This window comes from Hyla sarda, chromosome 6 (genome assembly GCF_029499605.1).
Source record: "Hyla sarda isolate aHylSar1 chromosome 6, aHylSar1.hap1, whole genome shotgun sequence".
NCBI classification, from domain to species: domain Eukaryota; kingdom Metazoa; phylum Chordata; class Amphibia; order Anura; family Hylidae; genus Hyla; species Hyla sarda.
Genome location: NC_079194.1, coordinates 41,697,465 through 41,769,553, shown reverse-complemented (window position 1 = coordinate 41,769,553; position 72,089 = coordinate 41,697,465).

Sequence of the window (72,089 nt, the reverse complement as noted above, 5' to 3'; positions counted from 1 at the left end):
CTGTGACCCTCCAGATGTTGCAAAACTACAACTCCCAGCATGCCCAGACAGCCTTTGGCTGTCTGGGCATTCTGGGAGTTGCAGTTTGGCAATCACTAGGAAGGCAGCATTAAAGATCGCTTTACTGCCACCTTCCTTGATGCTCCGGGCCGTCCCCTCCCTACCTGCACCACTGATCTCCGCTGATGCCACCGATGATCGTCGATCCCCACCGCATCTTCTCCACAGGTACCGGCCACCATCTTATCCCCCCGTTCTGCCCGACATCCAGGGGTGGGCAGAGCGAGGGGTTTCCATGGTAACCCCCCCGTCTTCAACTACCATTGGTCAGTACTCATTGCTGACTAATGGCACGGTATAGGAGGGGGTGGCACCACTGCAACCTCACTCCTATCCCTTAAGATAATAGTGTCTGTCACTGACAGCTCCGATCATCCCTATTTTCCAGGTGCTCGGGTCACCAGAGACCCGATCAGCCCGGAATAGCGACAAATCTCTGAATTGATCTGCAATTTGCCGTGATCACCGACATGGGGGGTCTCAGGACCCCCCGGTCCGGTCCCTGCTGCTCGCTGGAATTCCCACGGGCGTATCCATATGCCCTACGTCCTTAAGGACTCGGGACTCGGTCCAGCTAATAAGAATATCAGAGCTGATGCCCTCTCCAGATCTTCTGACGTTGTGGGTTTGGATCCTACTCCAAGACATAACATCCCTCCTGATCATCTGAATACTGCAGCTCCTGCCGAACTCCTGCAGCAGCCTCCTGGTAAAACTTTTGTACCAGTCAGATTGAGACGCAAAGTTTTAAACTGGGGTCATTCTTCCTTATTGGCTGGCCATCCAGGAGTACGTAAGACACTTGTTCTAATTTCCCGACACTATTGGTGTCCACGATGTCTCTGAATTTGTGCATTTCTGTGCGACTTGTGCTCGAGACAAGACCTCCTGACAGAGACCTGCGGGACTTTTGCAGCCATTGCCCATCCCTGAGATTCCATGGACTCACATTGCTATGGATTTTATTACCGATCTTCCACCTTCACATAAAAATACAGTCATCTGGGGTTGTGGTAGATCGGTTTTCTAAAATGGCTAATTTTATTCCTCTCCCTGGGCTCCCATCAGCTCCACAACTGGCTAAGCACTTCTTACTTCATGTCTTCCGTCTTCATGGTCTTCCAGAAAACATTGTCTCGGATCGCGGAGTACAGTTTGTTTCCAAATTCTGGCGGGCCCTCTGTTCCCGTCTTGGCATCAGTTTGGTTTTCTCCTCTACCTACCACCCCCAGTCCAATGGTCAGGTGGAAAGGGTAAATCAAATTTTGGAGACTTATTTACGCCATTTTATTTCTGCTCGTCAAGACGACTGGGTTGATCTTCTTCCCTGGGCTGAATTTTCCTTCAATCAGAAAGACTCTGAGTCCACCAAGACATCTCCGTTTTTTATTTCTTTTGGTCATCATCCCCGGTCTCCTCTTCCACTCCCAGTCTCTTCCAGTCTCCCAGCTGTAGAGGAACTTGTCCGAGATTTCTCCTCCATTTGGCGACAGACTCGGCAATCATTATCTCTGGCTTCCTCCCGAATGAAAACTCAAGTAGACAAAAGAAGATTTCCCCCATTCTTCTCTCCTGGTGATAAAGTTTGGCTATCTTCTAAATACATTTGGTTTAAAATCCCAAGTTACAAACTTGGTCCTCGTTTCCTGGGTCTGTTCGAGGTGTTACAAAAGATCAATCCTGTTTCATACAAACTCCACTTGCCACCTTCTTTACGTATTCCTAACTCCTTTCATGTTTCTCTTGTCAAACCTCAGGTTATAAACCGTTATTCTCAAACAAAAAATTCTGCTCCAGCTCCTGTCTGCGGTTCCTCAGATATTTTTCAAGTTAAAGAGATTCTGGCCTCTAAAATGGTATGTGGCAGAATTTTTTGGGGGGCAATTGGAGGGGCTTTGGTTCTGAGGAGAGGTCCTGGGAGCCTGAGGAGAACATTTTGGACCGTAATCTCCTCAAAAAATTTCTGTCCCACAAGAAGAGGGGGAGACCAAAGAGGGGGGGGCGGGGTACTGTAATAAACAGCGCTCCGGCCGGACATACCGGCCGTGAGCGCATCTCTCCCCATAAGTCGGCTCCCGGCGGGACTGGGATTCGCATTGTGGGATGCGCCCGCATGCAAGTCCCAGCCCATCACTCACTTCCGTCCCGGGCCTCTGTATCCCAGCTCCGATGCGAGCTTTGACATTTAAAGGGCCAGTGCACCCGTAATTAGTATTAACACCTGCACCATTATTATGAGTTTTAGCACCTCCCTAGTACCCTTGCCGGATCTTTGTTTGCCTTATGCCTTAGAGAAAGCAGTCTTAGTGTTTCCTTGCCATGTACCAGACCTTTGTATTCCGTGACTCGACCGTGTTTCTAGCCTCCAGCCTATTGACCTTCTGCTACCCTACTGACTACGCTCCTGTGCCGCTTGCCCTGACCTCTAGCCAGCCTGACTACGCCCTGCCTATTCCTTTGGTGCCACGCTTCACCTCAGCAGCCTGTGTGGTCGAGTCGTGCCAGGGGTAGCGACCTGGGTGTCGCCTGCCTCAGCAAGTCCAACCTGCTTTGCGGCGGGCTCTGGTGAAAACCAGCGGCACCTTAGACTCCGCTCCCTGGCACGGCCCGTGTCATCTTCCAAACAGGTCCAGCGGATCCACTACAACACCCACTCCAGACTACACTGGAACTACGGATCTACTACTCCCTGGGTACCTGCTGTCTGCGGTGAGTCTAACAAGCATGAGCACACAAGAGGGGTTCACAACCCCTAAGGCCCAAGCCCTGAAGAATCAGTAAGCAAAGTAGTTCCTGAAAGACACAGGAGCAGTCAGGAGCAGGCATCAGCAGTACCCAAGAGGGTTTCATAACCCCTTACATTGAAAGATCAATGTAAAAAATTCTATTAAGCATGTATTTAGCTAGTGCTAAACTTCACAAAATGTAAGGCCCAAGCCCAGAAGCATCAATAAGCTGAGTAGTTCCTGAAACACACAGCCAGGAGCAAGCATCAACAGTACACCAGAGGGTTTCATAACCCTTTACATTGAAAGATCAAAGTTGAAATTTCTATTAAGCATGTATTTAGCTCGTGCTAAACATCAAAAAATGTAACGCCCAAACCCAGAAGCATCAATAAGCCAAATAGTTCCTGAAACAAACAGTCAGGAGCATGCATCAGCAGTACACCAGTGGGTTTCATAACCCCTTACATGACCCCTATCCGCTTGGATCATCAAGAAATCGGTGATGGCTTTTCTCTGTTCATACAGTCGGTCCAACATATGCAGGGTGTAATTCCAAGGTATGGCAACGTCACAAATCAGACTATGTTGGGGGATACCATTCTGATGCTGCAGTTCAAGGAGGGTGTGCTTTGCAGTGTACGAGTGGCTGAAGTGCATGCAAAGTTTCCTTCCCTTTCTTAGCATGTCTTGCATATGGGGGGGGGGGGGCACTTTAGGAACTGCTTGAAAACCAGATTTAAAACGTGTGCCATGCAGGGCGCTTGGATCACCCTTCCTTGTCACAGCACGGCCACGATGTTCTTCCCGTTGTCGGTGACCATGGTTCCCATTTCCAGATTTTGTGGAGTAAGCCATGCTCCGATTTCTTTACGAATTAATTTTAGCAGTTCATCCTCTGTGTGACTCTTTTCGCCAAGGCAAACAATGTGAAGAACAGCCTGACACCGCCTAGCCCTGCACAAATGGTATGCTGAAGGGCAACTGAGACTTGTCCGGGCAGTGGAGGCTGAGGACACGGTGGAGGATGAGGAGGCGGAGTCAGACACTGTCAAAGGACCAACGGGCTGACAGTGTGGAGGAGGAAGCGGCGTGACCTGTCCAAGTTGGGTTTGTGGCTGTGCAGGAACCACATTCACCCAGTGAGCCGTAAAGGACATGTATTTTCCCTGACCGTATTCACAGCTCCAGACGTCGGCGCTGCCGTGCACTTTGGTACACACCGACAGGCTCAAGGACTGGCTCACCACAAATGGTTCTCTTCCACAAAATTGTGCAGGGCTGGTACTGCCTTCTTCTCAAAGAAATGACGGCTTGGTACTCTCCACCTCGGCTCGGCACAATCCATCAGTTCTCTGAAAGGAGCAGAGTCCACCACTTGAAAAGGAGGGACTGTGTCACCAGCAACTTTGACAGGAGCACATTCAGTTTCTGCACCGTTGGATGAGTGGGCGCATACTGTTGTCTCTTGGACATGGCTTCGCGGATGGATTGTTGGCCGAATGGCTGACTAAAAGTGAGAGAAGCAGGAGCATCTGGAGTGACAGAAGGAGGCTATGACACACTGCTCCCTTCAACTGAGGTGGGGGAGCCTTGGCTGGCTGAAGGAGGGAGCGGCGTGCCACTGAGTGATGCAGCAGGCTGGACCACTACATCGGAGCCACGGTTCCCCCAGGCCACTTTATGGTGGCAAAGTATGTGTTGACACAGGGCCGTGGTGCCAAGATTGGGACCCTGGCCACGCTTCACCTTCTGCCGACATATCTTGCATGTTGCTCTGTAAACCTCACCCCACCAACAGTCTGCACTAATTGACTGCTACTGCCGCCGTCTCCAGGAACCCCTGTTCCACTGCCTTATGGAAAGGTAGGCTGCCACAAAGCAGGTGGTCTCCCCTGGGCACGTTTGGCTCCAGAATTTCCACTTCTGCCACCACGCTGAATGCCAACCATGCTACTGCCTTGCTGGCTCAGCTGCTACCTCACAGGGCAACCTGCAATATTCTTCTCCTGATGATAATACAGCCCCTTCTGCACCCGACTCCCAATTGAGATCAGCTTCATCATCGAGTTGTGTCTGCACGTCACTGATGTCCTCCTCAGGTTCCTTAACAGTGTCTGCTTTCGGACCCTGAAACCTGGCAACAACGACTCCCACATCACTCTCCTCATCATTGATTGCCCGCCTAGTGGAGGAAGCACCGCATGTCTCCTCCCCTTCTTGGCTGGGCAACAGCTGCTGACTGTCCTCTATTAGATCGTCCTCAGTGAATAGTGGAGCTGAACCCACAGCATAAGATACTTCTGTAAGAGAGGAAACAGCAAAGGACAGAGACAATGAGAGGACAGGGACTGCTCCCGGGCCATGCCAACTGAGGGTTGTGTCTGAGGAACCCAACGACTGTTGACTAGGTGTGTCAGATGTCACTTGTGATGAAGTGGATGACCGTGTTAACCAATCAACAATGTCAGATGGGTTGCTGGTCGAGACACGACCGGTAGCTGATACTGGGAGCTAAGGCCTCTCAATGCGACTCCTGCCTCTAGTCTGCTGCGACCTCTGCCTAAAGGATTTAGGCCTCAGCCACTCCTCTGTGCACGTCCTGGCACTTCTCTGCCTGACATGCTTAGTGCATATATGAGGGTAGTACAATACGCTTCACTACTCTTAAAACAGTATTTGTCTAGAACAGCAGAAGGTGATTACTTTTGGCTGTCATTTCACAATATGTAGGCCCTTGACAGATTAACAGGTACAAAATGTGCTACAATACGCATTAAAGACTCTATATTTTTGTAAAACACCAGCCGGTGAGTACTATTGCTTGTACTTTCACAGTATATAGGCCCTTGACAGATTCACAGGTACAAAATATTACACTACTTACATGTACGTATGCGGTATGCACTGATGAGGGCAGAAAAATGCGCTACAATATGCATTAAAAACTCAGTATTTTTGTAAAACACCAGCCAGTGAGTACTAGTGCTTGGACGTTCACAGTATGTGGGCCCTTGACAGATTAACAGGTACAAAATGGCACACTACTTAGATGTAATTATATGATATGCACTGATGAAGGCAGAAAAGCGCTACAATACGCATTAAAAACTCTGTATTTTTGTAAAACAACAGCCGGATAGTACTAGTGCTTGGACTTTCACAGTATGTAGGTCCTTGACAGATTAACAGGTACAATATGGTACACTACTTAGATGTAGGTATGTGGTTTGCACGTATGAGGGCAAAAAAAAATGTGCTACAGTACACTTTGAAAATGTTTTTTTGTAAAACACCAGCCGGTGATTACTTTTTCCTGTACATTCCCAGTATCTAGACTTGTTACAGATTTACAGATACAAAATAGTAGACTGCTTTGATATAGGTATGTGGTATGCACGTATGAGGGCAGAAAAATGCACTACAGGAAAAACTTATTTTTGCACAGCAGCAGGCCACAATGGTGCAAGACCAAAAAAAAAAAAATTGCACTCTGTCACAGAGTATTAAGAATGGTGTGAACTGGTTTTTATACCATCTACAGACTAGTATAAGCAGCAGATGATTTCTTGTGGAATAAATACACATAATTGCGCTGAAAAATCATTCCTGCTTCCTATGATACGGTTCATGAAGTTAAGGCATCTTGTTGAATAGTATGAGGCTATGAAAAGCTATCTGCCACTCTCTGATAAAATGCTGAATAAAGTGACTGGGAGGTTTATGGCTAGTGTAAAAATCCTTCTCAGTGAGAACAAACAAAGCACTGCACTGCTCTCTGTCCACAACGCTGGGCTCTGTACACTGAGAACAAGCAAAGCTCTGTATACTGAGGACAAGCAGGGCTCTGTACACCAACAGTCAGTCCAGGGCCGGATTAACAATCGTGCTCTTGGAGATTGTGCTCTGGGCCCCAGGCACCCAGTCAAACAAGAGGGCCCCCGAATGTCTGACATTTTTAAAAAATAAACTCATTTGCAGCTTTGGAGTTCTTCTCACCTCACCACAATCACGCTCCCCCACCCCCAGACTCTTCTCTCAGCCGTCTGAGCAGGAGGAGGGGGAGGGGGGAGGAGAGAGCACACAGTTGTGAGGAGACCGCAGAGGCTGTACAACATGGGCACTGACTATAGTAGGTGTCCCTGCTGTATATATATATATATATATATATATATATATGTATAAGTGTGTGTGTGTGTGGATATATATATATATATATATATATATATATATGTGTGTACATATGTGTATGTCTATGTACTGTGCCTGTGTGTGTGTTACTACTGTGGATGATGACTTTATGTAAAGTGCATGTGTGTATCTATACCAGTGTTTCCCAACCAGTGTGCCTCCAGTTGTTGCAAAACTATAAGTCCCAGCATGCTTGGAAAGCCAAAGGCTGTCTGGGCATTCTGGGAGTTGTAGTTTTGCAACCTCTGTAGGCATCCTGGTTGGGAAACACTGATCTATTCTATGTGTGTGTATATGATGCATGTACAGCATGTAATGTGTACAGTATCTGTGTGTGTGTGTGTATGATGCATGTACAGTATATAATGTGTACAGTGTGTGTGTATGATGCATGTACAGTATGTAATGTGTACAGTGTGTGTGTATAATGCATGTACAGTATGTCATGTGTGCAGTATGTGTATTGTGTGTTTGTGTGTGATGCATGTACAATATGTAATGTGTACAGTATGGGTGTTGTGTGTATAATGCATGTACAGTATGTAATGTGTACAGCATGTGTGCTCTGTGTATGTAATGTGTACAGTGTTTGTGGTGTGTATGATGCGTGTACAGTATGTGTGTGTGTATGATGCATGTACAGTATGTAATGTGTACAGTAGGTGTGTTGTGTGTATGATGCATGTACAGTATGTAATGGTACAGTATGTATTCTGTGTGTATGAAGCATGTACAGTATGTAATGTGTACAATATGTGTGTTGTGTGTATAATACATGTACAGTATGTAATGTGTAGTGTGTTGTGTGTGTATGATGCATGTACAGTATGTAATGTATACAGTATGTTGTGTGTATGATGCATGTACAGTATGTAATGTGTACAGTATGTGTGTGTATATGAAGCATGTATAGTATGTAATGTGTACAGTATGTGTGTGTATAATGCATGTACAGTATGTACTGTGTACAGTGTGTTGTGTGTATGATGCATGTACAGTATGTAATGTGTACAGTGTGTGTGTATAATGCATGTCAGTATGTAATGTGTACAGTGTGTGTGTATAATGCATGTACAGTATGTAATGTGTACAGTGTGTGTATATAATGCATGTACAGTATGTAATGTGTACACTGTGTGTGTTGTGTGTATGATGCATGTACAGTATATAATGTGTACAGTATGTTTATTTTAGTGTTGAGTGGCATAGGCCATATTCGAATTTGCGATATTTTCGCGAATATATGGACGAATATTCGTCATAAATTCGCATAGTCGTAATATTTGCGTTATATTTTTGCATATGCGAAAATTTGTGTATGCGAAAATTTGCGCATGCGAAAATTAGCACATACCAAATTTAGCATGAGCGAAAATTTGCATATGCGAAAATTAGCATATACAAAAATTTGCACTCCAGTCTCACACAGTAGTATTAGAGCCTTCTTTACACCACACAAGCTGGAAGCAGAGAGGGGTGATCACTGTGATGTGTACTGGGAAAAAAATTAAATAAATAAACAATATTCGTAATTCGTAATATTATATTGCTATATTCGCGAATATGCAATATTCGTGAATAAAATTTGCATTGTGAATATTCGCGAGCAACACTAGTTTATTTGTATGATGCATGTACAGTGTGTGTGTGTGTGTGTGTGTGTGATGCATGTACAGTATGTAATGTGTACAGTATGTGGGTGTGTATGATGCATGTACAGTATGTAATGTGTGCAGTATGTGTGTTGTGTGTATAATGCATGCACAGTATGTAATGTGTACAGTATGTGTGTTGTGTGTATGATGCATGTACAGTATGTAATGTGTCCAGTGTGTTGTATGTATGATGCATGTACAGTATGTAATGTGTACAGTATGTGTATATGATGCATGTACAGTATGTAATGTGTACAGTGTGTGTGTATGATGCAAGTACAGTATGTAATGTGTACAGTGTGTGTGTGTATATGATGCATGTACAGTATGTAATGTGTACAGTGTGTTGTGTGTGTATGAAGCATGCATGTACAGTATGTAATGTGTACAGTGTGTTGTGTGTGTATATAACTGCACTAAAGAAAGCGATGGGCACCGCTGAAATAATAAACGTGGGTGCAAAGAGGTTGCCCAAACATAACACAATTGAAAAAAAGAAGAAAAAGACTGGCAACCACAAAAGATGCACACCACCATATGTACAAATGAATATAAATATTACTTTATTAGAAAAGAGAGACCGTCTTAAAAACACTTAAAAACACAAAATTTTGATGTACAGAGAGAAGGGATGTAACCCTACCTCCACCCCGTAACCGACGCTGAATAGCGTATCGGTGGAAAACTGTCCACAAAATCAATGCAAATGAACCCTACCAAGTCCACAAAGAATAAATACAGCAATATGCATAGAAAATAGATATAATATAAGCAATGCCCTCACACAGAAAAATACCAAAAATGTGACACAAGGGAAATGTATGTATATATAATATATAAATAATAATCCTGGACAATAATTAATAGAGTGCCACTATATACTTAACAATATAACACCGAAGTGCGTGTGTATAACAAGCCTATACTCCTAACCAAAAAAAGGAATGTATAGTATTAAATAAAGAAAATAACTGAGGAAATATATACTCAAAGACTTGGACCCATAGAAAAAATATAAGGGTGCACAGACATAGGACAGTTTCCACCGCGAGATAGGGGGACAGCTTGCTCCACGCGTTCCGCCACCCACTACGCTGGCTTCCTCAGGAGTAATCACCTGCTCCCCCTCAATGCTTTTTATATCCAATCTCAATTAAATATCACCTATAATTATGCTTGAGTTAAATGTACATACCCTGCATGGTGTGTGTTTGTTCCTCCCCACATCGTGTACTGGTCTTCCGCCCGGAAATGGGGCGGATCAAAGAGAGTGAGAGCTGCCGGAAGTGTGGCAGACCTCAGTCATAATCACGTGTGCCCACAAAATAGCCTACTGCGCATGTGCAAGGAATCAAGCAAGGCGCATCAGGCGTGGCCGCATCATACCTAATGTCTGCGCCGGCGCAGTCAGTAGACTGCACGGACGTAGACTACAAGAGAGAAAAAAAGTTATCTCATTCCCAGCACCGAGCGTGTGTGCCAGGTCTCAGCACCACGCTTCAATGCTAGGTACCCAGCGGGTCACGAGTTCAAGTCAGATGAGTGACATATAGGAGGACAACAGTCAGAGTACAGAAAAATAGCCGAACAGTAGCCCGTATGTTTTAGGGAGAAAACAAACCCCCCACTCCACAGCACAAAAAATATATATTTACCAAATAATAATAGTAATACGAATAGAGGATGCATCCCCCAGGTGCGTCAATAAGTCGCACCTATAACATGAACCATATTCAATGATATTACCCAATTACTTATGTTGATATATAAGGGTCCTTTATGAGAATTAGCCCTCACGATCCAGGGGACTAGCATCCAACCCTAAACGGGTAGAATACAAGCCCCAAATATAAAAATGATCCATAGACCAGGTAAGTATCAAAAGAGTCCCATGGTCCAAATAGGTCCCAATGGCGTCCCCTATTCCAGGTGAGTGTCGATGGCTTGTCCCTCCAATCAAGGTCAAAGTCCCGCATATCCCATTGTTGATCTCTCCAATTCTCCTTATTATGTGGAGCGGCTTCTTAGTAGAGCCCGGTCATCATACAGATCCAAATTTTATCCAAACACTCCTCCCCAAATATCCAGGCAAACACTATTATCTCAGCATGAATTGAAGGTGGGGTTCTAATGGAGCAAAAAACAATAACATTATCAAAAAAAAAAAAAATATATATATATATATATAATAAAAAATAATAATTAAAGAATAAAAATAATATATGAAAATCAATAAAAAACTTGAAATTATAAATGTGAACTACAAACCAAACCACATACACCCAGCAAACAGTGAGAGAAAAAAATATATAAAAAAAATATTTATAAAAAAATAAAAAAATATATATAAAAAAAACACGCATGTTAGAGCTGATGGGATGGGCGCATGCGCTGTGGATGCACTAGTAGTAAGACACAGCGGTCCCAGTGCTGGAAGGCAGAATAGGCATGGCGGCGGCAGGGTTTGGCAAATCCCAAGCCACGCCTATCCACCTGTGCCTGATTTTTGGATAAAAGGTTTTTATAAGTATGAAAAGAAGAACAAACAGCAATAAAGGAATGGCTGCAGTCACCTTATAATCATCTGGAACACCATTATAGTGGTCTGGGGGGGTCAAAATATGATGACTGTTGCGCTTTATCATCACAGCTGTGACAACAGAACTAACCAAACAACTTCAAATGATGGCCCAAAACACACCTGACCTACCTTTTGCTCTACGTGCACCCTGAATGCACAATGCCTCTATTAATATCAATACAAAGAGTCCTATTTTTTTCTGGTCTGAATACTGTATATGTAAAAGGGAACCAGGCACCTGTTTCATGCAACCTAAACCATAAGCAGCATGAAACAGGTGCAGTGAGTGGGGTCATGGAGCGCTAAGATTTACTGAATGCACAGATGTTTTCCTAATATAAAAAATGCCACCAGGACCCGAATAAGTAGTCATGAGGGGTGATCCCTTCAGCTAATCCCTGCCCCCTGCCCTGTGCAGCCTTTTTACTATGCAAAAATATGCATCACTCAGTGCTTGCAGGGCAGTAAACAGCCTTGGGGGCCACTGAAGTCTGGATCACAGGCTGTGTCTTTAAAATGTACCTGTCTTTCTGTACAACAGAAAAAAAAAATCTCATATACAATATTCTACTCAAAAGGTCATGCAGATGCTGTACATGTCTTTTTTATGTGTATAGATTCTGTATTTGTCTCACAAATCCCTCGGTTCTGCTGCTCACTCATTCTGACATCCACTGCTCAGGAAGAGTTGTGTCTGAGGTGAATACTGAGCTCAGCCTCACTCACCATGCATTCACTTCCTCCCTGAGTCTGCTGTACCATGCTGGGTATCTTCATCCAATCACTGCAGGCTGCTCTGTAACAACCTCCTCTCTGTTTTCAGTCTGAAAGGACAGGAGTGAGCACAGAGGAGTACTAGCCCCGCCCTCACTTTCTAGACTTTGTCCTAGCATGTGCTTTAGCTGGGACAAAACAGATTCTGCAGCAGAACAGGGTTACGTTCTGGATGGTATGGGGACCCCTAGTAGTCTTTCTTTTTTTTATAAGCCATGATTTCTATAAAAGTAAAGTATATTAGAATGTTTAATGTTTTACCAAGATGTACAACATAGAAAACATTTTTCATATCTGACAGTGCCCATTTAAACAACGATTTCATTGAATACCAGAGCATTTCAGAGTAAACCATAGTGTTCTGTTACCCCACTCATGGCACCTGTTTAATGCTGCCCGCAGCTCGATTACAGAACAAATATGTCAGAGAAGGGGACATCAAGTCTTTTTGTTGCTCTTCGTAAAATGTTAAAACATACAGTATAATATACACAACACCTGGTAAACTTTGTGAATTTAAAGTGTTAATTTTGGAAACTTACTTTAATGATCCTTGTGAAAGTTTTTAATGTATGAGCCTTATTTTCAATGCTTTCAATTCAAGTTGTAAGAGAACTTTTTAAAATGTTTTGGTTTAATGTTTAGCAGTGATTCAGCCCTAATAGGACGTGTACTCTTCTCTCTGAACCTTTATTTCATTAGTTCTAGAAATCAATATGCACTTTCACTCTGTTTTCTTGATTGTCTGCAATAAAACTGCAATTCTTCCTAAGCAACCTGACCACGGCATCCGAAAACAACTTAAGGTAACTCAGCTTTACAAAAACATTCATCACAAGTACAGATGGGAAAAACTGAAAATTCCGTTCTATGGTGTTTTCCTGTAATAAAGCAGAATATGCCCCAGAATAGGACCCTTATTGCTCTGTCAGTCCCTTACATGTGTATGCTACCACCATAAAAGCACCAAAATATCAATAATGCCACCATACATTAACTATTATGTGGTTAGATAACAATTCTGCTCAATAAGTCTTTAGAACATTTTCCCTTTGTCAGTCGCACATTGGCATATCTGAAGAAGGGTGCTCTAACCCGAAACGCGTAATTGGTGAATAAACTATATGTTTACCATCATCTCATTGCATCTGTGAAATCCTTATAGAGGTTTAGCGCCTACAGAGGGACTGTTTTCTATACTTTTCTTCAATTTCCTTGGTCTGCTTATCCCTACAGCCATGCAACTCCTCTGGACTTCACTACAACTTCATACCCCCTGAGTCTGGGTTGTATGTGCTTTGGTATTGTGCTCCAGGTGAGCCTAATACAATATACCTATGTCTTATTGTGGGGTAATTGCACTAGGCACCTTGTATGGTCCTTTTTCTCCCATTTATTTGCAAGCAGAATATGCACACCTTATGAATATTACGAAATTCTGCTAGGAAATTCTGGTGCAGCAGCCTCCTATTGTTTTCAATTGGATTATGCTGCAGTGTGCACACTGCAGAATGCTAAGGAAATTCTAATTCCAGACTCCATCAAAAGAATGAACCTGTCCCTTGTTTCGGCAGATTCATCATCAATGATGATTCAATGATGAGCAATGGCAACAGCACATGGCTGGCTCCTATTGTGCAAGGAATTTCCGCTGGGAATTCCGTAGTGTAAATGTTCCCTTAAAGAACACCTGTCTGCTTCATCAACAATCTAGTCTTCTCTATTGACAAGATATATGGCTTTTTAGAATTATGCAAATTAGGCTGAAGTGCCCGGGGATGGGAGGAGATTTCGCTGTATGGCATGAGCCCGAGTAAGTTCAGTCAACTTTCTCTTTATCACTGCTCCCCAAGACTACCTCATTTGACTTAGCCATTAATTAGGAGGACATGGGTTAGATTTACCTTAAAAAGGTTTCAAACAACTGGTGCCAGAAATATAGACAGTTTAGTAAATTTCTTCTATTTGAAAATCCTTATCCTTCCAGTACTTATCAGCTGCTGTATGCTCCAGAGGAAGTTGTGTAGCACATTCCAGTTTGACCACAGTGCTCTCTTCTGCCACCTCTGGCTGTGTCAGGAACTGTCCGTAGGAGAGGTTTGCTATAGGGATCTGCTCCTGCTCTGGACAGTTCCTGACATGGACAGAGGTATCAGCAGAGAGCACTGTGATAAGACTGGAAATAACTTTACAACTTCCTCTGTATTATACAGCAGTTCATAAGTACTGGAAGGGTTAAGATTTTTTTACTAGAAGTAATTTACAAATCTGTTTACTTTTATGGCACCAGTTGATTTGAAAATAAAATTTCCCCTGGAGTACCCCTTTAATCATAATGAATAGCTCTATCTAACCACAGGATTAAATACACTCTTAAAGGGGTACCCCCGTGGAAAACTTTTCTTTAACTCAACTGGTGCCAGAAAGTTAAACAGATTTGTAAATCACTTCTATTAAAACATTGTAATCCTTCCAGTACTTTTTTGGGGCTGTATACTAAAGAGAAATAAAAAAAAAAGAAATGCATTTCCTCTGATGTCATGACCACAGTGCTCTCTGCTGACCTCTGCTATTCATTTTAGGAACTGTCCAGAGCAGCATATGTTTGCTATGGGAATTTTTTCCTGCTCTGGACAGTTCCCAAATTTGACAGCAGAGGTCAGCAGAGAGCACTGTGGTCATGACATCAGAGGAAATGCATTTCTTTTTTGGATTTCTCTTTAGTATACAGCCCCTAAAAAGTACTGGAAGGGTTAAGAATTTTTTAATAGAAGTGATTTACAAATCTGTTTAACTTTCTGGCACCAGTTGATTTAAAAAAAAAAAGTTTTCCATGGGAATACCCCTTTAACCCCTTAAGGACTCAGCCCATTTGGACCTTAAGGACGCAGACAATTTTATTTTTATGTTTTCGTTTTTTCCTCCTCCCCTTCAAAAAATCATAACTCTTTTAAATTTTCATCCACAGACTAGTATGAGGGCTTGTTTTTTGCGCGACCAGTTGTCCGTGTAATGCCCTCACTCACTTTATCATAAAATGTATGGCACAACCAAAAAATACTATTTGTGTGGGGAAATTAAAAAGAAAACAGCAATTTTGCTAATTTTGGAAGGTTTTGTTTTCACGCCGTACAATTTATGGTAAAAATGACATGTGTTTTTTATTCTCTGGGTCAATATGATTAAAATGATACCCATGATTATACACATTTCTATTACTGTTACGCTTTAAAAAAATTGCAAACTTTTTAACCAAATTAGTACGTTTTTCTGTATAAGCGGTGGAATGAGGGCTCATTTTTTGTGCCATGATCTTTACTTTTTATTGATACCATATTTGCTTATACAAAACTTCTATTACATTTTTTATTAATTTTTTTGGGAATAAAATGTTATGAAAAAGCAGCTATTTTGGAATTTTTTTTTCTACGTTCACGCCGTTCACCGTACGGGATCATTTACATTTTATTTTAATAGTTCAGATATTTACACATGCGGCAATACCAAATATGTATATAAAATATTTTTTTTTACACTTTTTGGGGGTAAAATAGGGAAAATGGGACAATTTACGTTTTTATTGGAGGAGGGGTTTTTTTCAATTTTTTTTAACTTTATTTTTGTACTTTTTTACTTTTACTTTTACACTTTAATAGTCCCCATAGGGAACTATTTAAAGCAATCACTCGATTGCTAATTCTGTTCAGTGCTATGTATAGGACACAGCACTGATCAGGGTTATCGGTGATCTTCTGCTCTGGTCTGCGAGAAGGCAGATCAGAGCAGAAGACTCCCGGAAGGCAGCGGAGCCAGGTGAGGGGACCTCTGTCTGCCGTGCAGGATGATCGGATCGCCGTGGCAGCGCTGCGGGTGATCCAATCATCCTGTTAAGTGACCGTGATGCTGCAGATGCCGTGATCGGAATTGATCACGGCATTTGAGGGGTTAATGGCGGACATCCGTGGGATCGTGGGTGTCTGCCATTACCGGCGGGTCCCTGGCTGCGATCCACAGCTGGGACCTGCCACGCATGATGCCGGCATCGCTCCGATGCCCGTGGTTATGCTCAGAACGTAAATGTACGTCCTTGTGCGTTAAGTACCACGTCACCAGGACGTACATTTACGTCCTGCGTCGTTAAGGGGTTAAAGGACATGTTTGTAGCATTTTTCAGCCAAATGTGCAACATTAAAGGGGTACTCTAGTGGAAAACAATTTTTTTCAAATCAACTGGTTCGAGAATGTTAAACAGATTTGTATATTACTTCTATTAATCAATCCTTCCAGTTCTTATCAGCTGCTGTATGCTCCAGAGGAAGTTGTGTAGTCCTTTCCAGTCTGACCACAGTGCTCTCAGCTAACACCTCTGTCCATGTCAGGAACTGTCCAGAGTACAAGCAAATCCCCATAGCAAACCTATCCTCCTCTGGACAGTTCCTGACATGGACGGAGGTGTCAGCAGAGAGCACTGTGGTCAGACAGAAAGGAACTACACAACTTACTCTGTAGTGTACATCAGCTGATAAGTACTGGAAGGATTAAGATATTTTATTAGAAGTAATTTACAAATCTGTTTAACGTTCTGGCACTAGTTTATTTGGAAAAAAAATAAAATTTCACCGGAGTACCCCTTTATGGTCTATTCACACGTACAGTATTCTGTGCAGATTTGATGGACAGGATTTTCTGCTGTAGATTTCAATGTAAACTGAACACAGCTTGAAATCCTGCGCATCAAATCTGCGCAGAATACTGTACTTGTGAATAGACCCTTAAGCTCCAGGCTCCCAATATAGAACCGGTTACAGGACCTCCTGAATATCATGCCTTATTTATAGTACTTCTTTCCACATATTATCACGTCTAGGCTCTAGCTGGCGCCATACCCAAACACAGTGTACAGTGCCTAAAAAGCATAAAAAAAACACTGTGGTCTGTTGCATCATTGGATTATTCCTATATATTATATTATACAGTGGTTTCTCAACATATGATGGTAATCCGTTCCAAATGGACCGCTTGTTGAAACCATCGCATGTTGAGGGATCCGTGCAATGTAAAGAATAGGACAGTGGTCTTCAACCTGCGGACCTCCAGATGTTGCAAAACTACAACACCCAGCATGCCCGGACAGCCAACGGCTGTCCGGGCATGCTGGGAGTTGTAGTTTTGCAACATCTGGAGGTCCGCAGGTTGAAGACCACTGGTATTGGTGGTTATACTCATGTGTCCCCGCCGCTCAGGACCGTCACCGCTGCCCTGGATGTCACCTTCCATCACTGCCGCTGTGTCCCCGTGATGTCCCCGATGCTCCGGCAAGGCCTCTGCTTCCCTGGCATCCTCGCTCTCCGTCGCTGCCATCACGTCGCTACGCACGCCGCTCCTTTTGGATGACGGGATGGCGTGCGCAGCGACGTGATGACGACGATGGAGAGCACCGACAATGCAGGGGATCCCGAAGAGGACGCGCCGGAGCCCTGAGGACAGGTAAGTGATCGTCAGCGGACCACATGGGGCACCGTAAACGGCTATCTGGCAGCAGGTGAAGCAGTCTGCGCTGCCAGATAGCCGTTTATGCGATGGCCCCGACATATAAAAGCATCGTATGTTGATGCTGCCTTCAACATGCGATGGCCTCTGAGAGGCCATCGTATGTCGGGGCCATCGTAGGTCGGGCGTCACTGTATTAAGGTTGTTATTTGTGCTGACAGCGATGTGTGCAGCTGCATTAAAGTTTTATTGTGATATTTTATTCCATTTAACCAAATGTATTCAAAGTCATTTCGTACAGTAAGCAGGTTTAGTGAAAAGAAAAAAGATGACTTATTCATGAGGTGTTTATTTTGTGATTTTGCCTAAAAAATGACTCATCACAAATCTTATCTACGTTGTCATTGTTTCCAAAGATATTCAGATAGATATTCACTAAAGAATAATGCAAATGATGGGTACTTTATATTTTACTTTTCCCATAAAACCGCGCAGTTTCCCATTTAGTGTTAGCAATTTTCTGTCAGGTTGGTAATTTTAGTGCCTGACCAATGTGAATAGAATTTCAGAAGCGTAGCGGTAATGCAGAATTCCTCTTAAACCTTCTCCTATATTTGTGCATTATACTATTAAACTTTTGCATTGGGAAGGTAGCAGAGCCCGGTTTTGCTTTGATGATTTATATATCAATATAAAGAAGGAAAACCGGCAAAGATAAATATGTCAGTCACTGGGAATGTCCCTACTAATGCTAAAATAGATGAAATCTGATCATTCTGATTCATGATTTTAAGACACTGGCCCTCTTGTAAGTCTATGTTGCTTTCTTACCCGATTGCTTTTTTCCCCTGGTATTTATTATTATGTTGCATCCTGTTTGTCGCATGTGGGTTTTGTTGGTTTTGGTTTCCAACTCCTCTGAGTTGTCGGGAAAAAATCCACAACAATTCAACAAATTCGGGTTGGAAAGCTTTATAATTACGTGGGAAAGCTCAGAAATGTCGGGTAACGCCCCTTTTTCGGGTTTGGGAGAATCCACATCGGGTCCATCGGGAAAAAATGTTGCATCGTGTCGCAGACTGGCGCATGATGTCTGCGACATGGCGCAGACAAAGATGCGACAAAAAAACCCGACAAAACAAGTCGGGTTTAGAATAGTAAATGAGGGCCACTGTGCATGTTGTACAAAATGAATTCGCCTTTTTTACTCTTTTATGTTTTAAAAGGCACAAACATTATATTTATATGATTATTACATGATTATAATAACTGTGGCACTTCTTGAATTATGCAATATATAAAATATTATAGTCAAATGATTATTGGGATTTTTTTTTTAAATAAACCTGAAAGACAGGTAAAATGTATTTCCGAACCCAACAGTGGTAGAGTCTGGGGTTCGGGGATACATGATCTCCATCTGTTTGTAGCAAGAGGGTTGTGAGTAGACGCTTGCGGCGGTACGTGCTTTAATATATGTGGTGAGCTCGGGGGATGTAGGGTGAACAGGGGTGTTGCAGACTAGTGTTGCAGGGTATAGCACTAACCCTTGATTGTCGTGACGCCAGGGTGCAGGCTTCCTCTAGATACATAAATGTCCTACCGTCACCCGTCCCTGGAACGATAGGGAGGAATAAATGATTGTCCACAGCAGAAGTAGCAATAAACTGGAAATAATTTTACTGCTGATTTTATGCAGATGATGATAACAAACAGTCTTTCATAAGAGAACCAGAATTTAGGCTCCTCACAGGTTGGTTGGGACTTTGAGGTAAAATAAGCTTTGATTTTTGTTGTACACTGTTCCACTGTACTTAAAGGGGTATTCCAGGAAAAAACTTTTTTTATATATATCAACTGGCTCCAGAAGGTTAAACAGATGTGTAAATTATTTCTATTAAAAAATCTTAATCCTTTCAGTACTTATGAGCTTCTGAAGTTAATGTTGTTATTTTCTGTCTAAGTGCTCTCTGAAGACACCTGTCTTGGGAAACGCCCAGTTTAGAAGAGGTTTTCTATGGGGATTTGCTACTTAACTGGGCGTTTCCCGAGACAGGTGTCATCAGAGAGGACTTAGACAGAAAAGAACAACCTTAAATTCAGAAGCTCATAAGTACTGAAAGGATTAAGATTTTTTAATAGAAGTAATTTACAAATCTGTTTAACTTTCTGGAGCCAGTTGATATATAAAAAAAAAAGTTTTTTCCTGGATAATCCCTTTAAGGGTATGTTCAGGATCAGTAGTCACGTAGGATTGGTAGGATTGGAGTCGGATTAACTCACAGTTTAGAAAGCACTGAAGTTGGAGGCTTCAGGCCTAGCTTGTCTTGTAGCTGTGATAACAGATCTGCTTTCTTTCATATTCAGGATACAAGAGAGATGTTGCTTGCTTTGCAACCAGGAACTAAAAGAGAGATTACTGGATGAAACGCCCTTATATACAGAAGGGGCAGGATCAAAGCTTATTGGTCCCCAAACCTGTCAGTCCTAAACCAAGGCATTATGGTACATCACATGACCTATTCACACGACCTAAAGGTCTTTAAACCTTAGCATAACACATTTCTTCATAAATCACGTGACCAAAGGTCCTGTACATAAATTACATTATAATAAAATATATTAACCCCTTAAGAACGCAGGGCGTAAATGTACGTCCTGGTGAGGTGGTACTTAACGCACCAGGACGTACATTTACGTCCTGTGCATAACCGCGGGCATCGGAGCGATGCCCGTGTCATGCGCGGCTGATCCCGGCTGCTGATCGCAGCCAGGGACCCGCCGGCAATGGCCGACGCCCGCGTTCTTGCGGGCGTCCGCCATTAACCCCTCAGGTGCTGGAATCAATACAGATCCCGGCATCTGCGGCAGTGCGCGATTTGAATGAATGATCGGATCGCCCGCAGCGCTGCTGCGGGGATCCGATCATTCATAACGCCGAACGGAGGTCCCCTCTCCTTCCTCCGTACGGCTCCCGGCGTCTCCTGCTCTGGTCTGTGATCGAGCAGACCAGAGCAGAAGATCACCGAAAACACTGATCTGTTCTATATGTCCTATACATAGAACAGATCAGTATTAGCAATCATGGTATTGCTATGAATAGTCCCCTATGGGGACTATTCAAGTGTAAAAAAAAATGTAAAAAAATGTAAAAGTAAAAGTAAAAAAAAAAGTGAAAAATCCCCTCCCCCAATAAAAAAGTAAAACGTCCGTTTTTTCCTATTTTACCCCCAAAAAGTGTAAAAAAGGTCATCAAAATAGAGGGATTATAAACGTACTAATTTGGTTAAAAAGTTTGTGATTTTTTTTAAGCGCAACAATAATATAAAAGTATGTAATAATGGATATCATTTTAATTGTATTGACCCTCAGAATAAACAACACATGTCATTTTTACCGTAAATTGTATGGCGTGAAAATGAAACCTTCCAAAATTAGCAAAATTGCGTTTTTCGTTTTAATTTCCCCACAAAAATAGTGTTTTTGGGTTGCACCATACATTTTATGATATAATGAGTGATGTCATTACAAAGGACAACTGGTCGCGCAAAAAACAAGCCCTCATACTAGTCTTTGGATGAAAATATAAAAGAGTTATGATTTTTAGAAGGCGAGGAGGAAAAAATGAAAACGTAAAAATTAAATTGTCTGAGTCCTTAAGGCCAAAATGGGCAGAGTCCTTAAGGGGTTAAATATAAACACTTTTAAATAGCTCTATGAGGCGACTATGGGTTAACCCATCAGGAAAGCTCTACCAGCATGGAGGAACTCTGACTGTGGGGACTTATGACAAAGGTACGGGACTAAGTCCAGTACCGGGACACCAGAGTTATTAATACATAAAGTGACGGTGGTCAGAATTGCGAAAAAGGGCTCAGTCCTTAAGGTGAAAAAGGGCTCAGTCCTTAAGGGGTTAATACGGATGAGCGAATCAAATCTGATAAAACCGAATTTGTAACAAATTTCAGGAAAAATTCGATTTGCAACGAATGTGAATATCACCTCAATTCGATGACGTGAATCGCTTAATTAAACTCCATTTAGTGTGGTCCAGGCTCCAGGGCATCCAAAATGGTGGATCAACATTTGAGGAGATATATGGGCAAGGAATCCTTGGAAGATGGGAACAAGGGTCGGCGGGATGACCCTTAATCACATGCAGCCTATCAGCAACCATTCACCTCTGTGATGTCACAGCCCTATATAATCGGCAGCCATCTTGCAGCCAGTCTACTTTATTGCAGAGAGAGAGAGGGACAGACAGCAGTGTGTGCTGCACATAAAAGCATTTTTCCAGCAGCGATTAACCTCCCAGTCATATTAGCATTTTATTGCAGAGAGAGTGGGACAAAGAGCAGTGTGTGTTGCACAGAAAATAATTTTTACAGTAGTGATTCATCTCCCAGTCACATCAGCGTTCTATTCCAGAGAGGGACAGATAGCAGTGTGTTGCACAAAAAAGCTTTTTTTACAGCAGCGATTCACCTTAAGCCCAAATCCAGCCTAGAAGAACTGGTAGGGAGGGGAGTGAGATTGAGAGAGAAAGTGCAATTTCGGTTGTAATACACAGCGACTATGTGCTGCAGCACTGGTGTGTAGAACAACTGAAAAGCTAATAGTATCAAGGTGAGCAAAGCACTAAAAGCATATTGTCCTCTATTAAGTGTAACATGTGTGTACATCTAAGTGGCGTACCATTTTGTTCCGGTTAAAGTCTTGAGGGCCTACATACTGTGAAAAGCCAGGCAAAAATACACACCTGCTGGTGTTGTAGACAAATACTGTTTAAAGTGTACTGGAGCGCATTGTCCTCCCCTCATAAGTGCAAACCACATACGTACATCTAAGTGGTGTACCATTTTGTTCCTGTTAAAGTCTTAAGAGCCTAGATACTGTGAAAGGCCAGACACAAGTACACACCTGCTGGTGTTGTAGACAAATACTGTTTTAAACGTAGTGGAGCGTATTGTACTCCCCTCAAGTATGTCAGGCAGAGAATTGCCAGGATGTGCACAGAAGAGTGGCAGAGGCCTAAATTAATCAGGCAGAGGTCACAGCAGATAAGGGGCTAGTGGAAGCAGGAGTCGCAGCGAGAGGTCTAAGCTCCCGGTATCAGCTAGCGGTCGTATCTTGACCAGCAACCCATTTGTAATCATCGATTGGTTAACACTGTCATCCACTTCATCACAAGTGACATCTGATACCCCCCATCAGTCAACAGTCGATGGGTTCCTCAGAAACAGCCCTCAGTTGGCAAGGTCCAGGAGCAATCCCTGTCCTCCCATTGCCTCTGTCCTATGCTGTTCCCTCTGCCACAGAAGTATCTTATGCTGTGGGTTCAGCTCCACTATTCAGTGAGGATGATCTAATAGAGGACAGTCAGCAGCTACTGGACAGCCAAGAAGGGGAGGAGACATGCACCGCTTCCTCCACTAGGCAGGCAAGTAGTGATGAGGAGAGTGATGTGGGAGATGGTGTTGTCAGCGTTCAGGGTCCAGAAGCAGACACTGTTGAGGAATCTGAGGAGGACATCATTGACGTGCAGGCACTTGGTGATGATTAGTGTTGCTCGTGAATATTCGCAATGCAAATTTTATTCACGAATATTGCATATTCGCGAATTTGCGAATATGAGCGAATATAGCACTATATATTGGTAATTACGAATATAGTTTTTTTTCTTTTTTCACAGTACACATCACAGTGATCACCCCTCTCTACTTCCAGCTTGTGTGGTGTAAAGAAGGCTCTAATACTACTGTGTGAGACTGGCGTGCGAATTTTCGCATATGCGAAAATATAACGCGAATATTATGAATATGCAAATTTTGCGAATATATGACGAATATTCATCCATATATTCGCAAAATATCGCAAATTTGAATATGGCCTATGCCGCTCAACACTAGTGATGATGATGAAGCCGATCGCACTTGGGAGCCGGGTGCAGAAGGGGCTTCATCATCATCAGAAGAAGAGGGTTGCAGGTTGCCCATCAGGCAGCAGTTTAGCCAGCAAGGTGGCAGAAGTGTAAAGTCTTGTACCAAACGTGCCCGGAGTAGACCACCTGCTTCGCGGCAGCCTACCTTCCCGGGAAGTAGTGGAACAGGGGTTCCTGGAGTCGGCGGCAGTAGCAGTCAATCAGTGCAGACTGTTGGTTGGAAAATCAGCTACTCGGCGGTGTGGCATTTTTTCATCAAGCATCCGGAGGATTTTAACCTGGCCACATACAAGATGTGTCGGCAGAAGGTGAAGCATGGCCAGGGTCCCAATGTTGGCACCACGGCCCTGCATCAACATATTTAGCGTCACCTGTGGTGGTCCAGACTGCTGCATAACCCAGTGGCATGCCGCCCCCCTTTTCTGCCAGCCAAAGTTCCACCACCTCAGCTGAAGAAAGCTGTGTGTCATACCCATCTTCTGTCGCTCCAGATGCTCCTGCTCCTCCTACTTCGAGTCAGTCAATCACCTGCAATCCATTGGTGAAGCCATGTCCAAGAGACAACAGTATGTGCCCCCTCATCCTACGGCGCAGAAGCTGAATGTGCTCCTGTCTGAGTTGCTGGTGCTTCAGTCCCTCCCTTTTCAAGTGGTGGACTCTGCAACTTTCAGAGAACTGATGGCTTGTGCCAAGCCGAGGTGGAGTCCCAAGGCGTCATTTCTTTGCGAAGAAGGCATTACCAGCCCTGCACAATTTTGTGGTACAGAAGGTGAGCCAGTCCTTGAGCCTATTTGTGTGTACCAAAGTGCACGGCAGTGCCGACATGTGGAGCTGCGACTAAGGTCAGGGACAATATATGTCCTTTATGGCCCATTGGGTGAATATGGTTCCTGCACAGCCACAACAGCAACTTGGACAGGTCACGCCGCTTCCGCCTCCACGCTCTCAGGCCATTGGTCCTGTGACAGTGTGCGACTCCGCCTCCTCATCCTCCACCATGTCCTCAGCCTCCACTGCACGGGCTAGTCTCAGTGCCCCTCCAGCATAGAATTTGTGCAGAGCAGAGCGGTGTCACGCTGTTCTTCACATGGTTTGCCTTAGCATAAGGAGTCACACAGGGTGGGAATTGCTAAAAGTCATTCATCCAGAAATCAAATCATGGCTTACTCCACGAAAACTGGACATGGGAACCATGGTGACCGACAACAGGAAGAACTTTTTGTCTGCGCTGCGACAAGGAAGCCTGAGCCATGCACCCTGCATGGTGCACATGTTCAATCTGGTTGTCAATCGGTTTCTGAAGTGTTCGCCCCATTGGCAAGACATCCTAATAATGGGATCAAAACTTTGCATGCACTTTAGCCACTCGTACACCGCAAAGAACACCCTCCTTGAGCTGCAGCGTCAGAACATAGTCTGATTTGCGACATTTCTACATGTTGGAATTCAACCCTTCATATGTTGGACCGACTATACAAACAGAGAAAAGCCATCACTGATTTCTTGATGATCCAATCAGATAGGGGAACTACCCTGTGTAACTTCAATGTCAACCAGTGGCAGCTCATACGTGACAACTGCCATTTGCTCAGGCCCTTTGAGGTAGCCACATATTAGTCAGTCGCCAAGACTACAGGATGAACAACGTCATTCCACTGCTTCATCTACTACAACACGTGTTGAAAACAATGGCTGGTCAGGGCCCTGGAGATGTGGCATCTACATCTCATGGCCACATGAGCCCTGTGGGGGCTGAACTGGAGGAGGAGGGGGAGGGGCACAGTTTAGGTTTTGCGTGATGGGCAATTTTTCTAGTCAACTCACAGGAGAGGAGGAGCAGGAGCAGCTAGAGGAGCTAGAGGGTTATGAGGAAGGTGAGACAGAGGACCCAGACACACCGTGACAGTATGCAGTGGAGATGGAGGCAGGGAGTCCCTCCGAGTCACTTGCACAAATGGAACAATGCATGCTCAGTTGCTTGAGTAGTGACCGCCGAATTGTCACCATTCGGCAGCGGAATGACTTCTGGCTCTTTACCTTTTTGTACCCTTGCTACCGGCACAAAATGAGGGCCTTTTTTACATCCACTGAGAGGGAGGACAAACTGACCTACTACAGAGACATCTTACGTAGTCAATTGGCCGATGCCTATCTGCGCCATCGCCATGCCTACTGGGGAGGGGTGAGGTGGAAGGAGCAGTACCAGCTCCATCAGCAGCAGTGTGAGTCTACAGTCGCTGATGAGTAGCTTTCTTCACCCGCATAGTGAAGCAACTCATGAGCAGCAGGTAGACCTGGAGCAAGACCTGAACCAGCAGGTGGTGGCATACCTTGACATGACCATGCCAACACACCTTGAAGATCCGCTTGACTTCTTGGCAGCCAAATTTGATTTGTGGCCGCAACTAGCAGAGTTTGCCCTGGAAAAGCTGTCCTGTCCGGCCAGTAGTGTGCCATCAGAGCGGGTGTTTAGTGTGGCGGGGGCCATAGTAACCCCAAGGAGAATTTGTCTGTCCATGAAAAATGCGTGGAGACTGACCTTTGTGAAGATGAGTCAGGCATGGATCAGCCAGGATTTCCACCCACCAATGGCTGATGCATCAGAGTAGATTGACCGTGGTGCCACACCAACACTTCACAAATATGGATTATGCAAAAAAATTTAAGGCGCTGCTCCTCAGTTACAGACATTCCTCCGCATCAGACCACAAGTAAGTATTAAGGAAATGCATTATGTAAAACATAACTTTTATTAATATTCTTAGGATAAAAAACATGCTCCCCAAATTTATTTTTTAATCAAACAAAAGGAAAGGTGTGCAAAAAACACCATGGGCCACCTACACTACCAAGTATTGATATGATGCAAAGATCTTTAAAAGGTGGAAGGAAACAACGTATGGCTCATTGAAACCGGTGGGGGGGGGGGGGAAACTTCCCCTGTAAGGCCCTACTCTCGCATTATTAATTCCTTTCTTGGCAAGTATTAATCCCCTTTAAAAGGGTGGCCCCACACGGGAACCTCTCCCTATTTCCCCCTACAAACACTTCCATTTCCCAGGGTTTTAAGTAGAAATAGAGAGAGTATCCTGTGTGGGGCCGTTCTTCCGCCCTTTTTATGTAACACTTGCCAAGAAGGGAAATAATTGGGCAAGTAGTACCTTGCAAGGGAAGTTTTTGCCCCCACCTGCAACAATGGACAGTATGTTACTCATCTTAAAAAGGGAAGCCCCACACAGGAACCAATCCCTATTTCCACCTAAGAACCCTGGGAAATGGCAGTGTTTGTATGTGGAAATAGAGAGTTTTCCTTGTGGGGCCGCCCTTTTTAGGGCGAGTAACTCTTGTCAAGAAGGGAATTAATAATGAGAGAGTAGGGCCTTACAGGGGAAGTTTTTACCCCCAACCTTTATAATAGACCATACGTTGTTCCCTTCCACCTTTTAGAGGTCTTTGCATCACATCAATACTTGGTGGTGCAGGTGGCACATGATGTTTTTTTGCACACCTTTCCTTTTGTTTGGTTTGAAAAAATAAATTGGGGTCCATATATTTTATCTTAAACATATTATTAAAAGTTAAGTTTTACGTAATGCATATCCTCAATACTTACTTCTGCACACTAACACTTTTACAAAAGAGACCGTTTTCTTCTGCCTACCTGCCTCAGCTACTATTCTGATCCTGCCACCTGCCTGATGCCACACATCTGATGCCAAGTTCTCCTTTTTTTTACCCACCTTCGTCACCTGGTACTGGTATTGCCACCCACAGCACCACTCTCTAACTGGGTCACTTTCAGAACTACTTATGCTTCTGCTGCCACCTCCAGGCTGTCTTATTATGCCACCATATGTTCTCCTCATGCTGATGCCAGATCCAGGCTGTCTCATTTTGCCACCATTTGTTCTCCTAATTCTGATGCCAGCTCCAGGCTGTCTCATACTGTCATGCTATCTATACACCCCAAAAATGAATCACAATGTTTAATATGTTTAATAGCATCAGGTCGGCCATTTTGTGCATAATATAAGTAGGCCCCAATTCTGAAGTTTCATCTCTACAAAAAGTGCCAGCCTGAGAGAATGCTTCTTGTCTTCTTAGATATTTATGGCTGTTTAGATAAGGGGCGGGTAGTTACATTCTCTGGACATACACACATCAGTGTTAGAGGATCATCCATTGTATTATTATCTTTCCAATAAATTTGGTTGTCTAGTTGGTTACTCTATGTCTCTGAGAATCCAGGTTTTAATTACTAAATGTGTCACCCCTATAAAATTATGGCTCCATACGTCAAGAGTGGAATGTTGGATTAAGACCAGTTATTGACAGTTAACCCTTAATGGTAATGATGCTAATTGCTTATGCAATAGCACCCCTTAGATTATGGGTAGTTGACATTACACAGAAAGGTAAGACATTATGGGTGATATGCTTAATGCATTCTAGGTATTATAGTGATGTCATAGTCATTATCATATGTAAACGCCCAAGCTACATTCATTGGGGAATTCCAATTTAGGAGGGTGTGTTTAACTAATTAAAAGGTCTGGTAAACTAGATGTTAGGAACGGGACTGTACTGTGAACTGTTCTGTGCTGTAGAGAACACAAAGACACAGGAAAGAGGTCCAACCAGGTGGGAAAGCCATGTGAGATTCCAGCAGACGGACTGATCACACGGTACCAGACCATTGGCTATCCATGACGATGAGATGGATCGTTCAATTTTCCTAGGACCAGAAGCGAGATTCTTACATAGACTTGGTAAGAGACACAAAAAGGATATTCCATTTAATTAAGATTAATTGAGATAATGTGGATGGAATTATACCATTTAGATTGGCGAATAAATTAATAAAATAAAATAATTAATTATCTCCATATTGAGATTATAGTTTTAGGATATTGTGAGACTTAATTCTACCTGCAGAAGAACCAGGACTCATAATCAAAGCATTAAACAATTGCTTAGACATATTGATAGGGGGGGGGGGGGGGGGCAATTCATCAAGAGTCATGTAGGTGAAAGTCTTTTTACCCATTAATTCATGTGGTGGAAACTGTGAACCTGCACCAGATTTATAACATGGTGCTGGGCAAGTGATAAATCTGGTGCTGATCACATTTCTTACTTCAGTACACCACTTTGTATGCTGATTTCTTTGTGACTTTTTGTGCGACTTTTTATTCCGTGCGACAAAATGTGTGACTATTTAAAAATGTCAGTACTATAAGTCAAGTCATGGCTGGTGTAGATTTGCGCCAAAGTTAGCACAGTTGCGTCAAAAGATGCAACAAACTGAAAAGTTGCATATGATGAATTCCTTACCACTGCATGATATCAACTGAAATCATGACTTGGTATGTTCCTTTTGAAAAACCTTCTAAAGCAAAAGTTGCAATGAAAAGTCTCAAAACAGCAACTGAGACAAACTGTGAGACAAATGGACACCACAAAACCAGGGTAAACCCAATGATGAATTCCCCCCAGAATTCCTACTTACAAAACTAAGTGTTACAAGTATATTTGCTACACAGGAAACTTGTTTCAAGTTCTTCCTCCTAAAATATAGTCTAGCGAGATCATAAAACTCTGCTATTTGTCTTAATGTCTTACCAAGATCATGTATAGAAAATAGTCCAGAATGGGGGGGGGGGGGGGGATATATCATAGTTGTTCCATGTTTATATGCTTAGATGATTTGCCCATTCATGGAGTCATGTGATTTGTAGTTGGTTAGAAGGGGGCAGGGAGTGTATTTAACATTCCAAATCAATGTCTATAATTAGATATTGCCCATGTTGATATCATGAGGTTCCTCTGTATAGAGTGATATGTAAGCTTTTTCTTATATGATATTCCTAACCTAGTAGCTTTTGTTTCATTGTAACAAGTTACTTACTACTCACATGTATTGTTCTACTATATGTAGTCAATTAACAAGCTTATAATGCTTTACTAACATATCTGATTGATATTCATTTGCATATATCATTGTGTTTGTTACTCATTTATGTTTATAATTTTATAACTAATAAATCTGCATACATTTATAATACCTGTACATTATTGTATATTGCAAAACTACTGTCACGATGCCGGCTGGCAGGAGGTGGATCCTCTGTGCCAGAGAGGGATAGCGAGGACCGTGCTAGTGGACCGGTTCTAAGACACTACAGGTTTTCACCAGAGCCCGCCGCAAAGCGGGATGGTCTTGCTGCGGCGGTAGTGACCAGGTCGTATCCACTAGCAACGGCTCACCTCTCTGGCTGCTGAAGATAGGCGAGGTACAAGGGAGTAGGCAGAAGCAAAGTCGGACGTAGCAGAAGGTCGGGGGCAGGCGGCAAGGTTCGTAGTCAGGGGAGATAGCAAAGTTCTGGTACACAGGGTATAAACACACAAAAACGCTTTCACTAGGCTCAAGGGCAACAAGATCCGGCAAGGGAGTGCAAGGGAGGAGACTAGATATAGCCAGGGAACAGATGGGAACCAATTAAGCTAATTGGGCCAGGCACCAATCATTGGTGCACTGGCCCTTTAAGTCTCAGGGAGCTGGCGCGCGCGCGCCCTAGAGAGCGGAGCCGCGCGCGCCAGCACATGACCGCAGGAGACGGGAACGGGTAAGTGACCTGGGATGCGACTCGCGAGCGGGCGCGTCCCGCTGTGCGAATCGCATCCCCAACGGCCATGGCAGAGCAGCGCTCCCGGTCAGCGGGACTGACCGGGAAGCTGCAGGGAGAAAGACGCCGTGAGCGCTCCGGGGAGGAGCGGGGACCCGGAGCGCTAGGCGTAACAACTACATCCTTAAACATTGTCATCCAGTCATAAAAATGACTTGTTGATATTTGAGGAAATAGTCGGACTCAGATGTGAATTGCATTGATTGTCTCTGTCTACAATTCACCAGGTCATAATTTTGATATTTTTAATAATTTTCATAATTGTAAAATTTTCATAATTAATATTTTTATGACCATAATTCATAATTGAGTTATTTCCCGCACGGCAATACTGTCACCATATGTTATGGTCATGCTGCTGCCACCTCCAGGCTGTGTCATTCAGCCACTATATGTTCTCCTCATGCTGCCGCCAACTCCAGGCTGTGTCATTTATCCACTATATGGTCTCCTCATGCTGCCGCCACCTCCACACTATGTCATTCAGCCACTGTATGGTGTCCTCATGCTACCGCCAACTCCAGGCTAAGTCATTCAGCCACTATATGTTCTCCTCATGCTGCCGCCACCTCCATGCTGTGTCTTTCAGCCACTTTATTGTCTCCTCATGCTGCTGCCAACTCCAGGCTAAGTCATTCAGCCACGACATGTTCTCTTCATGTTGCTGACACCTCCAAGCTGTGTCATTCAGCCACTATATGGTGTCCTCATGCTGCCGCCACCTCCATGCTGTGTCATTCAACTACTATATGGTATCCTCATGCTGCCGCCACCTCCACGCTGGGTCATTCAGCCAGTGTATGGTCTCCTCATGCTGCCCCACATCCATGCTGGGTCATTCAGACACTATATGGTCTCCTAATGCTGCCGCCCCCTCCACGCTGTGTCAAGAGGCCACTATATGGTCTCCTCATGCTGCTGCCACTTCCACGCTGTGTCATTCAGCCACTACATGTTCTCCTCATGCTTCAGCGACCTCCATGCTGTGTCATTCAGCCACTATATTGTCTCCTCATGCTGCCACCACCTCCACACTGGGTCATTCAGCCACTATATGGTCTCCTCATGCTGCCACCAACTCCAGGCTTTGTCATTCAGCCACTATATGGTCTCCTCATGTTTCCGCCAAATCCAGGCTGTGTCATTCAGCCACTATATGGTCTCCTTATGCTGCTGCCACCTCCACGCTGTGTCATTCCGCCACTATATGGTCTCCTTATACTGATGCCACCTTCAGGCTCTGTCATTGTGCCACTCTGCGACAGTGATTCTAATAGCAATGCCTCTGATCTGCATGTCATACTGAATAACAGTATTATTTCACTAACCCAGCACACACCCTATGCATGTTATAGCAAGGTAAAGTGTTCTACACCCCTATTGAGACTCCCTGTAGGCAAGAAATAGCTGTTTTTAATAGCGATTTGCAGCAAACAAATTTGGACCGAAACTAATTTTTTGGGAAAATCTGGTGAATCAGCCTAAACTATTACATATTAACTCTAATTTGCCAAGGGAATAAACTAATAGTCCATGTGTCTTTTTGAGTTTTTAATGTATAAACATTTTATACAGACTGTACTATACTAATATACTGTAGCTTGTTTTCATCTTCAAAATAGAAACAGTGGAATTAAAGGGGTTATCAAGGAAAAAACTGGCTCCAGAAAGTTAAACAGATTTGTAAATTACTTCTATTAAAAAATCTTAATCCTTTCAGTATTTATGAGATTCTGAAGTTCAGTTGTTCTTTTCCTTCAAAGTGCTCTCTGTCTCAGGAACTGTCCAGGGTAGAAGCAAATCCCCATAGCAAACCTCTTCTACTCTGTGCAATTCCTGAGACAAGCAGAAATGTCACCAGAGAGCACTGTTGCCAGACAGAAAAGAACGACTGAACTTCAGCAACTGATAATTATTGTAAGGATTAAGATTTTTTAATAGAAGTAATTTATAAATCTGTTTAACTTTCTGGAGCCAGTTGATATCAAAATACCCCTTTAATTCTCTGCTCTGTATCAATAATAGTACAATACGTTACCGATGTTAGCACTACATTTTGTGGTTGCAGTTCTGGAGACAGTTTTGAAAGGGGTATTCCGGCCTTATACATCTTATCCCCCATCCAAAGCATAGGGGATAAGATGTATGATCGCAGGAGTCTTGAGGCTGGGACCCCCATTATCTAGGTGCAGTCCCTGTCATTCTCTGCCGCTCGCTGCCTCAGAGACAGAGACATGACATCATGGCTATGCCCCTTCGTTCATGTCTATGGGAGGGGGCGTGATGGACGTTAAATCCCACACAAAGTGGCAAAATTCCAATGATCATCTACCCATACACCTAACATCTAGGAAAGGGGGTGGATGCCAAGTATTCTTATAATGTTCTTTATGTATATAGTATTCTTAGGAGTAGGAGCTGTGCGTCCTCAGAAAGCGCTCTGCGTGGTGTATCTCCGGGCCCTTGCTACTTCTGACTTCTCCAGCGAGGGTCCGGCGCATGCACAGTTACATTGCACAGAGCGCTCTCCGGGGATGCACAGCTCTCACGTCATCACGACGTGAGAGGTGCTAGAAACAAATATGGAGAGGAGGGCTCAACCTAATTGAAATATACTACGGGTGCTGCTAATCAGTAATTTGTTATAACAATTTAAACCAACAACAGTAACCACTGCAAGAAGCGCACACCAATATGAAAAAATAGTATACTTTATTAATTATATCATAGCATATAGAAAAGAGCAAAGGCTAAAATCAGTTAAAAAAAACTCTATAAACTAGAGCACACAACATGGGAGAGGGACCATGAACTCCCCCTTCACACTATCCCGTCTGCAATGTACAAATTATACATAAACAATTCTGACTGTGGAACCAATGACATAAGACAATCACTAAATAAATACTCAGTGGTCTTCCTTAGTAACAATACACAATGTGCATAAGAAATGACAATGATAGATAAGGTATAAGCCACAACAAACCACAGACACCACAAACACCACAAACCACAGACAGACAGTCACTATGTTGATACCAGACGGGATACCAGAGACGTGGGAAGTGCGTGAAATCTTCAAGCCCATACGCTCTGCAGAGAGAGTGCTGCGCTCAGGGGCATGTGAAGAAAATGAATTTGTAAACCAAGGGTGGGCTTAGGCCCCTTCCTCCGGGACTCAAAGAAATATGGACTCCAGTGGACGGCCTTCAAATCGCTACTACAGAGAAGACAAACAGAAGTTTAGTGGGGGACAATTCAGTGGCCAGGGGGCACACACTAAAGTAAGTGACCCCTCGTTGGACTCCAGTTCACCCACACTATCACCCAGTATATTGGGTTTAGTGTGGGTGAACTGGCTGACAGTTCTCCTTTAAACTGTGTTTAAAAACAGAACCCATGGCTTGTTAAATCCAGTTTAATAGGAATCAGTTGCAATATAAACAGAATATAAAAACTCTTTCTGATCAGTCAGATATCTGTTAATCTGAGTTTTAATAGTTTATAAAGGCTTTTTACTGGAATATAACCAAGGTCATTCAATGCATTAAGTGCCCCCAGCTACGGGATAAGTTAATTTCACACCACAGGGTTAGATTTTAGATGCTACAATTTAATCTGAAGAAAAAGATAAAAAATGTAATTGACTTACAAAGTAAAAATAACATAAACTTAACATAACATTGTTGCTTGAAAAATAATAGTGAAAACTTACTACACTTAAAGGAGACATCTCTCTTGAACCATGGGATGTACTTTCATTAGTCAACCTACAAAATATTACCAATAATAAACACAAAAGTCAAAAACGTAGAAACATTTTTTTGTAAAAATTGTATTAAGAAATCAAAACCAAACAACAAAAAATAATTCCCCCCTAAAACACATACACATGAGAGACTTTAAAAACATAGCGGTGGGGGAACACAGAGATGGTACATGAGTATGCAAAATATTTCAGTAGTTCAAACTGTTACAATCCATTACAAGACAGTCCCTGTCTGGGACAGGAGGGCAATCCCGAAAAAAGCTGGGCAAAACGCGTTGGACTGTGAGGTAGGGGAACACCGGAGCTGTCTTTGCTAGTGCTATCGGTCGGTATGTCAGGTTTTATTACTGTATACTCATTCACTTATCTGCATATAGTTATGTGTTGTATTTGGGACGTTTACTTCTTGTACAACTGGCGTGGATCATTTGTTTATTCTCGCATTCACCATATTCATCTTTAGCATTGTATACTTTCCATACAGGGTTGCACTATTTATCTTAGGTTTAGTGTCCATTGCATATGCTTTATACTTCCTATACAGGGCATGTTTTGTTCTATTTCGGGGTTAATTCACCAGTCATATGGTATAAGTGGTTGTAATGACTATAATTTGGTTCCTTGAGTGCCCTCCTGTCCCAGACAGGAATTATCTTGCAATAGATTGTAAATCTACTGATATATTTTGCATATTCATGAACCATCTTTGTATTCCCCCACTGCTATGTTTTTAAAGTGTTACATTTGTGTTTTAGGGGAGGATTATTTTTGTTACATCTTTTTGATTTATTATTAACACAATTTATACACATTTTTTCTCTACGACTTTGACTTTGTATTTATTATAGTAGTTTGGAGTAGCCATATTAGTCCTGTGAGGCAGATGCAAAATCATAGGATGTCGCAGAATCTTGTAATGCCTTTTTATTGGACAAACAGTATTTTGTAAAGACAAACTTTTGGGAGTCCTCCCTTTATTAAGACAAAAGCATTTCCATGCTTGTCTTTACAAAATACTGTAAATCCAATAAAAAAAAGTATTACAAGGTTTTGCAACGTTCTATTTATGTAGGTTGGGATGTGTTTTCATTAGACCTGCTCTTAAAGGGACTATCCAACGTAAAGGGATTTTAGTACGTACCTGCCAGACAGTAATGGACATGCTTAGGAAGGATCTGCACTTGTCTTGGGGCTAAATGGCTATGTTGTGAGATTACCATTAAGATGAGGCTATCTTTTTGTGAACTAGGTAATTCCTGTTGGAGTTTATTCTATTAAACTACAAATCCCATGAGTCCTTGTTTGTAAGTGTGAGGTCGCTTTTCTCCCTCCCTCACATCAGCCACCCCACCCATTGAAACACACCTGTGCTGTCTTCCATTCAATAGACTAGTGTTTTCTGATGAGGATGCCTCCAGCTGTTGCAAAACTGCAATTTTTGCTGAATGATCTCCCACCCAGCGGTCACTTCACCCATTGATGCAGACAGGCTCCCTCTGAACACCTGACTAGTGATGTAATGTCTCAGGCTGCACTGTAACCTGGGAAAACCTGAGACGACAATCATTTTGTATGCTGTTAAAAATAAACCTTGGGGAAAATAATCACAGAAGAATTGCAAGACCACCATGAAACACAGATACAGACACTATATTATGAACTACACAAACAGCCCCTGTAGCATAGTCAAATAAAAATGACAATCTAAACGGTGTGAAAGGTTGGTCATTCACATTCACAAGCATTGGGGGTTATTCGTCAAGAGTGGAGTAGGTGAACGTCTTTTTACCCCATTAATTCATGTGACGGTAACTGTGTACCTGCACCAAATGTACTATACGGTGCAGGGCATGTGATAAATCTGGTGCTGATCACATTTCTTACTTCAATACTCCACTTTGTATGGTGATTCCTCTGCAACTTTTTGTGCGACTTTTTATCCTGTGCGACAAAATATGTGACTTTTTAATAATGCTGTCAACAGTCAGTTTTGTAAGCCAAGTTAGGGCTGGTGCAGATTTGCGCCTAACTGAGCGCAGTTGCGACAAAATATGTGACAAACTGAAAAGTCGCATTTCATGAATACCTGACCACTGCATGATTTCAACTGAAATCTTGACTTGGTATGTTCTTTTAGAGAAACCTTCTAAAGCAAAAGTCGCAATGAAAAGTCTCAAAACCGCATCTTAGACAAACTGTGAGACAAATGTGCACCACAAAACCAGGGTAAAAACAATGATAAATTAACCCCAATGAGCTTTACACAAGTAAATGGGACTATACAACTCATTATTTCTAAGATCTCTGAAGTTCCCAGAGTCTATGGGGTAGATTTATCAAAACTTGCCCAGAGTAAAAGTAGTGGAGTTGCCCATAGCAACCAGTCAGATTGCTTCCTTCATCTTTCAGAGACCTTTTCAAAAATGAAAGAAGCGATCTGATTGGTTGCTATGGGCAACTTATCCTCTGGACAGGTTTTGATACATTTCTCCATATATATCGACTAATCACATTTTTATAAATCTCTCAATTGTATACAGCAAGGAATAAAGCTCTGTTCGCATGGTTGATTGAAAATCAAACATATACATTACTAAAAGAACCACAAGAGAAATCTGAGGGCGCTGTGACGCATATTAGGCGATGTAACTCAGTTTCCATCCATCAAAGTAAAAATGCGCCAAAGAAAAACAGATGATCAAACTGATTCCATTTATTGGAATAGGGCTGTTCCGATTTATCAGGCGCCTCAATCTGGATGCCATGTCACTGGATACACCGGACAGGGGGCCTGCAGAAATAAGACAGGGTTCACATATGTCCGGTATCTGGCATAGGTGACCTCAGCCTACATCTCGATGCAACTGATGCCTGGACTGATTACAACCTGCTTCAGTTGTCATCAGTTGTATGGCATTCGGCATCCAAGCTGCATTCCCCTGTCTGATGCCCTCCGATGTGTCCAACCATCCGGCGTCAAAATTGAGATGCTGGATGATTGTGAACTGTCTCATTGAAAGGAATGGGATTAGTTCTAGCATCAATTTTCCTACGGTGCACGTCGGAGTGAAACTATGCTGGAGGCCACACATATGTGAACCCAGCCTAACTACGCACTGAACCAATAGACAACTGATGTCATTTGCCATTAGTTTGGCATCAGGTGTTGTGGCCAGTTTACTGAGATGGCTCACCGTAAACATACAGATATATATATATATATATATATATATATATATATATATATATATATATATATGAAAACACCCTCAGACCACTATGACTTAGTCTGACATAGCTAGGGGTTCACATAATTCACATCTAAACCTTCTCTATTCTACATAATATAACAAAACAATATCTATTTCATTAGATCTTCTATTCAACCCCAGTGTTAAATTATAGATATGAAATGTATCTATTAACATAATAGCGACCGCACAAACAAATCAAACCCACTGCAAAGTAAAAACATGGTTTATTTTTATCCTCCTGTACATTTTGATACAAATGTGTTAAATTGTATCTCCAGATTTCACTTATGTATGATTTACTCTGCACAATTTCTCCGCCATGGTTACTGAAGCAGTTCACTTCCAATTTAAGCCATTACAATCCTATTACATTCTACCACTGTAAAAAGTCATAATTGTTGGATTACTGTCTCATGCATTACGCGAGTTGAAGGTTTTTCCGTATAATTATTTGAGTCACACAGAAACTTGGTTATTTATTTTTAAGGTGATTTGAAATAGTTTTATCCTTACAATAAAAAGACTGGCTAATCTTTAGTCCATTTTGATGTCAAGGGCATGATTGGCAAATTATAGTGTTTCGCACTACTAGTCTCTTTAATGTGAATCCGGCGGAGGAAGGGAAAAGATGTTCGGAATCTTTAAAAGTTCATAAATAGTTCAATAATTCCATTCCGACATGAAAAAAAGTATTCTGACACAGATATCCACAGGAGGCTCGCCACCCACTGCAACCAAAATTCAAAAGCCCAGACTGCCTTTTAGATGACACATTTAGTTCACGATTCTCTTTTATGAAAAAGAAAACTTGATGTCCAGAATCCCAAAACTGGAGCGTGGTTCAGTTTGTGTCACAAAGACTAATAAAAAAGAACATCCAAATGGCAGACAACACATAAAGAAATGCGTTATTCTATATCCACTCTATGTTTCTCCATAATTGAGTTTGACCTCTTTTTGCATACAGAATGTGCGAGTTTTTGTCATCATCAATGGTTATTTGTTTTTTTGTAGAAATCAATTGTTACATAGGGAAATGTGTTGAGAAATGAAGATATTGTCACTCATCCCGTGTCGTGGGATCTTCATATTTAATTCATATTCTGTGCAAACATACAAAGCAAGAGAGGGTACCCTGAACTGCGGGAGAGATACCTTATGGCAACGTCTGTTTCCTGCATCTGAGCATACTTCCTTGGGCCGCCAGCGGCCCAAGGAAGTGTGCTCAGACGCAGGAAACGGTCGTTGTTGTAAGGTAACGCTCCCGCAGTTCAGATGTGACCTGCCTGCTTGTTTGCACAGAATGTGAAATAAATATGAAGATCTCTCTATGTGTTTACCTTTATATGTTATCTGTGCTATTTAGTGAGCACCCCCGCAGGCGGCCCGAGGAAGTGCGCTCAGATGCAGGAAACGGTCATTGCCGTAAGGTATCACTCCCGCAGGTGAGATGATATCTGTCTTGCTTTGCATGTTGGCACAGATTGTAAAATAAATATGAAAATCCCACAGTATGGGTGAGCGACACTCTCTTCTGTATACCTTTGGATGGTTTCCGTGCTATTTAGTGAGTCAAACCGGTCAGGATGTGCAGGAGCTCCGAGACTAACCGTCGCCACAGATACAAATTTGGCTGATTGCACAGGCTGTGCTGAATTCCCTTTTCCTTTCATAGCAATTGTTATTTAGTTTTTATTTTTTTTTTTTAGACAAACATACTTTTTATTTATATACACAAACACATTGGAAGCCGGAAAAAGAAACAAGGGTAAAGGTACGGGTGTATTGGTCAAGGACCGAATTCTGATGAAGCCTGGATCATTGTATCTTCAAAATTGCAGGTCATGATCGATCCTCCTTATATACTAAGTGGTCAGAATTTACTTAAAGTGGTTCAAAGAAGGAGAAACCAGTGAACCAGCAAGATAGTCTTAGATGGCCAAAACTCTCCGATGGATGCCGAGCCAAGCCTAAACTGTCTGGTCTGATCCCACAGAAAAGCTACTATAGCACAAATAGCTGAAAACATTAATGCAGGCTATGATAGAAAGGTGTTTAATATGCATCAGGCTGCTCAGATGCAGACCAGTCATAGTGCATGTAAATCAGAACTTTACCATGAAACAATGAAAGGAGGTGTCCTGGTCTGAACAATTGTGTTTACTTTTATATAATATGGACAGCAGGCTGTGTGTGACTTAAAGGGGTTTTGATTGAATCCCTAACCACAGGATATTGTATAAAGAGGATGGTGATCGGCAAATGATCACAGTTATGCTGCTTCTCCAGAGTAAAAAGATTTATTTCAAGATAAATCAAGTGCGTGCCCGCTATCGTGTCCGCCCAGGGCTGCTGACCAATGGTCAATTAACTACATGCTGATTTAGGTGATGTGCTTTTACCACAGCAGCCTTCGGTAAGCGCAAATTGCTGAAAGGGGTACTCCAGCGCTAAGACATCTTATCCCCTATCCAAAGGATAGGGGATAAGATGCCTGATCGCGAGGGTCCCACCGCTGGAGACCCCCGTGATCTTCCACGCCGCACCTCGTTAGAATCAGCCCCCGGAGCGTGCTCGCTCCGGGTCTGATTACTAGCAATCACGGGGACGGAGCATAGGGACGTCACGGCTCCTCCCCGTGTGATGACACGCTCCGCCCCCTCAATGCAAGCCTATGGAATGGGCGTGACAGCTGTCACGCCCCCTCCATAGGCTTGCATTGATGGGGCGGAGCCGGACATCACTATGCTCCGTCCCCGTGATCGCTAGTAATCAGACCCGGAGCGAGCACACTCCGGGGGCTGATTCTAACAGGGTGCGGCGTGGAAGATCACGGGGGTCCCCAGTGGCGGGACCCCCATGATCAGGCATCTTATCCCCTATCCTTTGGATAGGGGATAAGATGTTTTAGCGCTGGAGTACCCCTTTAATATATTGTCTTCCTGAGCTGACATTGTGATAATGCCCTAGGACTGCGCCCTCTTTTTAGTTCAATACACTAATCACAGTATAGGCCATAAACTCCTTATCGGAGGTGTCCCAAAAACCAACACCTCTACATATCAGTTGTGTGACACACCCGTGGAATCTACACTACACGGTCAACAGGGCTGGAAGCAATTGACTCCATTTAGTAGTTTCCTGACCTGGTCACTGCAGCTAAGCTCCCATTCACTTAAACAGGAGCTGAAATTTAGTTACATGGTGCCAACACAAGACAGAGGACTGAGCCAACGTCTGCTGGCCCCTTTCACTGTGTAGAGCAGGTTTTATGGCTATGCTGAACTGCTGATTAGTGTTGATGACCAGAAAACCCAGAAAAAGTGATGTTAGCCCTGAAAACCCCTTTAACTGGGAAAAAAAAGATCAGGGTGTAGCATGAGAAAAATGAAAGGTGGTGGAGGTAGTGTTAGGACAGGGTCATGTTTTACTGGGAAACTCTGGATCCTGATGTTCATGTGGATGTTACTTTGACATGTACCACAAAGATAAACATTTTAACAAAACAAAAAAGACCTCTTCAGAGTAAAGCGGTTCCAAAATAGTATGTTCTTCTGCAGAAGAATTGAACTTGCTGCCACACCTCAAAAAATGTTCATGAATGGATCGAGAAATATGACAGAAGTTCTGATGTTGTCTCCAAATTCCCCAGATCAATCCCATCATGTGTCTGAAGGATATGCAACAAAAATAAGTAAATCTATGGAGGACTTAAAAGAGCTGCTGCCTCACTGAGTCCGAGCAACTTTGAGTAAAGGGGAACATGAAACTTTTTGAAACAGGCAAACTTGTAGAGGTAGTGTTATTCTCTGGACAATGTACTGCTGGGAAACCTTGGCTTATGTTATGCACTGTAATATGTACCACACATCTAAACATTGTTGCAGACAAAATACAAAAGAAGGGCACTGCTCTATTTAAATCTCGAAGTATGACAGTAAACTTGATCCACCCAAAGAATACAATGTAATTTTTCTCAATAATAGACCACTTAACCCTTATAGATCAAGTACAAAGTGGCATCATGCATGAAACACTTCATACAAACTTAGTAGACTTTGTGGGTGAGAATTAACAAAGGAGATGAGGCACCTATTCTTGTGATTGTGTGGTTCCTCATTGAACAATTGGAGAATACCCTTTAATACAAAAATAAAAAAGCAGCAACTGGGCTTGCACCCAATCGTGTGAGGTTGTGCATCCTATTCTCAACCATAAAAATTCCCTAAATATTCAAAGTAAGTTCCATGTCCTGAATAACCTAACTGGCCGCATAGATGCATGACCTAACTGGCAGCACTGATGACTAACCAAACCAGCAGCTTAGATGACTGATCTAACTGGCAGCATAAATGACTTACCTAACTGGTAGCATAGATGGTTTGCCTTACTTGCATCATAGATGACTAACTTAACCGGCAGCATAAATGACCAACCTATCTGGCAGCATAGATGACTAACCTAACTGGCAGCAGAAATGACTAACCTAACTGGTAGCTTAGATAACTGATCATACTGGCAGCATACAGTGGGGCAAAAAAGTATTTAGTCAGCCACCAATTGTGCAAGTTGTCCTACTTATAAAAATGAGAGAGGCCTATAATTTTCACCATAGGTATACCTCAACTAGTAGAGACATAATGAGAAATAAAAATCCTTAAAATCACATTGTCTAATTTTTAAAGAATTTATTTTCAAATGATGGTGAAAAATAATTATTTGGTCAATAACAAAAGTTCATCTCAATACTTTGTTATTTACCATTTGTTGGCAATGACAGAGGTCAAACATTTTCTGTAAGTCTTCACAAGGATTTCACATACTGTAGATAGTATTTTGGCCCATTCCTCCATGCAGATCTCCTCTAGAGCAGTGATATTTTGGGGGCTGTCGCTGGACAACACAGACTTTCAACTCCCTCCAATAGTTTTCTATGGGGTCGAGATCTGGAGACTGGCTAGGCCACTTCAGGACCATGAAATGCTTCATACAAAGCCACTCCTTGGTTGCCCAGGCACTGGTAGTATAGATGACTAACCTAAATGGTAGCTTAGATGACTGATCTAACTGGCATCATAGATGACTAATCTATCTGGTAGCATAGATGACTAACCTAACTGGCTGCAGAAATTACTAACCTAACTGGTAGTATAGATGACTAACCTAAATGGTAGCTTAGATGACTGATCTAACTGGCATCATAGATGACTAATCTATCTGGTAGCGTAGATGACTAACCTAACTGGCTGCAGAAATGACTAACCTAACTGGTAGTATAGATGATTAACCTTACTGGTAGCTTAGATAACTGATTTAACTGGCATCATAGATGACTAATCTATCTGGCAGCATAGATGACTAACCTAACCGGCAGCAGAAATGACTAATCTAACTGTCAGCATAGATGACTGACCTAACCGGCAGCAAAGATGACTAACGTAACTGGCAGCATTGATGACTAGTGATGAGCAGCAGGGACCATACTCGAATTTGCGATATTTCACAAATATATGGCCGAATATTCATCCTTTGTTTGCGAAATTAGCACATTCACTATGTTCGTTCTCTTTTTTTTTTCCATGTGAAAATTCGTAATGAAATTTGCATAGTACATATGCATAATTGTATCTCACCTAAAAAGGTAGGGATCAGTGTCCAGTTTGGAAGTGCCGATATTAGCATAAATATTTGCACAAATTCACATTAAAAAAAACAAATATTCGTCATTAAGAATATATCACTATATTCTAAATGTTCGCGAAATAGCAAAGTGCCGATATTCGCGGTAAAAATTAGTATTTCGAATATTCGCTCTCAACGTTATTGATGACTAACCTAACTGGCATCATAGACACATTCATTATAATGTCGCCCTTATGTGCTCTCTTTTCTGTTGCAGCCATATGTCATTACCATAGTCGCATACTGTAAAGTACAAAGAAACTGAAAGACCAGCAGGGAATGCAGCAATATATAGAAGAATCAGTAAGGTTCTTAGATTCGGAAATGTATTTTTGGATTTCAGGACTAAAAAAATTCAAACTCATAAAAAATCATTTTTAACAGCTAAAAGTTGTAACAATAAAGTTCTTGTTAAGAGAGAGTGGAATGTATTAACCCACAGTGCTTGAAAAGTAGTAATGTTCCCTCAGCCTAATATTTTCTTCAAGTCATTTTATCAAGTGAAAATGTTAAAATAGGTTAAAGCTATTTCTATTTACTGGTATACAAAATGTCAGCTTCAAATCAGCCTCTGTGAATAACATTATATTACAAATGTAAAACCTTGCATATTTCTACTTCTACTATCTTTTTTTTATTATGCTATTCTCTCTTATTTTTCATTTCACTTTGGCTCTCCAAAAAAAAATTTTGATGCGTCACATTTTTGTGACCAACAAACTACAATTACCCTCTTAATGACCTGGTCATTTTTAATTTTTTTTATTTTTTGTGTTTTCCTCTTCACATTTTAATCCCTTAAAGGGGTACTCCGGTGAAAACCTTTTTTCTTTTAAATCAACTGGTGGCAGAAAGTTAAACATATTTGTAAATTACTTCTATTAAAAAATCTTAATCCTTCCTGTACTTATTAGCTGCTGAATACTACAGAGGAAATTCTTTTCTTTTTGGAATGCTTTCTGATGACATCAGGAGCACAGTTCTCTTTGCTGACGTTATAATAATAATAATAACGCTTTATTTATTGTTGTCCTTAGTTGGATTTGAACCCAAGTCCCCAGCACTGCAAAGCAGCAGTGCTAACCACTGAGCCACCATGCTGCCCTTAGAATAAACCTGCTATGCATGGTTGCTAAAATGGACAGATGTGTCAGCAGAGAGCACTGTGTTCATGATGTCATCAGTGTTCCAAAAAGAAAGGAATTTCCTCTGTAGCATTCAGCAGCTAATAAGTACTGGAAGGATTAAGATTTTATAATAGAAGTAATTTACTAATATGTTTAACTTTCTGCCACCAGTTGATTTAAAAGAAAAAAGGTTTTCACCGGAGTACCCCTTTAAGGACCAAACCATTATGACCATAAGGATCTGATAATTTTTTACAAATCTGACCACTATCACTTTAAGCATTAATAACTCTTGGATGCTTTTAATCATGAATTTGATTCCGAGATTGTATTCTACTTTAGGTTAGTGGTAAATTTTCGTCAATACTTGCATCATTTCTTTTTAGCTTTTTCCTAACTTTGAAGCTATCTGCTTGTAAGGAAAATAGGCATGCCAAATAAATTAGATTTTGATTTACATATGCACAACCCGACAAAATATATCATCACTCCAAGTGTTTTTTAAACCCGTCAAATTGGGTGTGGTTATCACAAAAAGGGGCGTGTTCCCGACAAAAAAGAAAAAACACTCGGGGTATGATGAAAAACTCACAGGAAAACCTGTGAATTTTTCTTCACTAAAACCCGGCAGTTCTGAGCTGTCAGGAAATTACTGAAAACCGAGTGAATCCTACCCCCATCATGGAACAGGGTATGTGCCATGTTGGGTGTAGTAGTACAGGGGCTAAGGGGTTGATCGCATCGGGTCTCACTTCTGAGACCCGATCCGATCAAAAGTTATTAAGCAAGGGAGCGGGCGGCATGGTGCGCTCCCCAGCGATGTGCGATGTATTTTACTTTCATTTTCAAATTCCCTGCTGGGATCCTTGAATGGCCCATACTGAAGAGCCATTCAGGGATCCTGGCAGGGTTCTCAAATAGAAGAGCTGCGGTGGGGAAAGATATATAGAATCGCTGGGGGGGTTGTATATGTCCGCACAGCTTCTATATATCTTACCCTCTGCTTCGCCATATGTCTTGTCCCCCGCCACAGCGCATGTGTACATATATATATATATATATATATATATATATACCCCCCGCACAGCCCTATTATATACCCCCCACAGCACATGTGTACACATATATATATACCCCCGCATAGCGCTATTATATACCCCCCGCAGCGCATGTAGATATATATTATATATGCCCCGCACAGCGCATCTATATACATATGCCTCTGAAGCGCTATTAATGACTAATGCAGTGGTCTCCAACTTGCGGAACTCTAGATGTTGCAAAACTACAATTCCCAGCATGCACGGACATCCGTTGGCTGTCCAGGCATTCTGGGAGTTGTAGTTTTTCAACATCTGGAGGTCTGCAAGTTGGAGACCACTGTGCTTGTCAATGATAGCGCTTCAAAGGCATATGTATATAGAAGCGAAGTGGGGACCAGACATATAGCGTTATCTGGTCCCCACTTCACTACAATACATAATCCTCAGCAAACACCAGAGCTGCCCCATCCCCGGTGTTATAATTACCTGTTCCCGACCCGGGGTACGCGATCATTCTGGCTTCGGCGCTGTTGCTGTATGCTGTCACTGTGCGCACTGATGAGTGACGTACCCAACGCACGTTGTGACGTCACCGTCAGTGCGCACAGTGACAGCGCACAGCAACAGCGCCGAAGCCAGAATGATCGCGGACCCCGGGCCCCGGCAACAGGTAATCATAACACCGGAGATGGGGGAGGCGATGGGGCAGCTCTGGTGTTTGCTGATGATTATGTATTGTAGCGAAGTGGGGACCAGATATTGCTATATGTCTGGTCCCCACTTCGCTTCTATATACATATGCCTCTGAAGCGCTATCATTGACATGCTAATCATTTATAGCGCTTCAGAGGCATGTGTATATAGATGCGCTGTGCAGGGCATATATAATATTAATCTACATGCGCTGCGGGGGTATATAATAGTGCTATGCGGGGGGGATATATATATATGTACACATGCGCTGCGGGGGGTATATAATAGTGCTATGCGGGGGGGATATATATTTACACATGCACTGCGGGGGGTATATGATAGAGCTGTGCGGGGAGCATATATATATATATATATATATATATATATATTACACATGCTCTGCTGGGGGCATGTGATTGCGCTGTGTGGGGGGCATATATACAAATTACCCTACGACACAATTTCCAGCCCGTGCGACACAATTTTTTTCCCGTGCCACACATTAGTAAATCAGGGAGAAAAATACACGGAGTAAATGTAGAAACACTTAGAGATAAAGCCAACACTCTTAGTAAATGAGGGCCAATATGTCTACTTTATGTTGGCATCATAAAGTTTACATGTTTTTATTTTTTGAAGACATAAGAGGTGTATCAAAGTTTGGCAGCAATTTTCAAAATTTTCACAGAAGAAGCGACAATGGGATTTTGGGGAGCGAAATTTGCTGAAATGGTTTTTGGGGGGCATGTCACATTTAGTAAGCCCCCATGGTGCCAGAACAGCAAAAAACAAACAAAAAAAAAACACGACACACTATTTGGGAAACTACACCCCACACCCCTCAAGGATTGTAACAAGGGGTACAGTGAGCCTTAACACCCCACAGGTGTTTCACAAATTTTCCCTAAAGTTGGACGTGAAAATAAAAAATGTTATTTGTTTCACTAAAATGCTGGTGTTAACCCAAATTTTTCATTTTCACAAGGCGTGATAGTAGAAAAAGCCCCCAAAAATTTGTATCACCATTTCTTCTGAGTATTAACATACCCCATATGTGGATGTAAAGTGCTCTGCGGGCGCACTGCAGGGCTCAGAAGAGAAGGAGGGCCATTGAGCTTTTGGAGAGAGAATTTGGTTGGAATGGAAGTCGGGGGCCATATGCGTTTACAAAGATACCATGATGCCAGAACAGCAGAATCCCCACTCCAACACACACACACATGTGACTCAATTTTAGAAACTACACCCCTCATGGAATGTTATATGGGGCACAGTAAGCATTTACACCCCTCTGGCATTTGACAGATCTTTGGAACAGTGGTCTGTGCAAAGGAAAAATTTTATTTTTCATTTTCATGGACCACTGTTTAAAATATCTGTCAGACACCTGTGGGGTGTAAATGCTCAGTGTACCCCTATTACATTCCACGAGGGGTGCAGTTTACAAAATGGGGTCACATGTGGGAAGTTCCGCTCTTCTGGCACCATAGGCTTTGTAAATAAATGCAAATGGCCTTCAATTCCAGACATATTCTCTCTCCAAGAGCCCAATGGCACTCCTTCTCTTCTGAGCATTGTAGCAGAGCACTTTACATCCACCATGGGGGCTTTACATCCACATATGGGGTATTTCCTTACTCAGAAGAAATGGTGTTACAAATTTTGGGGGGCTTTTTTCCTATTTTCCCTTGTGAAAATAAAAAATTTAGGGTAACACCAGCATTTTAGTGAAAATTTTATTTTTTTCAATTTCACATCCATCCAACTTTAACAAAAATATGTGGGGTGTTAAAGGGGTATTCCAGGCAAAAAAAAAATTTATATATCAACTGGCTCCGGAAAGATAAACAGATTTGTAAATTACTTCTATTAAAAAATCTTAATACTTCCAATAGTTACTAGCTTCTGAAGTTTTCTGTCTAACTGCTCAATGATGATGTCACATCACGGGAGCTGTGCATGATGGGAAAATATCCCCATAGGAGCTGGACAGCTCCCGGGACGTGAGTCATCAGAAAGCAGTTAGACAGAAAACAGCAACTCAACTTCAGAAGCTAATAACTATTGGAAGGATTAAGATTTTTTAATAGAAGTAATTAACAAATCTGTTTAACTTTCCGGAGCCAGTTGATATATATATATATATATATATATATATATATATATATATATAAAGTTTTTGCCTGGAATACCCCTTTAAGGCTCACTATACTCCTTGTTACATTCCGTAAGGGGTGTAGTTTCCAAAATGGGGTCACATGTGGGTATTTAATTTTTTGCGTTTATGTCAGAACCGCTATAAAATCAGCCACCCCTGTGCAAATCTCCAATTTATGCCTAAAATGTACATTGTGCGTTCTCATTCCTGAGCCCTGTTGTGCACCCACAGAGCACTTTGCTGAGTACAGAAATACCCTTATATGGACGTAAAGTTTTGGGGGTCTTTTTTTCCTTTTACCTCTTGTGAAAATTAAAGTATGGGGCAACACCAGCATGTTAGTGTAAAAAATGTAAATATGTCGCCCTAAGCTGTTGCTTTAAAATAGTGAGAGAGTGCCATGCGCATTTGATTCCTAAATTAAGGATTTGCATAGGGGTGGACTTGGATTCAAGCATTACAATTGCCTCGGCTACAAAAAATATTCTACACCATCCAAAACAGGGTGCCTACAGCTGTTGCTAAACTCCCAGCATGCCTGGACAGTCAGTGGCTGTCCGGCAATGCTGAAAGTTGTTTTGCAACAGCTGGAGGCTCTGTTTTTAATACACTGAAACACTGCCACATGAGACATATTCCATTTTTATTGGGGGGGGGGGGCAGTGTACGGGTTTGTATATGTAGTGTTCTACCCTTTCTTTTGTGTTAGTGTAGTGTGTTGTTTTTAGAGTGCATTCACACAGGCAGAATTTACAGAGAGTTTCCCGCTAGGAGTTTGAGCTGGGGCTGAAATATTGCCGCAGGTCAAACTTGAAGCAGGAAACTCACTGTAAAACCACGCCCATGTGTGAATGTACCCTGTAAATTCACATGGTGGGCAAACCTCCAGCTGTTGCAAGATTACAACTCCCAGCGTGCATATTGGGAGTTGTACTTTTGCAACAGCTGGAGGCACACTGGTTGGAAAACCTCGAGTTAGGTTCTGTTACCTAATTCAGTATTTTCCAACCAGTGTGCCTCCAGCTGTTTCTAAACAACAGCACCCAGCATGTACTGATCGCCAAAGGTCATACTAGGAGTTTTAATTATGCAACAGCTGGAGGCATGCAACTACAACTCCCAGCATGCCCAGACAGCTGTTTGCTGTTCATGCATGCTGGGAGTTGTAGTTATGCAAATTTTGGAGGGCCACAGTTTAGAGTGATCTCCAAACTTTAGCCCTCCAGATGTTGCAAAACTACAAATCCCAGCATGCCCAGACAGCAAACTGCTGTCTGGGCATGCTGGGATTTGTAGTTTTGTAAGATCTGGAGGGATACAGTTTAGAGACCACTGTATAGTGGTCTCCAAATTGTGCCCCTCCAGATTAGTCTTGGAAACTACTTATCAGCAGGATCACATCACCAGCAGGATCACCACGCGCCGCACCTTAAGGAGGATTGCCACCCGCCGCTGATCGGTAAGTCACCGCCACTGCCCGCCGCTCACAGCACAGTTCCCCCGCTCTTCCTGGACTACCGTGGAAGGGCAGAGTGGGGGAATCGAACTTTAACCCCCCTCTTCTTATCGACCAATAGCAGGGATAGGAGGAGTGGAATCCCTGCTACCTCACTCTTATCCCTTATCTTTTTTCGCAAAGAATGTGAATATTCTATCGCGCAAATCGCTTCATTAAACTCCATTTAGTGCGGTCCAGAATCCAGGGCATCTAAAATGGCGGATCCACATGTGAGGACATGGGACAAGGAATCCTGGGAAAGCGGGAACAAGGGTAGGAGGGATGACCCTGAATCACATGCAGGATGCAGCCTATCAGCAGCCAGTCATCTCTGAGATGTCACAGCCCTATATAATCGGCAGCCATATTGCGGCTCGTCATATCATTCATTACACTGCAGAGAGATAGATAGGGACAGACAGTGCTGTCTGTTGCACAGAAAAGCTTTTTCCAGCAGCAATTCACCTCCTAGTCAAGCCAGCGTTCTGTTGCATAGAGAGAGGGAAAGAGGGCAGTGTGTGTTTCAGAGAAAAGCATTCTTACTGCAGCGATTTACCTCCCGATCACTGTCTACAGCATTCTATGACAGAGAATAGTGTGTTGCACAGAAGAACAGCAGCGAATCAGCTCAAGCACAAATCCAGCCTAGAAGCACTGATAGGGATGGAGTGAGATTGTGAGTGAAATTTTGGGTGTAGTACACAGCGACTGTGTGTTGCAGCACTGGTGTGTACTCCTGGTGTTGTGCACAAAGACTTTTTTAAGCTTACTGTAGCGCATTTTTCTGCCTTCATAAGTGCATAGCAAATATGTACAAGTGGTGTACTATTTTGTTCCTGAAAAGTGTCAAGGGCCTAGATACAGTGAAAGTCCAGGCAAAAGTACTCATCGGCTGGTGTTGTATACAAATACTTTTTTAAATGTACTATAGTGCATTTTTCTGCCCTCATAAGTGCATAGCACATATGTGCATCTAAGTGGTTTACTATTTTGTCCCTGTTAAAATCTCAAGGGCCTAGATACTGTGAAAGGCCAGGCAAAAGTACTCACCGGCTGGTGTTGTACACAAATACATTTAAACGTACTGTAGTGCATTTTTCTGCCCTAGTAAGTGCATACCACATACATTCATCTAAGTGGTGTACTATTTTGTACCTGTTAAAGTCTCAAGGGCCTAGATACTGTGAAAGGCCAGCCAAAAGTACACACCTGCTGGTGTTCTTGACAAATACTGTTAAGCATAGTGGAGCACATTCTACTGCCCTCATAAGTGCATACCACATATATACATCTAAGTGTTGTACCATTTTCTTCCTGATAAAGTCTTAATGGCCTAGTTACTGTAAAAGGCCAGCCAAAAGTACACACCTGCTGTTGTTCTAGACAAATACTGTTTAAAGCATAGTGAAACGTATTGTACTCATATATGCACTAAGTATGTCAGGCAGAGAAGTGCCAGGACGTGCACAGAGGAGTGGCAGAGGCCTAAATTCATCAGGCAGAGGTCGCAGCAGACTAGAAGCGAGTGGCAGCAGGAGTCGCAGCGAGAGGCCTGCTCTCCTAGTAACAGCTAGCAGTCGTGTCTCAACCAGTAACCCAGCTGCCATCATCAATTGGTTAACACGGTCATCCACTTCATCACAAGTGACATCTGATACCCCCAGTAAACAGTCGGTGGCTTCCTCAGACACAACCCTCAGTTGGCATGGCCCAAGAGCAGTCCCTGTCCTCCCATTGCCTCTGTCCTATGCTGTTCCCTCCCCCACAGAAGTATCTTATTGTTATGGATATTGAAATTATGTGTTTTTACATCCATTATATCCCATGTAGAATACATTTCCCTGCCCCCACAGTCTAAAGTTTAGTTTCACCTACAGCCACAGTAGGCTGGGCTAAAGAACCTGTTTTTCCAGGTTATGTGAGGAGAGCAGGCAGACACTAGGCTAAAGGGGTGGGGCATTAGGGGATCTCACTGGAAATCATATGGCCCTCTGTCTTTTTTGCTTTGGGATCTTCATTGAAGAGAGGAGCATCTTCTGCTCTTTAGCCACGGATGGATAAGTATTTTGATTGTATCATTTCTACACTAAATATTCATGAATCACTTGGGTAGATTCAGGCTAGTTTGCTAAACATAGAGTATGTACTTTTGTATTAATGCTTATATGTGTGTCTTATTTGGTTTAGCTAATTAATGTTTTATTAAATGTTATCAACTTTGCTGGTTACCGAGTGATTTTTTTATTTGGTGGGTATACACTGCTGGTACAAGAAATTTCTGCCAAAATACCTTGTAACATTATTTCATAGTTGTACAAAACTTAATCAATGTTTCTGGGTGTTTTACAAACATATTTAGGACCTATAAATTTAGCCTGAACTCCCTCCTTCCTTTTTCATACAGTTGGTGGCCAGTTTGGGGGACTCTAACAAAGAAAGCACATGGTCGGGGGGAGGGGCATGTTTGTTTTACTCTATTTCTAAAACCCCAATTGGTGTAGTATGCAGGATTTTCCACAATAAGTGAAACTGCAGACAGGATTATCACCCTAGAACCGCAACACTTATGCTGTGGGTTCGGCTCCACTATTCAATGAGGATAATCTAATACAAGACAGTCAGCAGCTACTGGCAAGTAGTGATGAGGAGAGTAACGTGGGAGGTGGTGTTGCCAGCGTTCAGGGTCCTGAAGCAGATACTGTTTAGGAACCTGAGGAGGACATCAGTGACATACAGATGCTTATTGATGATGATGATGATGAAGCCAATCACAATTGGGAGCCGGGTGCAGAAGGGGCTACATCATCATCAGGAGAAGAGGGTTGCAGGTTGCCTGTGAGACAGTAGCTGAGCCAGCAAGGTTGTAACATGGTTGGCAGTCAACATGGTGGCAGAAGTGGAAATTCTGGAGCCTAACGTGCCCGGGGTAGACCACCTGCTTCGCGGCAGCCTACCTTCCCGGGAGGTAGTAGAATAGGGCTTCCTGAAGACAGCTGCAGTAGCAGTCAATTAGTTTGGACTGTTGGTGGGAAAATCACTACTCGGCGGTGTGGCAATTTTTCATCATGCAAGATTTGTCGGCAGAAGGTGAAGCGTGGCCAGGGTCCCATGTTGGCACCATGGCCCTGCTTCAACATATGCTGTGCCACTATAAAGCGGCCTAGAAGAACCGTGGCTCCGATGTGGTGGTCCAGCCTGCTGCATTACCCAGTGGCACTCCGCTCCATGTTTCAGTCAGCCAAGACTCCACCACCTCAGCTGAAGGGAGCTGTGTGCCACACCATCCTTCTGTCGCTCCAGCTCCTCCTAATTTTGAGTCAGTCATTCCACCAACAATCCATCGGCGAAGCCATGTCTAAGAGAGAACAGTATGCACCCACTCATCCAATGATGCAGAAGCTGAATGTGCTCCTGTCCAAGTTGCTGGTGTTGCAGTCCCTCCTTTTTCAAGAGGTGGACTCTGCAACTTTCAGAGAACTGATGGCTTGTGAAGTGGAGAGTCCCAAGCCGTCATTTATTTGCGAAGAAGGCAGTACCAGTCCTGCACAATTTTGTGGAAGAAAAGGTGGGCCATGTCGGTGTGTACCAAAGTGTATGGCAGCGCCGATGTCTGGAGCTGTAACTATGGTCAGGGACAATACATGTCATTACCGGCCCACTGGACTGAATGTGGTTCCTGCACAGCCACAACAGCAACATGGACAGGTCATGCTGCTTCCTCCTCCATGCTATCAGGCCATTGGTCCTGTGACAATGTGCGACTCTGCCTCCTCATCCTCCACCATGTCCTCAGCCTCCACTGCACGGACAAGTCTTAGTTCCCCTTCAGCATACCATCTGTGCAGGGCACAGCAGTGTCACACTATTCTTCACATGGTTTGACTTGATGAACGGAGTCACACAGGGGAGGAACTGCTAAAAGGCATTCATAAAGAAATCAGAGCATGGCTTACTCCACAAAAACTGGAAATGGGAACCATGGTGACCAACAAAGGGAAGAACATCTTGTCTTCGCTGCGACAAGGAAGGCTGAGCCATGCACCCTGCATGGCACACATTTTTAATATGGTTGTCAAGCAGTTCCTGAAGTGTTCCCCCCATTTGCAAGACATCCTAACAATGGGAAGGAAACTTTACATGCACTTCAGCCACCGCAAAACACACCCTCCTTGAGCTGTAGCGTCAGAACGGTATCCCCCAACATATTCTGATTTGCGACGTTGCCACACATTGCAATTCCACCCTCCATATGTTAAACCAACTATACGTACAGAGAAATGCCATCACTGGTTTCTTGATGATCCAAGTGGATAGGGGGACTCCCCTGTGTAACTTCAATGTCAACCAGTGGCAGCTCATATGTGACACCTGCCGTTTGCTCAGGCCCTTTGAGGAAGCCACATTATTAGTCAGTGGCCAGAATTAAGGGATGAACAATGTAATTCCACTGCTTCATTTTCTACAACACGTGTTGGAAATGATGGCTGGTCAGGGCACTGGAGACATTGCACCTATATATCATGGCCACATGAGCCCTGTGGGGGCTGAACTGGAGGAGGGGGAAGGGCACAGTGGAGCACAGTTTAGGTTTCGCTAAATGGGCGGTTTTTTTTTCCATCATCTGACAGGAGAGGAGAAGCAGTAGCAGCCAGAGGAGCTAGAGGGTTACGAGTAAGATGAGACATAGGACCCAGACACACTGTGAAAGTATGCAGAGGAGATGGAGGCAGGGAGTCCCTCTGAGTCACTTGCACAAATGGCATGATGCATGCTCAGTTACTTGCGTAGTGATCGCAAAATTGTCATCATTTGGCAGGGGGATGACTTCTGTCTCTCCACCTTTTTGGACCCTCGCTTCCGGCACAAAGTATGGGCCTTTTTTACACCCACTGACAGGGAGGACAAATTGACCTACTACAGAAATATCCTACGTATTCAGTTGGCCGATGCCTATCAGCGCCATCGTCCATCCTTTCGAAAGGTCAGACTCGGGGGGCCCTCTGCGCTCACCTTTCACTGCCATGGCTGCTGTGGAGGGGTGGGGTGGCTAGATCAGTACCAGCTGTATCAGCAACAGCCTGATGAGTACCTTTTTCACCTGCATAGTGAGGCAACTCATCAGCGGCAGGTAGACCTGGAGCTGGATCTGAACCAGCAGATGGTGGCATACCTTGACATGCCCATGCCGACACACCTTGAAGATCCACTGGACTTCTGGGAACTTGATTTGTGGCCGCAACTAGCAGAGTTTGCCCTGGAAAAGCTGTCCTGCCCGGCTAGTTGTGTGCCATCAGAGCGGGTGTTTAGTGCGGCGGGGGCCATAGTCACCCCAAGGAGAACTCGTCTGTTCACGAAAAATGTGGAGAGACTGACCTTTGTGAAGATGAATCAGGCATGGATCAGCCAGGATTTCCAACCACCAATGCCTGATGCATGAGAGTAGATTGACCATGGTGCCACACCAACACTTCACAAATATGGATAGAACAAAACATATTTAAGGCGCTCCTCCCCAGTCACAAAAATTCCTCTACATCAGACATTTTTTTCACTTACCTTTGTCACCGGGTACTGGCATTGCCACCGCACTACTCACCCGGTCACTTTCTCACCTGGTCACTCCTGATGCTGCTGCCACCTCCAGGCTGTTTGATTCTGCCACCATGTGTTCTCCTCATGCTGCCACCACCTCCAGGCTGTGTAATTCATAGTGTTGGGCACGAATATTCGCATTTCTAATTTTTATTGCGAATATCGCAAATTCGTGAATTCGCGAATATTGCGAATATATTTGCTATATATTCGAAATTACGAAAATTCACTTTTTTCCGCATATGCGCTTATGTGAATATTCGCATATGTGAATATTCGCATATTCCTTCTTTTCTCTTGTGGGCCAATTAGAATGATGCAAATACACCTGTCAGAGGTTATCAACAACATCCCTAGCAACCAATATTGAAGTTGCCCACCCCCTCACTGTTTTCTTCCTCGAATATGCAAATATTCGCATATGCCAATATAACGAATACGTGAAATTCGCGAATATAAGACAAATATTCGTCTATATATTCGCAAAATATCGCAAATTCAAATACGGCAATGCCGCTCATCACTAGTCATCCTGCCATCGTATGGTCTCCTCATGCTGTCGCAAACTCAAGGCTGTGTCATTCAGCCACTATATGGTCTCCTCATGCGGCTACAATTTCCAGGATCTGTCATTCAGCCACCATGTGGTCTCCTCATGCTGCTACCACCTCCAGGCTGTGCCATTCAGCCACTATATGATCTCCTCATGCTCCCGCCACCTCCAGGCTGTGTCATTCAGCCACCAAATGTTCTCCTCATGCTGCTGCAAACTCCAGGCTGTGTCACTCAGCCACCATATGGTCTCCTATGCTGCCTCCGCCTTCAGGCTGTGTCATTCAGCCACTAGATGGTCTCCTCATGCTGCTTGTACATTATTTTAAAAAATTTAAGGTAGCACTAGCTACTATAAATCTTCAGTTAAAATTTGAAAATTCATATTTTAATCTTAGGGATTGTGAAGCCCTATTGTCTCCTCATGCTGTCATCACATCAAGGCTATATGGTCTCCTCATACTGCTTGTACATTACCTAAAAAAAATTAAGGTAGCACTAGCTACCATAAATCTTCAATTAAAATTGTAAAATTAATCTTTTTATCTTAGGGATTGTGAGGCCCTATGGTCTCCTCATGCTGTTGCCAACTCCAGGCTGTGTCATTCAGCCACTATATGGTCTCCTCATGCTGCTGAGACATTAACTAAACATTTTTATGGTAGGATTAGCTACCATTAATCTTCAATTTAAGTACACCAGTATTTCACCATTTGTGAACAAACCTCTATTACTTCTATATTGAGATTTGCCAAAGCTATAATATATACAAGAAACCCAAATGGCCCAAATATTTTCTTAACATTTAAAGCCAGGTTTAATAAATAATTCATAATTATTTTACTCTAGTTTCAAATGGACACTTAAAGAAAACAATTTCAGAAATTGTTTAAATACTTTTATTATAATGATTCAATTTGTAAATCAAATTGTAAATATGAGCAAAATATTTTCAGACTGTGTCTCCTTTATTTAAGTTTTACAATAGAATTACAATATCCAAGGATATAGATGGAGTATGGTCCCATTTGTATAGGTGGCTTCAGGGTGGCATCGACAGGTGGCAAATAGTATCAGGCAGGGAAGCAGGAGGAAGCGGGGCGACAGTGTTTTGTGCCGAGCTTAGAATTCTACAAAGAAACCATCAAATTTCTTCTCTCCAAATAAGCAAATAAAAGATATAAAGGTCCTGCTGTTAAATGTAGTTAATAGAGAATGTTTTATCTTTGATGACTAACAAAAGCAGATGTTACTGTAAACAGTTATTATGTCCTGTTTGTGTTTAAGCATTGAATATACTAACACCTGCCGAGGGTTTGCCGGGTAATGGCATTTACTCAAGTATTTTATATCCCCAGTATAAAATGAGCATGTAAGTAATCTTCGGTGATATACAATCAGAATGTCGATGCACGCTGTGAACCAATTAGATAGCCGTAAACCAGTCACATTTTACTTTAAAAATTCTTTTTTTTCCCTATTTGTTAGAACACCTTCAGGAAACAAACTATATGTTCTTATAAAACTCTAATATGTTCTGTTATCAGAACAATTACATTGCTTTGGGGAAAGCTGAAACCTTAAACAGATGATTTGCTGATGGAATTGTGTAGTATATAAGCAGATTCATTGCCACAGGGCTGTAAAATGCATTATACCAAAATGTAGTAAACTCTGGCTTAACGTCACATAAAATATGCAGTTAACTTTCAAGCCAAAATAATAAAAAAATATATATCTTTTCTCCTCTCTGTTTGAAGGCATTCAAACTAAAGCCATGCTAGCTAAATTAAAAGTGTTACTCCTATATATCAAAGGAAAGTTGGAAGAGCTTTGGAGGAAATCAATGGGGACCTGCTATGGGATAAGTGATAGTAAGTCACCAGTTAAGTAGCTCTTAACCCTTAAGCTTGTGGCAAAACATGTATGATAAGTAGATGGAAGGAGAAACATAATGCAAAAGGTGGCCATTATACTATTGGAAGACTTCTGTGAAGAATGTCGGGATGATGACTGACTTTTATTGTCTTTCCAAAATGCTTTTAGATTCTATTTATTTTATGTTAGAACTCCAGTTTTTCAAAGTACAACATTACCCAACAATAATACCAACAATTATAAAATGTTAGTGGTATGGACATTTTGTCTTCCTCTGTCATCCTTTTCTGTTATACTTACTTACCCCAACACCCCCATAGATCCTGTTATGCTTCCTTCAGGTCCCTCGCTGCTCATATTTAATTCTTGCTTTTTGAGACAACCTTTTAGAGGAGGGCCTGACTGCTTAGCTGGAAGGAGCTGGAAGGAGCCAAGACAGGAGTTGTGGGGGACAGAGCTAGATAAGATTTTTTTTTTCCTTTTCAGAGCAGCACCAGCAGGATATAAAAATAATTGGAATACAGTAATAACCCTTCACAGTCCAGATTTGCTAAATAAGGGTAGGGTCACATGTAGAAGTAAATGCTGTGTAATGGAGACACGTACATTTTTCTGTGCTAGCAGAGTCTATGGGAGTAATAATGAACACCCATACACTTTGCTAGCACTTAAAAACGCACATGCGTCAAAAACAAATGTGAGTCAAATATGCAGCGTTTACGCTACATGTGACCCTACCCTTAAAGAGGTACTCCGCCCCTAGACATCTTATCCCCTATCCAAAGGATAGGGGATAAGATGTCAGATCGCCACGGTCCCGCTGCTGGGGAGCCCCGGGATCCCCGCTGCGGCACTGCGCTATCATTACAGCACAGAACAAGTTCGCTCTGCATTTAATGACGGGCAATACAGGGGCCGGAGCATTGTTATTACACGGCCCTGCCCCTCGTGACGTCACGGCCCGCCCCTTTCAATACAAGTCTATGGGAGGGGGCGTAGCGGTCATCACGCCCCCTCCCATAGACTTGCATTAAGGGGAAGGGCCGTGATATCATGAGGGGCGGAGCCATGACGTCACGCTGCTCCGTCCCCTGTATTGCCCGTCATTATGCACAGAGCGAACTCACTCTGTGCTGTAATAATAACGGGGTGCCGCAGCGGGGATCCTGGGGCTCCCCAGCAGCGGGACCGCGGCGATCTGACATCTTATCCCCTATCCTTTGGATAGGGGATAAGATGTCTAGGGGCGGAGTACCCCTTTAAGGTTTTGGATTAAAGGGAAACATACAGCTGGTTCACTCACACTAAATCCATTACACAGGGTTATAATTCGGGTGAACCAGAATTAAATAAAGTATTACCCACCTGGACCAGACCCACCATTCTGCTTTGCACAATGGAGGTGGGAGCTGACATACCCAGCATCTCCAGCCTTCTTCCCCTCTGTTCTGATATGCCCTTCCACCTAATGAATATTTATGAGACCCCTTCCCCCACGTAAATGCGAGGTGGACAGGCAGTAGATAAGTAATACTTGATTTTAATCTGCTCACCTGCACTATAACCCTGTGCATTACTGCAGGATCCTAGCTGTGATGCCAGCTCCTTTTTATCCTATTTTAGTAATGAAATCACCTTGTTTTTGTCGCACGCTACCATTTAGACTGCTTTCCAGGGCTGATGTTACATTGTGTGAGTTTCCATGTAAATCACGGCGCTGCATCCTTTTTGCAACTTTCAGAGAAAAGTAGCAGATAATGAATCCGTGCCCTCTGCATAAAACTAGATGCATAAAAGTCGCAGGGGACGTGGCTGAGACTTTTTGTGCAACAATTTTAGATAAAAAATAAATTAAAAAAAAAACGTTCTAAACAGCTTAATGAATTCCCTTCATGGTCCTTGGTGAATAACCATCATTCTGTGTATGAACGAACCTAAAGTTTATAGCACGCTGTGCACATTACACATTGCTGCGAAGGCATTTCCGTGAGCCGTCAGTTAAACCATTCTTTCATAACAAGGTTAACTGCTTGAGAAGGGTAAAAGGGAGACAGTTGTTTTTGGTAAAGTTTATATACGTCACTTAATGGATATATTACTCAGCCGAGAAAGCTTCACTGTGTAGCTCTGCCACTTTATGAGCTTTTTATATGACATTAAATTTCACACTAATACGTGGTTTTAAAATAAACTGTAAAGCCGAAACTACATTCCCAATCACCTATTCAATAAAATCAGACATTTAAACAAATTATACTTTGGCAGGTTTCTTCTGTAGTACAGGAGGAAATGCAGACCGATGTACTGAGAACAGAATTAGATGGGGAATAAGGAAAAAAGATGACATATTCGGAATGCGCAGATTTGTCCCTTGATGTTATTTTTCATTAAAGCCCACACACCATCTTAAATTTTCCTTTAAGATTTCTTTTTGCTAACTAAAGGAATGTTTTAAACATGTAATTCAATCGAACGGATACAATTTCATTAATGCTGCCAAGCTACAACTGCTTTGATAGAGTGTATATTGCCTTATTTTTCTTAAACAGGAATATTTTATGCAAATGAACAGCAGAACTGCCAGCACCCAATTAGATCGAGCCATATTTCAAGCTCTTGCAGCATTATTAGTTGATTTTGACCATGCTCAAAATCTAGATGAAATGATCAGAGCATCTAGGGGGACATGTATCATTGCATGTAGACCATTTTTCACGTCTACAAATTTTGCGCAATTGCGCTTTTTTTGCATAGAGCTGCGTTTTTTTTTGGTGGACAGTTTTCGAAAGTTGTCACCAGTTTGGTCTACCGTACACCACCTAATCCAGTGGACTGGTATTTATCAATTGCGCAAAAAAAAAGTAGATGGTTTTTTTTGCGCAATTGCGCTTTTTTGCAAGAAAAGTAGTCTAAACCTAAGAGTGCTAGCAAGGACTCGTAGAAAATGGCAGACGGTGGAAGATGCAGGTGGGGGATGCAGGAGCCGTCTCTCAGCACTGCAGTACTACAACTACTCCCATCATGGGACAGAATCTGTCCCATAATGGGAGTAGTTGTAGTACCGGAGCGCTGAGAGACGCACATCCCCTGTCTGCGGGACTCTATTGTGACTGTTAGGACTACTACTCCCATCATGGACAGACTCTGTCCATGATGGGAGTTGTAGTCCTGGGACTGAAGGACAGATCGCAGCAGGTCATTCTCCAGAGACCCGCTGCGATCTGCATTTATTAACTTAAAAAGCCGGCGGTATATGCGGCTCCACTGCGCTGCCGCCGGCTCCTGTATACAGATGTCACGATTCATAATCCCCGCCTCCGGGAGAGGGGAGCTCTGATTGGTGGAAAGCTATTCACCACTATTAGCCAATCAGAGCTCCTGTCTTCTGGCGGGGATTATGAATTGTGACAGGTCTATACAGGGGAGCGAGTGGAGCCGCTTCTACAGTACTGTATATAATTGTTATGTGTACTGTACCCCCCCCAGACTAATACTGACCCCTTCTACAGTATATAATTGTTATGTGTACTGTACCCCCCCCCCCCAGACTAATACTGACCCCTTCTATAGTGAGCGCTGGGACCGCTGTGTGATTGACAGGTCCCCAGCGCTAGTGTCCGGCCCCACTGACCTTTACATGTTATAAATCTTTATGATACACACTGCCCGTCCTCCTCTTCATTCTTCTGATACAGGAGACGAGCGGCTTCTGCTTTCACTATAGTCAGAGCGCCCCCTGCCGTTGTCTGGCCCCAGCCCAGTGCAGTCTGGAGGCCGGGAGGGGGCGCTCTGTCTATAGACTATGATACAGAAGCCGCGCGTCTCCGGCATCAGAAGAATGAAGAGGAGGACGGGCAGTGTGTATCATAAAGATTTATAACATATAAAGGTCAGTGGGGCCGGACACTTGTGCTGGGGACCTGTCAATCACACAGCGGTCCGAGCGCTCACTATAGAAGGGGTCAGTATTAGTCTGGGGGGGGGGGTACAGTACACATAACAATTATATACTGTAGAAGCGGCTCCACTCGCTCCCCTGTATAGACCTGTCACAATTCATAATCCCCGCCAGAAGACAGGAGCTGTAATTGGTGTATAGTGGTGAATAGCTTTCCACCAATCAGAGCTCCCCTATCCCGGTGGCGGGGATTATGAATCGTGACATCTGTATACAGGAGGAGGGGGGAGGGGAGTGCAGTGTTGCCGCCGGCTTTTTAAGTTAATAAATGCAGATCGCAGCGGGTCTCTGGAGAATGACCTGCTGCGATCTGTCCTTCAGCTCGAGGACTACAACTTCCATCATGGACAGAGTCTGTCCGTGATGGGAGTAGTAGTCCTAACAGTCGCAATACAGTTTCGCAGCTGGGGGATGTGTAAGAGCCATCCCTCAGCACTGCGGTACTACAACTACTCCCATCATGGGACACAAAATTTCCCATGATGGGAGTAGTAGTCCAAGGGCAGACTGACGGATCTCAGGGGTCTCACTCTTGAGACCCCTTGCAACTTCTCCGCCCCTGCCCCCTAGTGATGACATCATTAGGGGGCGGAGCTTCACAGTCCAGGCCTGAAGCCAGGGTGGTAAGTATGGCTCTGTTCTCATTATGCGTTTTGCATAATGGGAACAGAGCCTTTTTGGCAGTGTGTTCCCAAACAGGGAGACTCCAGCTGTTGTTTACCTACAGCCCCCATGATGGGAGTTGTAGTTTAGCAACAATTGGAGGCTCCCTCTTTAGGAACACACTGCATTATGTGCGCTCTACCTAGGGGAGAGCGCCAAAAATGTCATTTCAGATAAGTGAATGCAGAGGACTACCTGAGATTCGGTGGAGTGTGACGATGACTAGCATTTTTTTAATGTCAATAAAAGGGTTAACGAGGGCTGTGGGGGAGTGTTTTTTTAAATCCATTTTTTATTTCATGTGTTGTGTTTTTTATAATTGAAATTTCAGGCTTAGTAGTGGAAGCCGTCTTGTAGACGGAATCTATTACTAAGCTGGGCTTAGAGTTAGCCCCGAAAACAGCTAGCGCTAACCCCCAATTATTACCCCGGTACTAACCGCCACAGGGGTGCCGGGAAGAGCCGTTACCAACAGGCCCGGAGCATCAAAAATAGCGCTCCTTGGCCTAGGCGGTAACAGGCTGGGGTTATTTAGGCTGGGGAGGGCCAGTAACAATGGTCATCGCCCATCCTGGTAATGTCAGGCTGTTGCTGATTGGTTGGTGTCTGATTGACACTGAAAATATGGGGAAGCCTATGTGTTGTGGTTCCCCATATTTTCAGTGTCAGTCAGATACCAACCAATCAGCAACAGCCTGACGTTACCAGGGTGGGCGAGGACCATTGTTACTGGCTCTCCCCAACCTAAATAACCCCAGCCAGGAGCGCTATTTTTGACACTCCAGGCCTGTTGGCCTGGGTAACGGGGTAATAATTGGGGGTTAGCGCTAGCTGTTTTTGTGGCTAACGCTAAGCCTGGCATTGAAAAAAAAATGTATTTAAAAAAAAAAACACTCCCCACACAGCCCTCATTAAACCTTTTATTGACATTAAAAAAAAGCTGGTCATCATCGCAATACACTGAATCTGACGTAGTCCTCCCCATTCACGTATCTGAAATGAGAAAAAAAAAAGGTTAGGACATAATTTGCGATCTCACCTGGTGAGTGCGCCCATACTGCAGTGTGTAACAGGGAGCCTCCAATTGTTCTTGTCTGCCTACTGTATCCTGTATATACAGTCATCTATAGATGGCTGTATATACAGGAGAGCGCACAAAGATTTAAGTCAGAGCTGCAGTGTGGGTTAACTCTTTCCTTGCTGGGCTCCTGTATAGTATACATGGATACACTATGCCCCCTGTATACTATACAGTGGGCGGAGGTAAGTAGTGATGCTCTGCACCCTGTATATGTATATGCTATACATCACTCCTTACACTCCGTGGAGCGGGCGCTCTACATCCGACCCATGGAGTAGTACCTGCAGTGAAAAAAATGCACACAGGGTACAAAAATGTTTGTTTCCGCACACCAGCAAAAATGCAAGAAAAAACACAAGGGGGGGGAGATTAATCAAAACCTATGTAGAGGAAGAGCGGTGCAGTTGCCCATAGCAACCTATCAGATTGCTCCTTTCATTTTTGTAAAGAAGCAATCTGATTGGTTGCCATGGGCAACTGCACTACTCTTCCTCTGTACAGTTTTTCATAAATCTCCCCCAAGAAAAATTACCAAAATGCAGGAAAAGCTGGGACCGTTTTTCAGGCGTTTTTGCTGGTGGACAAAAAAAAAACCTCAGTGGAATCCTGAAAAACAATAGAACAAAAGCCGAGCGTCCAGGATACACCACTATTCCTGTGAGGTGTAGAACAGGTCTACAAATAGAACTTTGTGGAGATTTAGACCATTGCACAAAATTTATCATGGGGCTTGCACAAGTTTGATAAATTTGGAGAAATTGCTCCAAATTTAGACCAAACAAAATGATCTACAAAAAACGTCTACCAATAACAACATTGATACATCTCCCCCCTAGACTCTAGAATTGCATGACTTTTTGGGTAACAGATTGAAGCCTTGAGATTGGTCTTGTTTATCTTTTAAACATTGGCAGGGCTTGCACCACCTATAGGAGAGGTAGGCACCTGCCTAGAGTGCACAGAGAATGAAGGCGCCACTCGGGGATACAGGAAGCATATTCCGGACTCCCTGAGCAACCCCAACTTTAAATTGTCACAGACGACTGGACTTTCTGTGTGTGCAGCATCTCTTTATGACACTGCACATACAGGAAGAATAGGGGGGAATGTTGGAGAATTCTGTTTTTTTACTTTTAAATAGGGCCTGCAATATGTGGGAAATTTGAGGGGATATAGGAAAAACATATGTGAGGGGGGAAACTATTTATAGGGGCCTACTACATATGAGGGCATTATATGTGAGGGGGACTGCTATATATGATGACAATGTATGTGAGGAGGCCTACTATATATATATGGGGCAATGTATGTGAGGGGACTGCTCTATATGGGAGCAATGTAATTGAGTGGGCCTGCTATATATGGGGGCAATGCATGTGAGGGGCCTTCTGTTTATGGGGGAATTGTATGCAATGGGGACCGCTCTTTATGGGGGCAATGTAATTGAGGGGGCCTGTAATAAATGGGGGTGATTTTTATGAGGGGGTCTGCTTTATATGGAGCCAATATATGTGAGGGCCCTGCTATATATGGGGCAATATGAGCGGGTATTGGGGGCAATGGCAGGGGATATATGGAGGCAATGTCAGGACATATGGGGGTAATGTCAGGGAATATATGCTGCAATGTGAAGGAATATGAGGGCAATGTGTAAAAAAATTGGGGGAAATGTGAAGGAATATAGAATCAAAGTGAGAGAATGTGGGGGCAATGTAAGTGGACCTAATATAATGGAAGATGGCCTGCTATATGGGAGCATCTGTTATATGAGGGTAATGTGAAGAGACCTGCTATATGGAGGTCATGCTATGTGTGGGCAATGTAAGGGGGCCTGCTTTATGGGGGCAATGTGAGGGGGCACAAAGTGGGCACTGTGTGGAGCAATACACATGAATAGTTTGTATAGAGTATAAATCTTCAAAATAGACATTTACATGTTTATAGTCTGAAGATAACACAATGGATGTCTCACTAACACAAATGTGTGAAGTGTCCCTGTCCATACTACAAATTAATGTGAGAACACATTCATGGCACAACTTTGGATGAAAGGTCCTAATTCACACCTGAAATCTTCACAAAGTTCATACAATACAATGGTCCAGGCTATTGTAAACTCGCACTGCGCCAGAAATTCTATCTGTGCCAGAATTTGCACCAGAATTGAAAAAACCTGATCAACTCTCAATTTTACTAAGAAAACTTGTAAAGGGGGCATGGCCGTCAGGGAAAAGGGTGTGGCTGCTGAAAAGGGGGTGTGTCCTCAACATTTTCACAAAAACCCAACATATTTACTAAGGTTTCCACAGAAAATGTGGTGGATTTGAGCTGATGAAAACCCGACAGATCAGAGCATATGTAAAAAAAAAGCAAAATGTAGGGGAAAGTGCAAAATGTAGGGAAACATTAATAAATACTGTGGAAAAATATCTGTAGAGAAAAAAACCCCACAAAGAAAACTACACAACACTCTTAGTAAATCAAGGCCAATATGTATGTTTGATGTCCCGTAACAATACTCAACAGTATATATGACTAGGGATGTCCCGATACCATTTTTTTAAGACCGAGTACGAGTCCGATACTTGAATTCTAGTACTAGCCGATACCAAGTACGAGTGCTTTTATTTTAAAGGGAATCTGACACCAAGGTGACGTGGTTTCTGGCGCTGCTTACCGTGCTGATATGTGAGTTTCTTGTTGTGTACAATGAAGGCGGCTGCTGTAGTATGAGCCAAGATTTCTCTCTTCTCCTTTGGACAGAACAGTGAATTTGCATTGTTGGTGAAACCGATGTCTTCAGAGCGATTGCGCTGATGTTCACATGGTGAGCAGTGGTAGAAACCGGGTCACCTGCACTACCTACCTATAAATTCAAGTTAGTGCAGGTGACTGTGATGTAAGATTGCCTTCAATAGTAGGTAGTAGCCCCTGTAAGGTAGTATAGATAGTTTCAGACATTAGTAGCATTAGTAGCAGCCCCCTCCCTTGTAGACAGTGCCCCCTTGTAAACAGCAGCCCCCCCTTGTAGACAGTGCCCCCTTGTAAACAGCAGCCCCCCCTTGTAGACAGTGCCCCCTTTTAAACAGGAGCCCCCCCCCCTTGTAGAAAGTGCCCCCTTGTAAACAGCAGGCCCCCCTTGTAGACAGTGCCCCTTTGTAAACAGTGCACCCCTTCTAGACAGCGCCCCCATGGTAGTTGCTCACCTGCGGTTGCCGCTCCGCTGCCCTGTTCTCCTGTCAGAATCATGGCATCCTACGGAGGTTCATGTGACATATACGTCACTCTGCTTCCTCCGTAGCGTTACGCTGGGCACAGTGGAGGAGGTGGAGTGATGTGTGTGTCACATGATCCTCCATAGGAAGCCATGATGCGGACGGCAGAACGGGGATGCAGACAGCAGAACGGGGCAGCAGAGCGGGGCATTTGACAGCCGCACTGCAGCAGGTATCGGCCTTGGTATCTGGGACATAAAACAAGTCCCCGATACCATGCAAATGCCGGGTATCGGCCCCGATCCCGATACTAGTAACGGTATCGGGACATCCCTACATATGACAATATCATATGTCCTCATATATATAAAGAACTAAGGTTTATTAGAATAAACATATGTTTCCTAACTTCTTAACTCAGTCCCCCTTATCTTGTCTTGGGTGAACAGTACCAGTGTCTAGAGATAATGAAAACAAACCCTTTCTTATCACTGTCGTAAATCTCTCACAAGAGGTACTGAATATAATGGTTCAGGTTAGGGAATAGGAACTGAATTTGAACCTGATTAAAACATGTCTAAAAATATCTGACACACGCAAAATGGCTGACACAACATTTATCAGACTAAGTGATTCATTTTGGGGCCTACAATTAGCACAACAGTATGATGGAATATTGATCTCTGCATTAGTAGCTTTTATTCAGTAACAGTATAGTGCAAAAAGGGTGCAATTAAGGGGTGGGACCAAAGGAGTAGCAAAATGAAGTGTTGCCTAGGGTGGCAAAAATCCTTGCACCAGCCCTGCACACTGGCACCTTTATTTGGTAAATGCCTTTTCTTAGTCTCATTACATTTTTTTGTTTCCAGTAATGACAATGTAGAAAAATATATAAAAATGAAACTACTCTTCCAGTTAACCCCTTAGAGGTTTAAATGTATACCCTTGTTGCCCAGGACCTAAATCATCAGAGAGTACATTTACGTCTTGGAGATAGAATTGTTATTATGATGTGTTATTATGATCTTTAGATGATTATTTAGACATTTTAAAGCAAACAACAATTCAGAGGAGGGGGCCCAGTCATGACATTTTTGCACCAGGTCCACCAATATGTTAAAACAGCTCTGGTCATATGACAAATCACAGGTAAGGACAAAATGACTACAGCAAGGTTTATACACCGAAACTAAAGACATTAAAAAGAGTTAATAGGAATTTTAACAAATGTTAGCAAATGTAGCACCTTAAAGGAGTAGTGTAGTGAAAGATAACATCCCCTATCCAAAGGATAGGGGATAAGTTATAGATCGTGAGGGGTCCGACCGCTGGGACCCCCGCAATCTCCTGAACGGGGCCCTGTCAGCCTGCCTGTGCACAGCCTGCCTGTGTGGTGGCCAACACATTCATCCATGTATCCCACAGAGATACATGAAGGGAGAGTGTCGGGCGTGGCTTCCTGCGGAGATCGGAACAGCCGCTTTTGGCAGACTGCCGGGATCCCGTTCAGGAGATTATGCTCTAAAACTTATGCTCTGTCCTTTGGGAGCACCACAACCCCCCCCCCCCCCCCCCGGGAGCAATCTCCTGAACATGATACAGAGTCAGGAGAGAAATTGCTCAGTGCACAACACTTCTCCCCGCTCTATCTAGCAATTGGTTGTGGTTTGACCATATAGATCCCAACTGATCAATATTTTTGATGTCTCTACAGCTTTTTTTATGACAGTGCACATAAATTGTTCTAACATAAACGATGACAAGCTAGTACAGTGAAGCCAGGACATAAAGAGGTAAACTGTAGAAATATTAAATAAAAAAAAGGCTAAGACTAGTTTTATATTGCAGTTGTGCCTCGCCCCATTCTGGGTTCGTTCGGCTTTTTTTTCCCTGCAGAACGGACCCAGATCAGGTTGGAGCACAACTCACTGCATCAGGTCACCGGGTCCCAATGGATCCCAATGACTTGAATGGGGTCCATTGGGGATCCAGCAGTTTACAGGAGAAAACAAAATGATGCCATTTTTTTCTCTGCTAAACTCTGGTCATTTTGACGGATTTGCCTTCTAGCGGAGCCTGACGACAATGTTAACCTTGCCTAACCTGGACAGAAGACTCTAAGGGAACTTTGATATTTGTTTTCTATATAATATATAACTATATGATAGCCATGGTTACAATCCTTGAGCATATAAGAGGGACGTTCAAAAAGTTTACACACGTACACCCTTACTGCTTCAGAGGGGTAATAGGTGGTTAAATCCCCATCCATCACTAGAAGTACCGTATTTTTCACCCTATAGGACGCACCGGCGTATAACATGCACCCAATTTATAGGTGCCAAATCTAAAAAATTAAGATTCTGAAACCAAAAGTGGCCTTCAACCTGCGGACCTCCAGATGTTGCAAAACAACAACTCCCAGCATGCCCGGACAGCCGTTGGCTGTCCGGGCATGCTGGGAGTTGTAGTTTTGCAACATCTGGAGGTCCTCAGGTTGAAGACCACTGGTATAGGAGGTAATACTCATGTGTCCCCGCCGCTCCGGACTGGTCACCGCTGCCCTGGATGTCGCTCCATCGCTGTCGCCGAATCCCTGGGGTGTCCCCGACGCTCCGGACTTCTTCTTCCCCGGGTTTCACGCTCTCCGTCGCTGTCATCACGTCGCTGTCATCTTGCCACTCCGCACGCCGCTCCTATTGGATGATGGCGTGCGCGACGAAGTGATGACGTCGAAGGAGAGCGCAGGGGATCCCAGCACGGAGAAAACACAGAGGAGGCAGGTAACAGCCCGACTGAGGAGCTGGGATAGTGTTATTTTCGCTTCAGACGCGGTGGTCAGCTTTGATCGCCGCGTCTGAAGGGTTAATACAGGGCATCACTGCGATAGGTGATGTCCTGTATTAGCGGCGGGTCCCGGCCATTGACGGCCGCAGGTATTCGCCGTATAAGACGCACCAACTTTCCCCCCCAGGTTTTGAAAAAGAAAAAGTGCGTCTTATACGGTGAAAAATATGGTATGTTGTACAGAATATGTCAGTGTGTAAGAGAACTTGATTGTCATTGTGGAGTTCTAATACTATAATACATTTGCTTCGCTGCTTGTTACAAGGAGCGCTGACAAATCTCTTCAGCCTGCTGCCTAAAAATCTGGTGAACTTGTCAAAATAGAAGGAATCGCAAACTGCACTGTACCAGAAAATTCTTAAGGGGTTCTCTGGTGGAAAACATTTTTTTTTTTTTTTAAATCAACTAGTGCCAGAAAGTTAAACAGATTTGTAAATTACTTCTATATACAAATCCTAATCATTCCAGTACTTATCAGCTGCTGTATACCACAGAGGAAGTTGTGTAGTTATTTTCTGTCTGACCACAGTGCTCTCTGCTGACACCTCTGTCCATGTCAGGAACTGTCCAGAGCAGGAGAGGTTTGCTATGGGTATTTGCTCCTACTCTGGACAGTTCCTGACATGAACAGAGGTGTCAGTACAGCGCACTCTAAAGAAATCCAAAAACAAAAGAACTTCCTCTGGAGTATACAACAGCTGATAATTACTGGAAGGATTAAGATTTTCAAATAGAAGTAATTTACAAATCTGTTTAACTTTCTGGCTTCAGTTGATTTAAAAAAAAAAAAAATGTTTTCCACCGGAGTACTCCCTAATGACAATGGACATAAATGTACGTCATGGTGCGGTGGTACTTAGCACTGATAATGGCAGACATGAGCAATTGCGCTGATGTCCACCATTAACCCCTCAGATGATGTGATCAATGCAGATCATGGCATCTGCAGCAGTGCGGCACTTAAAATGGATGATCGGATCACCCTCAGCGCTGCCGCGGGGATCCAGTCATCCAGCATGGCAACCAGAGGTCCCTTCTCCTTCCTCCGGCCATCTCTAGGGGTCTTCTGCTCTGGTCTGAGATCGAATAGACCTATGCATAGCATATGATTGCTATAAATAGTCCCTTACGGGGCATAAAAAGTGTATTAAAAAAAGTAAAAAGATGTAAAAAGAAAAAAAAAAGTGACAAATTTCCACCCCCAATAAAAATGTAAATCATCCCTTTTTTCCATTTTACCTTTAAAAAACAAAAAAAATAATTATAATGACTAAAAATATTTGATATTGCCGCGTACATAAATGTCCAAACTATTAAAATACAATGATAATTATACTGTATGGTGAACGGCATAAACGTAAAAAAAAGTCCAAAATTGCTGCATTTTTGTCACATTTTATTCAAAAAATAAAAAATTATAAAAAGTGATTAAAAAGTAAAATATAAGCAAAAGTAGTACCTATAAAATCTACGGATCATTGTGTAAAAAAATGAGCCCTCATAACGCCCCGTATATGGAAAATGAGAAAGTTATAGGTTGTCAAAATAGGGCAATTTTAAACATTGAGATTGTTTTAAAGCGGTAAAATTATAAAAAAGCATATAAAATGGGCATCCTTTTTATCGTATTGACCCACAGAAGAAAGAAAACCTGTCATTTTTACCGTAAAGGGTACAGCGTGAAAACAATATCTTCCAAAATGTCATAAATGTATGGGTTTTTTTCAATTTCCCCACATAAATAATATTTTTTTCGGTTGCGCCATACATTTTATGGTAAAATAAGTGATGTCATTACAAAGTAAGATTGTTGATGCAAAAAACAAGCCCTCATATAGGCCTGTGGATGAAAATATAAAAGAGTTATGACTTTTAGAAGGCGAGGAGGAACAAACAAAAATAAAATTGGCCTGGTCCTAAAAGGGTTAAGGAGAATGTTATCTGTTTTATGTACAAAAGGCAATCTTTACAAATGCATCAACACCTTCTAGCCAATTCTGACTTTTTTTTTTTGTTTGTTTGTTTGTTTTACCTTTGAAGCTTTGCATTTATGTGGGTGTCATTTTTGCTTTAAAATTCATTACATATTCATTGGTAATTATCCAGTAATGCTGAAAAAAGCCATTCTGTTGCAGATTTTTTTTCTTTATACAATGATCATCATAAATTATTAACTTTAAATTATGAGTTATTATAGTAGTGATGATACAATATAAGTATACCGTATATACTCGAGTATAAGCAGACCTGAATATAAGCCGAGGCCCCTAATTTTACTCGATACCGAAAAGTTATTGACTCGACTATAAGCCTAGGGTGGGAAATACATCAATGCCCCATGTAATCATCCAGATCCTCGTCATCATTCCCCCCCCCCCGCTTCATCATCACCGCCTGTCAATCCCTTCATCAGTGGTCTTAAACCTGAGGACCTCCAGATGTTGCAAAACTACAACTCCCAGCATTCCCCGGACAGCCATCGGCTGCTGGGTGTTGTCGTTTTGAAACCTCTGGAGGTCTGCAGGTTGAAGACCACTGCGGCCTTTGTCATCATCCAGCTCCCCCCCCCCCTTTTGTTTTGTACTCACCTCCCATCGGCGGGAAGTTAGGGTGAGCTGGCCCGGGCCATCTATGCTGCAGGGACCGTCCGATGGGGATGGTTAGTCCTTGCGGGCTGTCCATTTTCACTGGGGGGGCCTCTTCTCCGCGCTTTGGGCCCGGACTAGTGATGTTGCCTTGACGACGATGCACAGGGACGTTACGCATGAACGTCCCTGTGCAGCGTTGTCAAGGCAATGTCACTACTCTGGGTCGGGGCCGAAGCGCGGTGAAGAGGCCCCCCCCCGGTGAAAATGGACAGCCCGCAACGACTAACCATCCCCACCGGACGGTCTCTGCAGCATAGATGGCCCGAATCAGCTCACCCTAACTTCCTGCCAAGGGGAGGTGAGTACAAAACAAAAAACTACAACACC